The sequence below is a fragment of the Chelonia mydas genome, chromosome 9 (assembly GCF_015237465.2).
Source record: "Chelonia mydas isolate rCheMyd1 chromosome 9, rCheMyd1.pri.v2, whole genome shotgun sequence".
NCBI classification, from domain to species: domain Eukaryota; kingdom Metazoa; phylum Chordata; order Testudines; family Cheloniidae; genus Chelonia; species Chelonia mydas.
Genome location: NC_057855.1, coordinates 23,815,234 through 23,887,322, shown reverse-complemented (window position 1 = coordinate 23,887,322; position 72,089 = coordinate 23,815,234). Strand labels below are relative to the sequence as shown.

Genomic DNA, 72,089 nt, shown 5'->3' with positions numbered 1-72,089 from the left:
ATAGTGAGATTGATTAACTGTGGAATAGTCTCCTCAGGAGAGGTGGGGACCACACTGAGTCACTTCAAACTGGATAGGAAAAAGCCGTGGAAATGTACGATTAGGGACTGTCCTCCATTGGCAGGGGCTGACCAGGCTGACCTTAAAGCTCTTCTTCCAGCTCCCAATTTCTATGGCAAGGAAAATGATTTACTTCTGTTTATCACCAGTTTACTATAATGAAAAATAACCAGCTGGCAGTTGTATGTTTTGAGCCTTGGACGTAAGTGGGTAAAGATTGCTGGGTTTATTAACCCAAAGGGACTGAGGAGGGACTCTTAAGGTCCCACTGATGAAGTACAGCAGATTTTCCTTTGCAGTCACATGTGGTTTAGGGTCATGTTTTCTAACTTGCTCAAACATTCTTTCTGGTGATATTTTCTCCATCTACTTTTAATCTCCCTGAGAGACAAAACAAGGAACATCATTAATAACATGTGGATTACCCTCTCCTGACATATGAGATCACTATTGTTCCATGTCCTGGTCAGCTAAGAAGCATTTAATTGGCAGCAGAAAACTCAGATGAAATATACCCCCTCTTCACCGCCTTGCATTTTGTAAAGTCTGCATGTCTCCACTAACACAGCATGTAGGAGTCAGGGCTGACCTTGGGGCTATGTGCACAGAGTACTGTTCTGGTGCAGGATTTCTCAGGTGCACAGACTCCCATGTATAACCACATGCAGGGTATGTGTGCGGGGGTGTTATAATTAAGTCTGGCTTCGGGCACTGAAAGCTTTAACAGAGTTTTAAGGTTGGCCCTGTTGATGTGAACACTAGTTTGCACGAATCACTGGCTTTTATGGAAGTCCATTGAAACATAGTTTATTATCCAGCTGTTTCCTGAGCATGTGAAGTATTGTGTTTGCTGCACTATTTGTAGTAAAGTTACCAGTCTGAAGGGCCATTTTCATCATCACAAAGATTTGAACAAAGAACCACATGTGCTTTTTGGAAAACTACCCAAAAAAAGGATCATCAACAAGGACTAAACAATTTCTAGCAAGAAGTCAGATGTTGAATGTAATTTACTGATGACTTGAGTGTAACTAAGTAGGAAAACTGCCCTGCTGCTTTCATATACTGCTAGTTGCCAACTTCATCTTGTTTATCACCATCCTTTTTTAAGTTCCTCTGTAGGGAACACTTGAATCAGTTACTAGAGCTAGAATGAGACTGTAATTAATGTGCTAAAATTGGCTACAAGGGGTATCTCAGTTTCTTATTCCTAAATGATAAAGGGGAAAAAAAACTGCTTCTGGAGCTCATACTTCTCTAGGAAATAGCATTATTGATTTGCATAGGCAGTAATGCCTACATGTCCCAGCTCCTGTGCTAGGCACCATGCACGTATACAACAAGGACAGCCCCTTCCCCAGAGAGCTTCCATCTAGGTAAAGGATATTGCATTTTAAAGGCCCAATACTCATTCAAGTTCCCCCTACTTGTGCACACAGTTTTGCATGTGCATGGATCTGTGTGTGCACAATCTGGGTTGGGCTTGTTTTGAAAGGTTTTTTTTTTCTCATGAGCTGTGGCAACACGTATTAGAACTCCTAAATAAAGGGCATGATTTTCAGAATTACCTGCGGCCTCCTCTGACTTCAAAGTTAAGTGTTAGCGTCTCAGTTGCTGAAATATGGATTTAGGTGCCTAACTTCATACACACAAGTTTGAAAAATGTGATTTATCTTTTTCAGTGCTATGTAATTTATTTTAAAAAGAAATTAACTAAGAAAGGACTTTGTTGTTTTAAATTATTTTCATACAGAGCATATTTTTAAATGTGCATAATGTGTTTTTCGTGATATTTTTATCTGCCAGGTTTACATAGGACAGTCACTAAATTGCACCTAACAGGAACTGAGCATTGTTGGAATCAGGCATCTGATGAGACTTACTGCATTTTAATTTGATGTTTACAAACTATTTCATGCTAACTGCTCAGAAATTGTGTGATCGGAAGGTGATGTTCGGAGGCACTCCACAGGGCAGCTTCTGCTACAGTCAGCATTTCCTGGCTGGAATGTTTGTTCCCCTTTTGTTCTTGAGCTACCTCCTCTAAGCCGCTCACTCACGCTGAAAAGAATGGGGACTCAGATCCAGATGTCTAAAGGGAGACTAAGCTTCTGTTGCAGCACTGCTCTTCCTTATCAGAGACAAAAAGAGGCACGCACACTTGTCAGTCTCTGAAATGACTCTGTCAATACTCTCGCTTCCTCTGCTGTAGCTTAGTAAAAGTGGAGATGCAGGAAAGTAAAAGAGAAAAGACTGGAACAGGTACGGTCCTTGGGGTGTCTTTTATTGAACAGTAGGGTGCTCAGCCCAATGAGATAGAGCTATTTGTTACCAGTAATACAGTAGTTGATGTGAAGTGAGCTCCTTTCTCAGTTAGTGAATTGTTTATAGACTGATCCCAATTGTCCAAGGATAGATTTGCTGCTCTTACGCATTTGCCAAACATTTAAATGAATCATTTTTAGACTAAAGATTGTTTGCAGATTATTAGTTTGGTCTCTTCTCTAGTTGTTGTTTCTGTCAGGCAGGTTGTCACGTACGGCCTATGACATTGTTTCTAAATATTTTCTTGAATACCCAGCAGGTATCCAAATACTCATGAATAACAAACAATCTCCCCACCCCATTATTCATAATCAAATGAACTTAGCACCTGAATGCCTGAATCAGGGTTAATTGATTATGTAACCGGTATGAAGTATACCACTGCTGCTTTTGCTGCAGGTACTGCAGTACCCCAGGTCCAGGATGAGCCTCTCCCTTAAGAATTTCTCCAGTGCGGCTACAAGTTAAGATACAGGATCCCTGCCTATTACTCAGAAGTGAGTTCTGAATACAAAGTCAATATATATCGTGGCTTTGGAAGACTTGAGATTCCAGTTATGACTTAACAGGTGCTAATTGTTTTAGTGTTTGTGCCTGAAGATACTGAAATCTTTAATACCGGACTTGAGTTACAGAGAGAGATTCAATGAAGCTAGTGAAGACATGAGTTATCTGTCTGGGACAATAACCTGGGGCAATGAAGAGAGGGAAGGAGGTGAAAGTTTCAAAAGCCAAACCTTCAGAGAAGCTGAGTTGCACACCACGCCTTCCAGCCCCAGTCTGCGTCCACTGGATCTACACTGGCCGAAGACCCACACACAAGAATATCAGAACCCAGTCAGGTAAAAGAGACCAGATTCTGTCATGCTGATGTCGCACTGCAGTCAGGTGCTACGCCATGTCAGTAAGAGGTTCACTATACAGCCTGAAATGACCTATTCAGACCCAGTGGTATGTAGGATGTAGGTGCCCGCTCACTGGGATAAAATCAACTCATTTGCTATAGATCCTTATGCAGCCATCAGCTGGGGACAACTTTTGGTTACGATTAGCTTTCCCATTAGTTTCCTTTTGTGTTTATTTTTGCTTCTGCCATTCCATGTCTGTTGTTTGTTCCTGAGGCGGTGGCACAGTCTCACGTTACCCGAGGGCACTTTTGGTATCCTGACCACCTCTTACAGACAACAGTAAAGAGGATTACTTTAAAAATGTAATATAAATAATGCATCAAATGAGAGCAACTGTGGAACACACCTTTCCCATCTCACAGAAACGCTCCATCTTCAGAATATCAGCATCACCCCCAAACTCACCCGTAGCAATGCTGGACAAACATACAAGAGCAACTCACCTGCGTCGCCCTCTACTGTAGGTGTAGTTCTGACATGTGCTGTACAGAGGGGCTGGAGATGGTAGGAATCTTGCAGTAGTCATCCGGAAAGTGTGTTTTGAGGTACCATTTGAAAGTGAAGAGATTGTTAGAAGTTTAAGGGAAGGCATAGATAAGCTGCTTGGATAGGTAGGATAAACCTACTTGTAGTGAGGTGGGGTTTTTTCCCCTCTCTCTTGCTCACTTGAACACATCCCCGTGACTAACGAATGAGTCTCTGATATGATCATGAAAGGAAGGTCCTAATCTTACTCAAATATGTTGACAGTATTTACCTACCTGTTGGCGTGACTTAGCTCAGACCACAGGGAACGTTTAGTGAGATGCCATACCACGGCGATGACAATCTGAGTGGTAACTTGTGATCTGAATCATGCAGGCTAGTAATGATGTATCTTTTTGGAACCTTTTTTATTGGCACCCAAATGAACTCCTAAAGTTCTCGTGCTGAGCCCCCACCCTCCTGTTCACGTCAGTAGGAAGGCGAACCCATTCAGACCTTGCAGGGTTGGGCTCTGAAATAGCTTGTTTCCTGCAATAATGTAATGGAGAGCTGGGGCCAAATGGGAAGAAAAGCTCCGCGAATAATCAGCGTGGTTGTATGTGGGGTTTTTTAAGTATCTCCTGGAGGGGCTGGAATCCTCTAAAAGGGATGGGGCTGTTCTGAAGGCTCATGTGCCACTAGACTGCCCTGGGGGGCCGCACTTAATTTAGGGTGTGTCCTATTATGATAATATCGTCCACACACAGATAAAGAATAGGACACTCGCTTTAAAGGGAAATGTTTGGAACCCCCGCAAGTTCCATGCTTAGCAGGATACACCAGTTACTCGTCCCCCTTCAGCTCCTGTACAATCAAGCTCATTCCCTCGCCCCCCACCCTCACCTCACCTAGCAACCGGGGTGTTCTTTGTAATTGTTGACTCCCAGGCTGACGTAAAGCCAAGTAGGTGTTGGCAGCTGGAATGCAGCCCTTTGGCAGGAGTACAACTGCAGCTCTAATATAGCAGAGCAGCCCCCTTCTCCTCCCTCCCCCCCCCCCCCCGAATTCAGTCAGACTGCTCTGCTGCGGAGATTAGAAGGCTCATCAACTTTGCTGAAGTCATTGATTTTTGGGGCGCTTCTGGCGTTCGTAGTTAGCTACGTAAAAAAATCTTTAGTTTTGGTTGTTGGGGTTTTTTGTTCTCTTCAGGTTTAACCCTCTCAGTAATTTCAACTGTCATTAATACTGAGCCGTGGGGACCATTGGCTGACTTGGCACTTAGCAGCTAGAGCTAGTGTGTATAAATAATGTCATCATCATGTATACGTCTTCCTTGCATTGCCTGCTGGGCTCCCATTACTACAGATGGGCACTAGGAGGGCAGAGTGACGTTTCTAAAAGCTGCATTTCTGTGCTGGCAAAGCTGATGGGAGCTGCTAGTGCCCAGTCACAGGCTGGCTATGGCACTTGTTATGGCACTGGGGAGGGGATTACTGCCTTGCAGCAAGGCTGCATGTGACACTAGAGTTAAGGGGCAGCCTCCTTTCCAATGCAAACACTTCTCCAGGCCAGAAAAGAGGCTCACACACATCTGCTCTAGGGTGAGAAATGGCAGGTGTGGTTCTCCAGGCTGTTACGCTGATTTCACACGAGCATAATTCCACCAAGTTGCTCCTCATTTACACCAACATACCTAACCGTGTCGTCAGGCCCTTCAAGTCTTCAAGGCTTGAGGCAGAGATCTGAGGGGGAACAATTTGAAAACAATCTACAGTAAGTAGAACCTCAGAGTTACGAACCTTGAAGTTATGAGATGACCTGTCAACCACACACCTCATTTGGAACTGGACATACGCAGTCAGGCAGCAGCAGAGACAAAAAAAAAGAAGAAAAAGCAAAAGCAATTACAGTAGAGTCCTGTGTTACACTACTAAGAAAAGGGGGGAAATTTTTTTAAAAAAGATTTGACATGGTAAGGAAACTGTTTCTGTGCTTGTTTCACTGAATTTAAGACGGTTAAAAGCAGCATTTTTCTTCTGCATAGTAAAGTTTCAAAGCTGTACTAAGTCAATGGTCAGTTGTGAACTTACGAAAGAACAACCATGACGTTTTGTTCAGATTACGACTGTGTCAGAATTATGAACAACCTCCAGTCCCGAGGTGTTTGTAACTCTGAGGTTCTATTGTATATTGCGCCCTCCACCTGCTGCTGCCCCAAATCTGGTTTGTTTGGCCACTCTGCAGTGATGTCTGAACACAGCCTGCTTTCACACCACCCAGCATGCCATGCCCACATCTGGCTGGCAGGAAAGTGTTGATCTACAGATGTTAATGGATAACCAAGAGCAGATGGTCAAAGCACAAGCACTGCCCATGTTTTGCTTTGGAATATCCCCTGGTTTTCTAAGCATCACAAGCTGGCTGCCCAGGTCCGCTGCAGAGTGCCTGGCAGTGGGGCCTTCTTCAAATTCCCTAAAATCACTTCCAAGGGCATATGACTAGTCAGTGGCAGAGCTGGGCGTAGTCTCCAGAACTGTATAAATTGCAATAATTGAAGCTGGCTACCATAAATTGTGCACAGAGGGCCTGATCCAAAGCCTATTGAAGTCAATGGGAGTCTTTTCATTGGCTTCAGTGGTTTTGGATCAGGACAGTCAGGCCTAGTGCTGCTCTCACCTACATCTCTATGAATCAGGTGTGATTCCACTGAAGTCAGTGCAAGAGCAGCGTAAATGGGACCAGAATCAGACCCACACCCTGCAAGAGGAATTAATGCACACCAGATCTGCGCAGTTTGGTTGGCCTGAATCCTGGCACTGGACATATGTTCTGTGTTTTTCAGCGCCTTCCTGAGGGTGGGGGGGGGGGGGTCTTCTTTCCATCAGCCTTTTTGCACTGATGAATAAGTACATTTGACACAGAGAGGACTGGATTTTTATTTCTAATTTACACATTAGGCAGGAGAGTGAATAGCATCTCCCTCTATGCCTTGTAGACAGTGAAAATCCCAAGTGATGAGCTTGGGTTTTTGACATAACTCCAGAAACGAAGCACCTCTTGCATGCATCTCGCATGTCTAGGTGAGTCATCGGCTTTCAAGACAGGCAAGTATTTTAATACTCCTCTCCCAAGCCTGAATCCCATTGACTTGTTGTCATGGTGTTGGGCATATCATTCCCAGTTAGCCTTTCACTCAGCTGCTATTTCTGCCATACATTTTTCTACACGGGGACAACACTTCTGCCCCTTCCCCCCCCCCCCCCCCGCCAATACCCATTCATCCTGCAGCTACGCCTGGCACTCCTCAGCTTCCTCACTGCATGTTGTGGGGAGGGGAATCACAACCCGCTTTACCCTTCATGTGGGTGGAATGTCAGGCTCCATGCAGGTGGAGTGCAAAGAAGTGAAATCCACCGTGCCACAACCTGGGATGTGGGTCTGCCGCACAAACCACCTGTGGCTGCTATTCCAGCCTGTGTAGTAGAACAGCAGCCACCACTCTCCAGGCCACTTTTCTGGGGTACCGAGGCCAAGGAGGATCTTTGGCTCCTCTCCCAAATGAACTTTCCCCAGCTAAGCCAACATGGAGACCAGCAGCAAGCAGAGATTGCCCAGGCGTCTTGTCTGGCTGCATAGGGAGCTGGCTCCCAGGGCAGCCCCTGGGTGGGGCTTACGTGGAGCACAGGGCTTTGAATTTCATTCTCAGTCATCAAACTACTGATATGCGCCTGACTCTGCCTCCTCTGAGGTGAGGGTACAGAGGTGCTGAGGTCCTCTTCTGTAGGAGCCAGCTGGGTACTCATCATCTCTGAAAATCAGCCACATATTTAGATGCCCAATTTAGACATTTACTCTTGACTTACAAGCTTCCTCAAGGCCACCCAGGAAGTCCGTGGCAGAGGTAGGAATAAAATCTGGGTGCCCTGACTCTCAGATACAGCCCTTAACCACAAGACCGGCCTTTCACACTGCACTGCAGTATAGAAAAATACAACACAGGAGAGAATTTAGAGCGGCTGAAGCAGGCTGGCTTGATGGTCTTGGATACCAGAGTTCTGTGTCTATCCAGAGGAGAGAGGGGTGACATGTAGAGACCGTGCAAGCTTCTCCACAGTGTCTGAACCCCAAAGTGAAGGGGAGAGAATGTATTTCAGTCTGCAGGTCCAAATAAGTCTTGATTTCTCTGCTGAGACTGCCAGCAAGGAAAGGAATCAACATGCCCCTGCTGAGTCTCAGCCCCACACTGCAGCACTAAGTACCCGAAAGTGAAACTGACTACAGGTGGAAGAGAAAGTGACTTTCATTTTCCAAGCTCAGAGAAATGAAAAAAAGAATGAAAGATTCTACAGAGGATTTTAAAATATTCTTCCCCTTATTATAATCCAAGCTGTTATTAGTAACCATTTCTTCATTTACAACACATGGAGCAAAATTTTCAAACCTGGCTGTCTAAAGTTTAGGTTTCTTAATCATTTTCTAGGTACATAAGTGTAACCTAATGTTCAGAAATGCCGCCCTCCCCCCCACCCAATACACACTGAACTCAGAAGGTACCAGCTGCTCAGCATTTCTGAAAATAAGGCCACTTAATTTAAGTGCCTAAATATGGATCAAGGAGCCAAACTTTAGGCAGCCAAGTTTGAAAGCTTCCCCATGTTATTTAAGTTCATCGTGTCTCTTCCAAGTACTAAACTGCTAAGGCAGAGGTGGGCAAACATTTTGGCCAGAGGGCCACATTGAGGTGTGAAACTGTATGGAGGGCCAAGTAAGGAAGGCTGTGCCCCTCAAACAGCCTGGCCCCTGCCCCCTATCCGCCCCCTCCCACTTCCTGCCCCCTGACTGCCCCACTCAGAACCCCCTGACCCATCCAACCCCCCCCTGCTCCTTGTCCCCTGACCACCCCCTCCCAGGAACTCCTGCCCCCCGACAGGCCCCCCCAGGACTCCCACGCCCTATCCAACCCCACCTGTTCCCTGACCTCTGACCGCCCCGCCCCAGAACCTCCACCCCATCCAACCACTCCCTGTCCCCTGACTGCCCCCCAGGACCCCCCACCCCTAACCACCCCCTGCTCCCTGTTCCCTGACTGCCCCTCAGGGCCCCCTACCTAACTCCCCCACCACCATGCGCGCCACCACCACCTGCTTATCATGCCACTTGGAGCAGCAGGAGCTCGCAGCCCCGTTACCCGTGTGGCCGCTTGGCTGCGGGTGAGGCGGGACAGCAGGGGAGGGGCTGGGGGTAGCCTCCCCAGCGGGGAGCTCAGGGGCCGGGCAGGACAGTCCCGTGGCTGGATGTGGCCCGCAAGCAGTAGTTTGCCCACCTCTGTGCTAAGGGTAGGGTACATGTCTGAGTAGAACTAATTGTAGCCGGGGAATGCATTCTCTTGGGTATTTATTTCAAGGCTATGACTGTCTTCAGGGTAGTTCCTGTGAGTGATTATGCATGAACATGTGCAGCAGCTGCAAGGCGGAGCACTGCTGCTATGGTTGTCAGGCACATGGCTGCAGATTTTCAAAGGCATTTAGACACCTAAAATTGCAGATTGGCGCCTAGTGGGAAATCAATAGGAGTTAGGTGCCTACGCTGCTTAGGTGCTTCTGAAAATCCCACTGGGCCCCAATCCGCATCTTTAGGTACCTAAATGCTTCATAAAATCTGGCCCATGTTGTCTGCCCTCCATTGCCCATGCATGTTACGAGCACACTATGAACACCAGTGAAGTTGCACCTGTTTATACCAGCTCTGAATTTATTCCAAAGGGCCACATTTTCCTTGCTGGGACAGTGTGCTGTCCTGATACATACAATATGTAAAGGCAACTGGCAACTGACTCGATGTCATAAACTACTCGGCTGTGAAAGGCTTCCAGCACAGTAGTTTGCCCCTGTGTAACTCAAATAGAAGCATTGCCCCTGTGTAACTCAAATAGAAGCATCAAATTTGAGCAGCATGCGTGGCGGGACCTGCAGGAGAATACCTTGGCAACTTCAGGAGTGCAGCACAATTCCTCTTGCCTTCAGAATCCATCAGTTACTGTATGTACCGCTATCCCCAGTTCATGGACACAACTTTCCATCCATCCAGCTCATGTTTAATAACCTTTGCTAGAAAAGAAAACAGATGGGTAAAATTTGCACAGCATGGACAGTAGCTTTCCTGACACCGTTCTCCATCCCGAGGAATAGTGGTACACTACAGTTGTAAGCTCAAGGTCTCTTTTCATGTGAGGCCAACATAGCTAATGAGAAGAAATTATTTGTTTTAGGGGTGCGGTGGGTGTCATTTTTGTTTGTTTAGCTCTGGTCCCAATACCACTAGTTTTACTGTTGCTAAAGTAACTATGAGCGGTTGCAAAACGAAAACAACCCAGCGTCTTAATGTCAATTAATGTAACCAGACATATTTCCTCAAATAAGAACCATATGTTGGAGTTAACATCCTTTATTTGTTGTTTGTGGTTTCCTAGATGGCAAACTACTGTGCTATACTCCTTTACTATCTAAGCAGTTTATGAAACATTCATATTTAAAAATATTAATGAACAAAGACTGCTCACCCACGGAGCAGAGAATTCCTGAGAGATACTCCTATGAGCCATGATATAGAGACAATTTAAAGGGGACACTGTCAAATTAAAAATTACACTGCTCTCTAAATAGTTTACCTAAGATGACTGTAACACTTCTCTCTTGTCCAACTTGTTTACACTGGGCATTCAATACCCCCGGGCATCTTGTCGGTTTCCTTGTCTCCCCTGTATAGTCAGTTCAAGGCCTAGGGGAAAATATTCAGAAATGCCTAAATGACTTTGACTTTCAATGAGACTTCAGCTCACAAGTGGCTACAGTCCAGTCCTCAGAGCCATTTAGATACCTAACTTTCAGTGGAACCAATGGGAGTTAGGTACCTAAATATTTTTAAGGATCTGGGACTTGTCACTTTTGAAAATGGGATTTCAGCTCCTAAATTACCTAGGTGCTTTTGAAAATGTTACCCCTTCTCTAAATACAAAAGTTGACTGGATGTAACTGAGCAGATGTAGTTAAATTGGTGCAAACCACTTGTGTAGATATTCTTGGTTTGTGTAGTGCCTTATATTGATTTAGTTTATGTCAGTTCCTTATCAACTTCGGCCAAATCAGTGTGTGATGGGTTTGGTCACAGAGACCCTCTGGTGACTGTCACCTGACGTGCTGAAACTACCTCTGAGCCCGTTTTCCCTGTTGGCTTGGGACTCCAGAACCCTGTCTTGTTGAGCCAGGCATGCAAGCCTGCTGTAACACAGACCCAGGGTCTGAACCATGTCCACAAAGCTGCTAGCTTTAACTGAAAACCACTAAGCAGGTATTCCTGTCTCCAGCACCCAAACACCCAGTTCCCAATGGGATCCAAACCCCAAATAAATCCATTTTACTCAGTATAAAGCTTATAAAGGGTAAACTCATAAACCATCTGCCCTCTATGACACTGATAGTTATGATAGTTACTGATAGATACAAGAGTGATGTAGTGGTGGGAGTCTGCTATAGACCACCGGACCAGGGGGATGAGGTGGATGAGGCTTTCTTCCGGCAACTCGCAGAAGCTATTAGATCGCACGCCCTGGTTCTCATGGGTGACTTTAATTTTCCTGATATTTGCTGGGAGAGCAATACAGCGGTGCATAGACAATCCAGGAAGTTTTTGGAAAGCGTAGGGGACAATTTCCTGGTGCAAGTGCTAGACGAGCCAACTAGGGGGGGAGCTTTTCTTGACCTGCTGCTCACAAACAGGGAAGAATTAGTGGGGGAAGCAAAAGTGGACGGGAATCTGGGAGGCAGTGACCATGAGTTGGTTGAGTTCAGGATCCTGACGCAGGGAAGAAAGGTAAGCAGCAGGATACGGACCCTGGACTTCAGGAAAGCAGACTTCGACTCCCTCAGGGAGCGGGTGGGTAGGATCCCCTGGGGGACTAACATGAAGGGGAAAGGAGTCCAGGAGAGCTGGCTGTATTTCAAGGAATCCCTGTTGAGGTTACAGGGACAAACCATCCCGATGAGTCGAAAGAGTAGTAAATATGGCAGGCGACCAGCTTGGCTTAACGGTGAAATCCTAGCGGATCTTAAACATAAAAAAGAAGCTTACACGAAGTGGAAGGTTGGACATATGACCAGGGAAGAGTATAAAAATATTGCTTGGGCATATAGGAATGAAATCAGGAGGGCCAAATCGCACCTGGAGCTGCAGCTAGCAAGAGATGTCAAGAGGAACAAGAAGGGTTTCTTCAGGTATGTTGGCAACAAGAAGAAAGCCAAGGAAAGTGTGGGCCCCTTACTGAATGAGGGAGGCAACCTAGTGACAGAGGATGTGGAAAAAGCTAATGTGCTCAATGCTTTTTTTGCCTCTGTCTTCACTAACAAGGACAGCTCCCAGACTGCTGCGCTGGGCATCGCAACATGGGGAGTAGATGGCCAGCCCTCTGTGGAGAAAGAGGTGGTTAGGGACTATTTAGAAAAGCTGGACGTGCACAAGTCCATGGGGCCAGACGAGTTGCATCCGAGAGTGCTAAAGGAATTGGCGGATGTGATTGCAGAGCCATTGGCCATTATCTTTGAAAACTCGTGGCGAACGGGGGAAGTCCCAGATGACTGGAAAAAGGCTAATGTAGTGCCAATCTTTAAAAAAGGGAAGAAGGAGGATCCTGGGAACTACAGGCCAGTCAGCCTTACCTCAGTCCCCGGAAAAATCATGGAGCAGGTCCTCAAGGAATCAATCCTGAAGCACTTACACGAGAGGAAAGTGATCAGGAACAGTCAGCATGGATTCATCAAGGGTAGGTCATGCCTGACTAATCTAATAGCCTTCTATGATGAGATTACTGATTCTGTGGATGAAGGGAAAGCAGTGGATGTATTGTTTCTTGACTTTAGCAAAGCTTTTGACACGGTCTCCCACAGTATTCTTGTCAGCAAGTTAAAGAAGTATGGGCTGGATGAATGCACTATAAGGTGGGTAGAAAGTTGGCTAGATTGTCGGGCTCAACGGGTAGTGATCAATGGCTCCATGTCTAGTTGGCAGCCGGTGTCAAGTGGAGTGCCCCAGGGGTCGGTCCTGGGGCCGGTTTTGTTCAATATCTTCATAAATGATCTGGAGGATGGTGTGGATTGCACTCTCAGCAAATTTGCAGATGATACTAAACTGGGAGGAGTGGTAGATACGCTGGAGGGCAGGGATAAGATACAGAGGACTTAGACAAATTGGAGGATTGGGCCAAAAGAAACCTGATGCGGTTCAGTAAGGGTCCTGCACTTAGGATGGAAGAACCCAATGCACAGCTGCAGACTAGGGACCGAATGGCTAGGCAGCAGTTCTGCGGAAAAGGACCTAGGGGTGACAGTGGACGAGAAGCTGGATATGAGTCAGCAGTGTGCCCTTGTTGCCAAGAAGGCCAATGGCATTTTGGGATGTATAAGTAGGGGCATAGCGAGCAGATCGAGGGACGTGATCGTTCCCCTCTATTCGACATTGGTGAGGCCTCATCTGGAGTACTGTGTCCAGTTTTGGGCCCCACACTACAAGAAGGATGTGGATAAATTGGAGAGAGTCCAGCAAAGGGCAACAAAAATGATTAGGGGTCTGGAACACATGACTTATGAGGAGAGGCTGAGGGAACTGGGATTGTTTAGTCTGCGGAAGAGAAGAATGAGGGGGGATTTGATAGCTGCTTTCAACTACCTGAGAGGTGGTTCCAGAGAGGATGGTTCTAGACTATTCTCAGTGGTAGAAGAGGACAGGACAAGGAGTAATGGTCTCAAGTTGCAGTGGGGGAGGTTTAGGTTGGATATTAGGAAAAACTTTTTCACTAGGAGGGTGGTGAAACACTGGAATGCGTTACCTAGGGAGGTGGTAGAATCTCCTTCCTTGGCAGTTTTTAAGGTCAGGCTTGACAAAGCCTTGGCTGGGATGATTTGATTGGGGATTGGTCCTGCTTTGAGCAGGGGGTTGGACTAGATGACCTCCTGAGGTCCCTTCCAACCCTGATATTCTATGATTCTATGATTCTATGATAGAGAGATACGCACAGCTGTTTGCTCCCCCAGGTATTAATCACTTACTCTGGGTTTAATAATAAACAAAAGTGATTTTATTAAGAATTAAAAGTAGGATTTAAGTGGTTCCAAGTAATAACAGACAGAACAAAGTAAGTCACCAAGTAAAATAAAGCAAAAACATGCAAGTCTAAGCCTAATACATTAAGAAACTGAATACAGGTAAATCTGACCCTCAGAGATGTTCCAATAAGCTTCTTTCACAGACTAGACTCCTTCTTAGTCTGGGCCCAATCCTTTCCCCTGGTACAATACTTGTTAGTTCCAGCTGAGGTGATAACTAGGGGTTTTGTCATGACTGCAACCCCCTTTGTTCTGTTCCATCCCCTTTTATAGCTTTGGCCCAAGGCAGGAATCCTTTGTCTCACTCTCTGGGTTCCCACCCTTCCTTCTAAATGGAAAAGCACCAGGTTTAAGATGGATTCCAGTACCAGGTGACATGATCACATGTCACTGTAAGACCTCATTCTCCATTCCTTCAGGGTTGGCCTGCACGTACCCAGGAAGGTTTGTGAGTAAACAGAGCCATTTACAACCAATTGTCCTGGTTAATGGGAGCCACCAAGATTCCAAGCCATTATTAATGGCCCACACATTGCATAATTACAATAGGACCTCAGAGTAATACTTTATATTTCTAGTTTCAGATACAAGAATGATACATACATACAAATAGGATGAACTCACTCAGTAGATTATAAGCTTTGTAATGATACCTTACAGGAGACCTTTTGCATAAAGCATATTCCAGTTACATTATAGTCACACTCATAAGCATATTCCGTAAACATATGGAGTGCAACGTCACACTGTGTATGGCACTTTTTAGACGTGTTCACACAAAAGGGCTGAAATGATCTAACTAAACTGTTTTCTAGACTTTGTGTGTAGACAAGGAGTTAATCTGTTTCCTAGCTTGCTTGTCTGGGTCTTTGATACAGCAACAGGGGAGAATTTTTTTATATTTTTTTTAAATAAGAAAATGGGTTTGCAAAGTCACAAAAATGAGTAGAGGAATTTAGAAGCAGGTGTCGTGTCTGAAACTACTTTTAAGAAATTTTTTGAAACTGACTAGTTTTGAAGTTGGCAATATCCCTTTAAAGAGAGAATGACAACAGTCATTTTAAGCCTGGGTACGATCACACTAGAGCGGGAAGGTGTAAATTCCAGCTCAAGGAAACATACCCATGCTAAGTGTGACTGAGCTAGTGCGCTAAAAGTAGAAGTGTAGCCAGAGTAGCAACTCACCCCAAGTACGTACCCATCCAAGGGGCTAGGTATGTACTCTGGGCAGCTAGATTTTCCTACCACTTGCACCACCATGCCTATATTTCTATTACAGGAATTTACATCTTCCAGCTCCAGTTTAGACATACCAAAAAGCCATAACATTTAGGGTAAGTCCCTTCACATTATGTGATCAGTCTTACACAGAGACACTGCAGTAGTTAATGGTTAAACAGTACTTCTCTGACCAATGCTGTCTTGCAGACTGACCTTTTCTGGGCGTGTCTCGCTTCACCAGTATGTGGCCAGGCACATGGATTTTTATGCTTAGCATTTCATATCCGTTGGGCAAGATTTTCATAACCTGACCTCCCTATTGGTGAGTGCAATTAGGTTATTTCGATACCTTCAAATTGTAGGACTGAGATATCTTGAACCCCCAAATAAATGCCAGCTCATATGCACTGTGTCTTAGTTATGTCTCCAACGGAGTGGTCCATTTAAAGCCAGTCACTGTTAGACAGCACAATCTGTAGTGCAGATGCCGCTTTCATGCGAAAGCAGGCTGCTCAGGTGGAATTTTTCCTTCAAATTTTTCCTGACAAGTTGAGCCCTTTTTCCATTCACCAGCCATTTCTGCCCTGATCTGGTTGAGGCCAATGAATTCAGCAAATAGTTTATATGCATCTTTTAAAAGTTAAGGCAAACCGAGGGGCTCGCTAACATCCTCTCCACCATCCCTTTCCATGCTCTGTTGCCATCAGCTCATGTCCTCTGCTGCCTGCAGTCTAGTTTGTCACAGGGGCAAAGTGAAAAGGGCAGCACTGCTCACACTGTGCCCTGCATCTGTAAGAAATGTATTGTCTCTCGCAGTACAATACATGAACGCAAGCTGCAGCTAAAGCACTTTGGTGGCAGGCCTGGGGATTCTCCGCCCTGGAATCCAGCCTTCCTGCAACACAAATGCTCTGCCTTTGAGGAGATCTGAGGACCATGTGTAAAGCTCTATGGAAAAGACCAGCAAGGCTCTCCCCCAGTAAATGCAATCCACTGCCTGATCTGCAACTCTGGCCCAGGGAGCACCGAGTAAGCCAACAATGGGAACAACCTACCTCTGTTAGGTTTCAGAGTAGCAGCCGTGTTAGTCTGTATCCGCAAAAAGAAAAGGAGGACTTGTGGCACCTTAGAGACTAACACATTTACTTGAGCATAAGCTTTCGTGAGCTACAGCTCACTTCATCGGATGCATACTGTGGAAAATACAGAAGACGTTTTTATACACACAAACCATGAAAAAATGGGTGATTATCACTACAAAAGGTTTTCTCTCCCCCCACCCCACTCTCCTGCTGTTAATAGCTTATGTAAGAAACTCCCTGAAAAAGCACAAGATCAAATCCGCACAGACACACCCCTGGAACCCTGACCTGGGCTATTCTATCTACTACCCAAGATCCGTAAACCTGGAAATCCTGGGTGCCCCATCATCTCAGGCATTGGCACCCTGACAGCAGGATTGTCTGGCTATGTAGACTCCCTCCTCAGGCCCTACGCTACCAGCACTCCCAGCTACCTTCGAGACACCACTGACTTCCTGAGGAAACTACCATCCATCGGTGATCTTCCTGAAAACACCATCCTGGCCACTATGGATGTAGAAGCCCTCTACACCAACATTCCACACACAGATGGACTACAAGCCGTCAGGAACACTATCCCCAATAATGTCACGGCTAACCTGGTGGCTGAACTTTGTGACTTTGTCCTTACCCATAACTATTTTACATTTGGGGACAATGTATACCTTCAAATCAGCGGCACTGCTATGGGTACCCGCATGGCCCCACAGTATGCCAACATTTTTATGGCTGACTTAGAACAACGCTTCCTCAGCTCTCATCCCCTAACGCCCCTACTCTACTTGCACTATATTGATGACATCTTCATCATCCGGACCCATGGAAAAGAAGCCCTTGAGGAATTCCACCATGATTTCAACAATTTCCATCCCACCATCAACCTCAGCCTGGTCCTGTCCACACAAGAGATCCACTTCCTGGACACTACAGTGCTAATAAACGATGGTCACATAAACACCACCCTATACTGGAAACCTACTGACCGCTATTCCTACCTACATGCCTCCAGCTTTCACCCTGACTACACCACACGATCCATTGCCTACAGCCAAGCTCTGCGATACAACCGCACTTGCTCCAACCCCTCAGACAGAGACAAACACCTACAAGATCTCTATCAAGCATTCTTACAACTACAATACCCACCTGCAGAAGTGAAGAAACATATTGATAGAGCCAGAAGAGTTTCCAGAAGTCACCTACTACAGGTCAGGCCTAACAAAGAAAATAACAGAACGCCACTAGCCGTCACCTTCAGCCCCCAACTAAAACCGCTCCAACGCATTATCAAGGATCTACAACCTATCCTGAAGGATGACCCATCACTTGCACAAATCTTGGGAGACAAGCCAGTCCTTGCCTACAGACAGCCCCCCAACCTGAAGCGAATACTCACCAGCAACCACATACCACACAACAGAACCACTAACCCAGGAACCTATCCTTGCAACAAAGCCCGTTGCCAACTGTGCCCACATATCTATTCAGGGGACACCATCAAAGGGCCTAATAACATCAGCCACACTATCAGAGGCTCGTTCACCTGCACATCTACCAATGTGGTATATGCCATCATGTGCCAGCAATGCCCTTCTGCCATGTACATTGGTCAGACTGGACAGTCTCTACGTAAAAGAATAAATGGACACAAATCAGATGTCAAGAATTATAACATTCATAAACCAGTCGGAGAACACTTCAATCTCTCTGGTCACGCGATTACAGACATGAAAGTTGCTATATTACAACAGAAAAACTTCAAATCCAGACTCCAGCGAGAGACTGCTGAATTGGAATTCATTTGCAAATTGGATACAATTAACTTAGGCTTGAATAGAGACTGGGAGTGGCTAAGTCATTATGCAAGGTAACCTATTTCCCCTTCTTTTTTCCTACCCCCCTCCCCCTTCCTCAGATGTTCTTGTTAAACCCTGGATTTGTGCTGGAAATGGCCCACCTTGATTATCATACACATTGTAAGGAGAGTGATCACTTTAGATAAGCTATTACCAACAGGAGAGTGGGGTTTTTTTTGGGGGGGGGGGAAAGTGGGGGGGGAGAAAACTTGGATTTGTGCTGGAAATGGCCCACCTTGATTATCAAACACATTGTAAGGAGAGTGATCACTTTACATAAGCTATTACCAGCAGGAGAGTGGGGTGGGGGGAGAGAAAACCTTTTGTAGTGATAATCACCCATTTTTTCATGGTTTGTGTGTATAAAAACGTCTTCTGTATTTTCCACAGTATGCATCCGATAAAGTGAGCTGTAGCTCACGAAAGCTTATGCTCAAGTAAATGTGTTAGTCTCTAAGGTGTCACAAGTACTCCTTTTCTTTCTACCTCTGTTACTACAGCCATGGACTTGTTAGTAATGCTTAATATGGACACAGTGGAGGGAATAGAATGATTTACATGGAGTGGAATACACCATGAAATCCTCTCATGCTGGACCTGATCCTACAAGATGCTGAGGACCTGCCCTCAGCTCACACTGATGTCGATGGGAATGGAGAAGTCTTGGCAGCTTGCCCAGTCAAGCCCACTGAGACGCAAACTTCGCTCACCTACTCACTCGCAGCAGGTAAACCTTTGATGCAGTATAGGTATGAACCTACACCACTGAGGTCAGTGGGATTGCGAAATTGATTCCAGTGGGTGCAGGGAGAGACAGTGAGGTCCTAAACATACCGTGCCTACTTGAGCGAAACTTTCATTGATGTTAATGGCAGATTTGTGTATGTAAGTCCTGCATAATTGACTTCAAGGGCCTGATTGACAGATGGGCTGAATACGCAGAATTCCAGGTGAAGTCAATGGAAGTTACAGTTGCTCAGCATCTCTGCAGCTTACGATATGTTGCTTCAACTGATCTAAATAAATAAAATTCAATAATCAAATGGCATGTGTCTTCCCTCAAAAATCTGTATTTTCCTTAGATATTTGACACTGAAATGTTAGCATAATTTCACAGGAAATATCTCATTAAAATGCCTCTCTTTATTTGTGTAGTAATAGACATTGACTGCAGCAACTTGATTTAGCTATCGGCATTACAAAGTATATGCCTGAACTTGCCATTTTTTAAAGGGAGGCTGCACTAAATCACAATGTTTGCTCTCTGATTTTGAGGCAATACTTGGTGATAAAGTTATTGGCCTTGAAATAGAATCATCAAGTTGGGTGTGGTAGTGTCTGCATAAAATCAGAATGTTTCTGCAGTCTGAACATCAGGTTATTCATGAAAGCACTTGTGGCTTGGTCCAAAGCCTACTGAAGTCAAAGGCAGTCCTCCTGTTTATTGCTTTTAGTGAGCTCGTGGCTTAGGCCCCTGGTCAGCAAAAAGATTTATACAATCACACTGAAGATTATTCCTATGGAATTCACTACAAAAGATCATAGACAAATTCTGATTTCAATGGGGTTGTACCAGGCATGAACCAAGCCAGAATTTAATACTGCAGTTTAATGTTAAAGGAAGCAGACTATGTTATGACCCATTATAATAGCTTAGAAGCTATAGTGATGCATTTACTAGATACCATGAATGGATGGATTGGATAAATGTTCATGCTAAAAGAGAGGCAATCAAATCACTTGCTACAGAATGAAATCTGATTATTGAGGAAAGAACGACTTCTGCTACATGTACAGCATTGCACAATTGACGGGGTGCATTATGGGTAGGGAGTAGGGAAGGATGCTTTCCTGGAAATATATCATATTGGCCATCAGTGTGCCAGATACAGGAGTTTGGAGCTCATGGACCCATAGTGTGATGTTGCATGGCAAATCCTAAATTCCTTCCATTAGGGGTGTTTAGGCTGTTTTGATGCCTGTGTGCAATTCCATCAGACTCAATCCGCATTTGCACATACACTGAGAGCAAACTGTGCTTTGTAATGTAGACTAGTATGAAATTCAAATATTCACTGAATGTGAATAGGTTAAAAATGTGTGAGGACAGTGTGAATACTATTCTATGCTACCATCTGTAGGTCAGTATGGTTTTGAATGTGTTTGATCTGATGCACATGAAGAGTTAACATTCCAACAGGCGTAGCTGCTGTGCACTTGTCTGAATAATGTCTTGGATGAAGAGAATGCTTCACTTAACTCTAGCTTCCCAAACCGTCTCCCCGTATATTAATAAATGCCACTGACATAAATAGAGACAGCGCAGCATGCAACTGCATGGGCTGGAAGGCGGCAATTAGGCACCATGATGCACCCCATGCTATTTGCAGCTTTGCTTAAATAACTTTATCTGAAAAATAACATCAAGAGCTAGCCATGCCCTACGGTTTCATGGGAGATTTTTTTTGAGCCTGGGGGATTCCAGGACTTGTAGTCAGCCCCAGCTTTGAACATTGACAAGGAACACCCACAATGTTGGGTTGAGTTGCCAAACTCTGGGAGTTTAGAAGCTTGAAAATCGAATGTGTGAAATCCTGCTGCAGTAACTTGAAGATTAAAAACAATTTCTTACTAGCAGTAAATAGTTTCCATTCATATCAGCCTGAAGAGATGCTGACATCTCCTGGAAAACATTCTAGTTCAAACAATTCCGCTGATTCGGGACTTTCTTTCCTCCTTTGTGTGGAATTCAAAAGAAAAGCAAGATTTTGAAAAGCTTGTAAAACAGGATCTTGTTTTCCTTGGGATTTCCATCAGTGCCTGCTTCTTATTCCTCATTGGAGTTATCACCCTCCCTTTATGGCATTATAATTGTTTTGACACTGTGTCACTAACAGAGAATTATAATGGGAAGGGAGGAAAAAAACGCAGGGGCAGATAAAGTTCTATGGGGAAACCAATCTTGTTTTCATGCACGTTTCCCGAGTAGAAAAACAGGTGGAGACAGTAAAACAGGTGGAGACAGGTTCTGAAAATAGCTTCTGTATCATCCAAATGGCTTTTAAATTGAAAGTTTGTTCTCCAGCCCCTGATACATCCCATATGTGAAGGGGAGGGAGTCAGAAGTTGTGCTACATCAGCTTTGCACCACTGGGGGGAATTCCCTTACATTCAGGGAATCCCTGATTGCCCCCTCTGGGGGGGCTTTCTGGCTGCTTTGTGCTCCCTGAGCAATGCAAATAGGCCAGAATGCCTGGGCAAGGTTCTAGCCAATTTCCTTTGACTTTGTGTGTGGCACCCAGCTACATCATGTTAGGTGCCAAGTAAAGCGATGTACAGGGAGACACAGATAGACTACCATCCTCCTTCATTCCTCTAATAAAGGAGAAACACTCCGAGTTTGTATAGGCAGATGCGTGCACTAAGCAAGGAAGGTAAAGCTCTGACTTAGCTTTGTTAACTTGCCAAACACACGTGGTCGGACCCTGCTCTAAATCTCTGGGTGGCATTTACCTCTCTATCAAGCTCCAGTTCACACAGTTCGAACTGGGGATAAATAGGTGAGGAGTTAGGCAATTGGAGAATGGGACACAGCAAAGTCATGGCATTTCTGTCCCACCAAAGGCGTGCTGTGAGCTCACTGCAGTGGCAGGAAGTGGGTCTATACAAGCAGCAGCAAGAGGCACCAGTCATATAAATTCAGCCTGCCAGGTTTGAGGCCCCTCACCCAATTACTTCCTGTCCCGCTAAAAACACAACCCCCTCAGGCAGTCACTGAGTTTAATTCCCAAACGAGTCCCATTACTGTATTGAGGCAATGTGGGCTAGTGCATGGAGTGAGGGGCTGGTAAAAAGGAATACTGACTTATAATCCTGGCTCTGCTACTGACTCAGTGTAAGACTCTGGGCAAGTCACACACCTTCTCTGCCTCAGTTTCTCTACCTGTACAATGGGGAGAGTAATCCTTCCTTACCCCCATTCTTCACAGAACTGGTACATGGACTTACTCTGTTAAAGTCTCGTTGAAAACAAAGGCCTGACTTACAACTGTGTTTACTCTAGTTTTATGTTGGTGTAAATCAATGGAGTAACGGCAATACAAAATGGAGGAATGCAGTGTAAGTCAATGGAGTTACCTGATGTTAAATGGAAGTGAGGCAGTGGGGAATCAGGCTCCTGTGATACTTAAAGCGCTAAGTATTGCTTATTTAAATATTTTTATTTAAATTTCCTTTGCTCCTTTTCCTAGCTAACAGGGCAGGAACAGAAGCATGGTTAAACAACAAACTGGTGACACTGAGATGAGCTTTTCAGTTAGATTATAGAAGAGTTGAACAAGAAGATGCCTCTATGCAATGAAGCACTCAGTGTTGCAGCAGGCAGAGCAGTATCTCCCTTACAGAGCCTAATAATCCTTTATGCATACAGGGCTTGTTCCTGAGCCAAGATGTGCTCAGCACAGCTCAGAATGGGAGGACCAAAGCTAATCCAAAGCTGCTTTTGTTGACTCCTGAGCCTGGAGCTAATAGGTGAAGGGCTGGTGCCTGAAGATGCTTTTGTTCAGGTGCCCATAGCCCACAAGCCCTACTGGCAGCCAGAGACCAGCTGGATGCTGAAGCCCCATGCCCCTGTTTCTTCCTGGCCACACCTATCTCCAAAGGGATGATACAGGAGCCACTATTTCAGCTATATGTCACTCAAAGAGATCCTCAGGGGGCTGGATCTTGCCAGAGAGTCACAAAGCAGCTTTAGCATGTCCAGGGATCTGGCCCATATTAGTCGCTTCACAAAGAACCTAAGAAATCTCCATGTATGCACCCCCAGCCTCTCCTAGATGCCTGCACATCCTCTAATTATCTGTGATCTCTTCCAGCAGTGTGGGGCTATCCATCCTTTTTTTCCATTCTGTGATCGCTGCTACTGTGACATTGACCCAATCCATGGCTATGCACCTTTGTGCCTCCAGAAGAGTGACTCCTAAAACCTAACTAGTGTAGCTAGTCCAGTGTCCTAGGAGTCACATGAGCTGCCTCTGTGGTCCCTGCACATAAGTAAGGAAACCCATCACAAGAGGAGGCTCTTTGTGACAGACACAGGACAGGCATTTTCTGTTGATGTCATTTGTACTGTTACTACAAGTGTCTAAACAAACCAAGAGGATTACTCTCTATCCCCTACAGGGATGGACTGAGTAGAACAGGGATTCAAGGGAAGCCTGAACAAGGGCTAAGCTAGTTGGCTTTATTTTTTGAACAGATTTGCTACTCTTCTCCCACTGAAGCATTGGGACAGGCTGCACCTCAACCCTCCTCAAAATCTGGATGAAAGCCCTGTTTGGCAAAGTCATCTTTGTAGGTTTCAGCAACAAGTACAACTGAATCAACTTAGCTACAATGTAGCTGAGAACCAGTTGTGTTCCATAACATTTCAGGTTTCAGAGTAGCAGCCATGTTAGTCTGTATTCGCAAAAAGAAAAGGAGTAACTGTGGCACCTTAGAGACTAACAAATTTATTTGAGCATAAGCTTTCATGGTTTAAATCTGCTGAAACTTCAGTGAGGTGGATGGTAGCAGAGAAGGAAGCAGAGCTGTAGATGGGGATGGAGTAAGCCAAAAGAAAGAGGCTGGTTTGGTACAACTCAACCTAATTACTTTGACATAAGCAAGCAATAGGTCATATATTACTTAGATATCTTCCTCTAGTCATTTAGACAGCAGCATGACTATGATATGGAACAGCAAAAACCAGGGAATGCAAAGTCAGTAGTGACGCTGCCCTTAATTGTTCTCTTAGCAGCTGGGTACCACAGCTGAAGAGAAGCCTCAGCTTTGAATCTTCTGGTGTTTGCATGTTTTTTTTTTGCCAGCTGTAGGGCCAGTTCCTCAGCTGGTGCAAACTGGCTCAGCTCCACTGAAGTCATTTGAGTGATTGAAGTCAATGGAGTGATGCCAGTTGCCATTGGCTGAGGATCTGGCTTTATTGTCCTTTAAATGCAGTGTATAATGTTGGGTTTTTTACAATGTGACCTTCATGCAAAACAGCACAGAACTAAATGAGAAACTAAAGCAAAGGCTTTATCTGGGGATAAGGTTTGAAGAATGACTCTGACTGATGGCTCAGACAGAGGCAGGGTGTTCCAGACAGGTGGGGCAGCATATGGGAGAAAGCAATCCCTCCACTCCCACAGTAGACAGTCATGGCAGGAGACAAGACAGACAGCTCAGGCTGCCAGAGTGGCATAGTGGGAAGAGCAGTCACTTTATGTTTACTTTTCTATTTTGCCTAGTGAAATATCAGGGAAAGTCATCAAATGTACAGGGCAGGGAGAACTATATGGGTCAGGGCCTGGTGATGAGATATAGTGCCAACAATTCAAACATTCCTAGATCATTGGTGACCAAAAGCCATGGGAGGACTGTTAAATGACCTATTGCTTTTATACCACCAAGAGTGTGTGTGACACTTTCTAGACCTGTCAGGGTTTGTCCACACTAGAAATTACATCTTGTTAACTGTGTTAACAAGCATAATGTTAAACATGTTAACACTCAAGGTAGCCAAAGACTGTCGTGTTTAAAACCATGCCAGCTGTTCATGGTCATTAATATAACAAGATGGCATTTTCCAGTGCATACAAGCTGAAAGACGACAAGTTATGTGCCCCAAAGACCTTACAATCCCAGCAGAGATGTGACAAAGAAGGAAGGAGAAGAGGGAAAGGGAAGCCCAAATGAGTGAATGGTTTTGACAGGCATAATAGACATCTACATTGGACACTTCTTTTGATTTTTGTTTGTTAATAGACCCCAGCTCTTTGCAAGGGAGGCAAAGATTTACAGGCTTTGTGATGTATCACATATAGACCCATCTGAAACGAATTAATATGACTAGCCCAGTTCCTCGTGAATAAGAGGCCATGTTAGCAAAACCACCCCACAATAGGTTACAGTCCCAGCAGAGAGGCCAAGGACTCAGTGGGCCTAGATACTAAGTTATCCTCTCACCTTTATAGGGTGGTTCCTCTAGGGCAGGGCGGAGGTAGAGAAATGAGGGGTAGGGTCGGGGAATAAACCTCAGTATTGATGCAAAATGGTTAACACAATTATAATTTATTTTATTTTGGGCTGTCACAAATTTGCCTTTCCCTTTATGGAATTGTAGGAGACATTGAGGACTACTTTCATACACATGGTGCTTGGAGGATATTAGCTCAGATGCTTATGTCTTTGGTTATTTATTTTATTAAATGAAACATTCAAGCAAATTAAAGAAACTCCTAGGAAAACTCTGCTTTCTCCCAATAAGTGAGAGGCATGAAAAGCTTCAAGGAGAATACCTCTTTCCTGGCCATCAGGCTGTACTTATCACCCCAAGTCCAATTGCACAGATGTTGGATTGCAGCTTTGTAACTTTAATTTTGCTTTAATATTTTATATTGTTTTATTTTATATTATGTTAGAAAGATCTAGCTAAATGTTAATGTGGTGATTTTGTCGTATATGGTGTGTTCAGTAGGAGTTTTAACTGCCAGTTGTGGAACAAGCTACCACAGACTGGGAGCTGTTTGGTTAAATGGCAACCAATGAACAGGACTGTCTTCTTAAAGACTAGGGCATCTCCCCCTTGCTACCCTCCTTGTGGAAATACTTTTTTTCTCGGAACTTACGGTGATGCATAGCACTAGACTGATCAAGACCACAAGAGCTGGGTGAGGAACCTCTTGTCACCCCTTCTCTCCGACTCCTCTGTTCATAAGAAAAACCTCAGTTTTAAAACCACACAAAGAAGTCTAGAAATAGTCTTCTTAGAAGCAATTTAGTGTGCTTATAAACTAAAGCCCTCATTTAAGGAAAATATGCATAGTTGGGAAACCTTTTGCTTACATCTAATCTCATGCTTCCACAAAGGTGAAAATTTTGTTTATTCCTTAACAGTTTAAGGTGATCTAAGCTCCTTTTATAATGTTCATTTGCAAACGTTTTGTATCTAAATGCAAACATCTAATCCACTAACTTCCTTATGCCACTGGTGTGTGACTAGTGGGATGTTTTATATACCAGTATAGAATCGAATGACCTTGCTATAATTGGTTACTACTATAATAAATCATTTGAGTATAAAATATTTATATCAATTGGGGAATTAATCAGGTATCTGGCAATGCATAAGCAACTTCCTTACCAAGCTTGAAGGCAAGAACTACCTCTGCTAGGATCATTAAGAAAAACAGACATTTTCTTCTTTGAGGACTACTTAAGTTTAAAGACTCTCTTTAAGAATCATTTTAAGATTAAAAAGACTATTTTAAAGCTGAAAGACTTAGAATGTTTGGACTCATTTGAAACAGAACCCTGTTGAACCCTGATGGACCTTAAAGGGGTTTATCAGAAAATGAACCCAGTAAAAGAAAGAGTAAAGATTTTAACTTTGAAAATGCTCTGAGAATTTCCCACCACAAAGACAAAAGCAATATGACTCTGAAGCTGAAGAAGAATTACAGCCCTGCTGTATATGTATTGTGGACTGCACATTCATGCTACTGAGAACAACCCGTGAAGGCTTAGAGCCAAAGAATGGGTGACAGCAGCTGATATGTGGATCCTGCCAAGCCTCTGAAAAAGGTATGCCTTCCACCTTCAGCGAGACTATGGAAGCAGAAGAGTATAAATCTCTGAGCTGAGACACTGTCACCTCATCCAAACACATATACAGCAGCTGTTTCATTTGTAACTCTTGAATGATTTAAGTAGCTAAGTTAAATACTTCCTTCAGGCATGTACACAGTTATCACTTCCCTCTGCCCATTTGTAAATGATTTGTTATCCATGATAAACCAAACAGGATTCACCAAAGCCTTAAATGAAATTTCTTTACCCATCTATAAATCTGTGTGTTATCTATGATACTATAAGACAGGACTCACTACTGACAGGGGGGACAATATACTTTGGTCTTAATTTACCTAGAGAAGAGTGTCCCCACTAGGGAGACCTCTAGAAGAGTTTTGGCTGAAGTAACCATTGTTTACTGCTTGCTTCAGTTTTAGTTTTGGGGGGAGTGTCTCTTTTTTTGTTCTTTGTTAATAAATATTCATAATTGTGTATTTTGCTGGTCTTTGATCATGGATAGGCAGGACAAAAACCTCTTGTGACTAAACTAGTGGGGGCAGGGGTCACATGATTGGACTGGCATGGAGAGAGACAACTACTAAGAGTTGGCACCTACCATTTCTCGTTTCTCAAGTCTAAGCTATACATTTGTAGTATGTTTGGGGATAAAATTACTAGGCACTTGACACCTTATTACACCCTTTCTATCCCAGAAGGAGAAACTTTCACTATATCTGCCAATGCTGCACCTGATGCTCCGCTGCCCTGCCCCTTTTGCAGCCATTGACACTCCTGCAAAGTGTGTCCTAAGTGGGTGTAACTGTCTACGAAATCAGAAAGGTAGGCCATAATCTCTCCAGAATAGGGACAGCTCTTGATGTTTGTTTGTGCAGAGCCTAGCACAATGGAGCAGCAATTCTGACTGCAGCCTCTGCACACTGCTGTAATACAAATAAACAAAAGCATTGCACGATGGTGGAGGATCTGGTCCATAGAGTATTACTGACCTCTATAATGGCTTGTTCCTGATGGCTTGTTCCTGACTCAGCTTTCTCTCTGCAAGAGTTGGATTTGAACTTCTCCAGAGATCAGGCCAGTATCTGCTTTAGCATCAAATTGGCTGATGCAGAGGAACCTGCAAACAAACAAGACCTGAATTATTTACACTGATACTCTTCACCATCCCCGTCCCCCTAACCTGACTGATGTAGCTGTAGGACAAAGTGCATATGCACTTGATTTACTTCTAGAGCATGAAGAGAGCGTGAAACGGGTTCCTGAAATCTCTCCTTCCCCTAATGACATTTGATAATGGTTGGGAGTCAAAGGTTCCCAGCAATAACATAGTCTCAGCACAGACACCTGAATGGGAGACATGAGCCTTCTTGGAATTTTGTCCTGGGGATGAGAAATTGCTCTCCTCAGTTCTGAGCTCAGAAATGAAAGTCTTTGAATAATGTGGCCTGACTGTCATCTAATTTGTGTTACATTCTGTAATTATCACAGAACTCAAACCACTTTTGAAAACTCTGTTGGGTTTGGGTCTGTATGTACCAGTTGTGTTAGTACATTGCTTACCATGTCATGTTCCAGCTTTTGGTCTAGCCAACTCAACGCAGTAGTATTTCAGTCTGTTAATCTAATCAGAGTTTACGTATTTGATGGGCAGTGTGTGCTAATCCCATTCCGTCCCTTTAGAGGCCATGGCTCATCTCACATTTACCTGTACATGCCTTTATTCTTTTGGTTTTATAGGAGATATTTTTCAGCCCTCAGGCTAAGCCGCCCTATTTCTGGATGCTGTTTTTGTCTGTGTTATCTGTGCCTCAAGACTGAATTAGCAAGTACATCTGAGCACTCCTACCTCCAACAAACTCAATCAGGTTCTTAGAGGTGACAGCAGTCAGATAGGCAAGCATGAAAGTAGGGAGACAACTGTCCCTGACTAAGCACAAGGGCTGGCTGGAAGCATTGTCTGCAAAGCATGGTACCTACTGCAAAAATAGATCTAATAAGTGTGTCCTCACTGTTCCTCATCCCTTCACGGGAGTCTTTTCTCCTGACCAGCTGGTCCAGGGACCCCAGTGAAGTGGCAAAAATCAAAGCAAAGAGTAAAGTCTGCTACTCTGTGCCCCTAGCTGGGGTGGGGCCAGAAGACAATCAAAGAGTTGATTACTTTTGCTCTCCTGTATGGCATGGAAATTCATCCCCTAAAATAATCACCAATGCTAAAATAATCACCAATCACCATGGGCACCATGCCATGAAAGGAAGCCCACCATGATGAGGTTACACTGGATGAGAAAACAGGCTAGGGAGCTGTGTTTGCCCTCACAAACCCTTGGGAAGAGCGCTTCTATTCTCCTAGCTAATAACTCTAAAGACAGCATTCCTGGTCACATTCTGCGTTCACTCACACTCATGTGAATGTAGTGTCACTCCACTGAAGCCAAAACCTTGATAGTGTAAGGCAGAGCTACCCTGTGCTGCACACTGTTGCTGGGCAGCTGTGAATCAGGGAGCTGCACGTGGCTCCTTCTGCCCCCCACACGCACTCTGCCTGACAGGAACTTGGCTGGAGCACAGGACCAAGCCCAATGCGAGCAGGGATGGCAGAAACTGGCCCACTCAGGCAATATTGAGCGCTAAAAGGATCTCGTCCCTGGGCCTGAGAATCATTGGCAGTGGAGTCTGTTCAGTGCTTTCCCTACTTCTAGTCTATTTCAGAAATGTTGCCCGAGGTTAAGATAAAATTATTCTTAGTATACCAGTGATTCCCAAACCTAGGTATTCATAGGCACCGCTAGTTCCCTACTTTCCCTCCAGCCCCTGCAGGGACCTGAGTCTATTCTTATCCAAACTCTCATTCTGGAGAAATTTTTGTCAACCCAGTGAGAGACTGTTACCAGGCTCTGTTATTTTAGTTGGTTTTGTTGATTTGGTAGCAAAAATTAAATGTTTCTGAGTGATAGGGGAAATACCATTTATATTTGCAGAGAGGTTGTGGTGAACCTAAAGAGCACTCTCTACAGGGTCCTCGTCCTAAGAATGGTGAGTAATGTTACACTAATTGCCATGCTGGCAGCTTGCCTGCCTGGCACAGCTAAAACATACTCTGTCATGCTCCCTACGTGGCCAGTAGCATTCTGTACTTCTCTCCGAGTCTCCCGCATGGAACAGGTTCTACCAAGATTGCTTGGAGGCACATTCAGTCCTAGCAACAAAGCTGATATGTCTCTGTCCTTGATGGCCTACAGGAAGTAGCAAACAGTGACATTTATTTAGAACAAACATTACGAAAGACTACCTCATCTGGGAAGGGTCTTGCATCCTGGGAGGCTGCCCAGTTCCCTGAGGAATTCTGCACAAATGCTACATGTAGTAGGACAGCTGAGATAGGGAGATCCACAGGTCACGGAATTGGCACTCTGAGCTTCAGAATTGCCATAAATGGCACCTCCTGCTTAGCTGTTAACTCATCTTTTATCCCAAGCCCCCTAAGCCCTGTTCTGCTCCCTGCAGGACATCTGTAACTTCCACAAAAGTCTGAGCCCCTGAGATCACGTCCAGTTTTAAAGTTTGGTTTAAATTTTTGCCTAGTAATTCATAACGGGGTTTTAAGTCAGTGAGAAAATCTGCTTGGTTTTAGAACAAAGCTCTCTGTTGAGGTAGCTCTGAGGCTGGATGTGTTAATAGGCACACGAATTATCTCATTCCCGTGGAAATGACTGTCACAGATCCAGGAATCAGGTGTGGTGCAACAGACAGGCTGATCTAAGGGCTATCGCTACTATATGCTTGCATAAGACCCCCAGGCCATCAGGGATTGCTTGTTCCAATAACAGAGCTTCTGTTCTCTCAGCACCCAACTCTGCTCTAGTCATTAACCCTTTTACCCGTGGTCCCATGCCACAGGAGAGCCAAAGAGATTTCCTCCCAATTCCCATGCCTACTACTAGCCTTGCGCTCCTTGCACGTTACCTGGTTTAGATACAGCCTAGCAGCTTCAACACACTTGGTACCCTGTGGGGGAAGGAGGCTGGTGTAATAAGTAGGTGGGTGCTGGATGGGTCTGGTCACAGATGAGGGAGGAGCCCTACATTTCTTATTTCTTAAAGGACTCTGCAAAAACTAGAGCTGATGCTGTCCAGAACATAGAAGCTGGATGAAATGTTTTTCTTTCTCCACTCTTTTCCACACCCCACTGCCACAATACACAAGAGACAGGGCTGTCCATTTCTAATTGGACTTCTCGTTAAGCGTTGGCACAGGGCTATTATTTTCTTTGTCTCTATTTCCACCACCCTCCTTCCCTCTCTTACACCAACTCTTTTGCCAGAGGAAGGATTTGTAGCTCATCAAAACAAACAGGGAAGGGCAGTGGGAGCTGCCCAGCTTGAGAGACGACTCCGTACTGCACTGAACAGCCTTTATTTGTGCAGCGGGTCCCGCCCAGAAAAGCAAAGATGAGTTTGCATGATGTGAGAGCGCAGCTACAGAACTTTATTCTTCCAACTGTGTAAAAGAGCCTGTGTGTGTCTGATTGCTTTGCAATACTTCCACCTACAGAAGAAAACACAGAATGACAAGGGTGAGCCATATGCAGTGTCGGTGTAGCTGTGTGGATCCCAGGACATTAGAGACACAAGGTGAGTAAGGTAATATCTTTTATTGGATGACTTCTGTTGGTGAAAGAGACCAGCTTTCCAGTTTACTCAGAGCTCTTTTTCAGGTGAGCTATAAACACAGGACTGTAGGGTAGGGAAATCTTGCTGTATCTCATGAAAGCTTATGCTCAAATAAATTGGTTAGTCTCTAAGGTGCCACAAGTACTCCTTTTCTTTTTTTCGAATACAGACTAACATGGCTGCTACTCTGAAACTTGTAAGACATAGAAGTTGTTGCTCTTTCATTATTGTGGTTCCTTATTCAATCACTTTTCAAGCAAACCCATTTCTGCTAGTGTGAAGAGTTTGCGTTTTCATGGACTCCCCTTCATCATTTTCAGAAAAATCATCAAAAAGGCATCTCTTTACAGATACAAAAATAGCACCTTACTTGACCTCTCTTCCTGCTGGAACATAAAAGCACATTTTAGGACATTTTTCCTAACATTTAAGGGTGTTTTTTTAACCCACTGTTGATTAATTGCCAGTTAAGAGCTTGATATGGAATCTATTTTCTTTACCCAACTGCTTTTCCTCCATTGTGTTTACTCTTTATTGACAAAAACAGGCGGTCAGCACAGTTAAGATACATAGTCACAAAAATGGAGATCTTGGAGAGCCTAGTTCCTTAAATGCAAACAGCAGAATATAAATTCAGTCAGTGGTGAATGGTCGACCTATATTGACACAGCACCTTTCACACAAGACACTTCTACAAGCTTTACAAACTGTGACAAAATTAATATGTTGTACTTCTCATCTCAAAGCCCGTAGTCACACATTTTACAGAAAGGAACACTAAAGTAAAGACTTTAGTGACTTATCCCAGGTCACACAAGAAGGCCATGGCAGAGCAAAGGAGAAAAGCAAAACTGATTCCCAGTCTTGTGCCTTACCCCCAGTAACGTCCTTCCTCCATTGGAGGGTTTCCCCTGAGGGCTGGACCATGGCATATATAGATATAAAGCACCAGGGGGATATGTCACATGGAAAGAATACCATACTTCAATTCCTGTTCCCCAAACCACACCCAGCTGCAACCCAGCATCTGGAGGAGGGGAAGCCCATTACTGTAGTGACATATAAATAGCTTATCAACAGTTATAGCAATTGCTTTTTTCCCACTAAGTTGTTATCGTTACACTGCAGCCTGCCGAAACAGATGTGAAAGGCTGGAAGCAGGAGAGGATACAATAACCTTGAAAGGAACCATGGTCTGGTGACCTGCATGCAAAAAGAGTCTTTAGTAACTCCTGTGTTCTAACCCAGCTCTGCCACTAATTTTCATACAAGTCTCTTAACCTACCCCTTCTCTGTGCAATAGTGCTGTGAAGCTAGATTAGCCATCATTTGTACATTGTTTGCTATTTATTAGCTCACCGTCTCCTGTCAAAGTATTTTACATCATTTACACCAGTCTCAACAGCTTATAATAATAGATTTTTGTAATAAATGAATGTGTTATTTCTTATGGTAGCACCACAATGCCCTACTCAGGGTCAGGTCGCTACTGGACTAGGTGCACGCTGTCTGACTGCAGACAAACAGCAGTAAGCTAGGAACAAGAGAAGGGAGGACAAGGGTTAAACAATGGGAAAATGCAGTTTCTTTGATAGGTTCTATATGCTTCTTAAAAGACCATAAAGTCTTCTTGTTTTACTGCAAGTTAGTCATGAGATCTTCTGTTAATGCACAGGACGTGGTGTCAGGAGAGTAGTGTGCTTGGTCCCCACTCGCTCTGAGATCTTTGGCAAGTTGCTTAACCTCCCTAAACCTCGGTTTTCCCCTTCTGTAAAATGGGGTCAATGGTTCTTGCCTCACATAGATGTTGCAAGGTTACATTCCCTTACATGAGTAAAGTGCATTGAGATCCTGAGGCGGAAGGTGCTATAGGGTGTGATTGTTGCTGATGGAGTCACACGTTACTGTAATGCCAAGTGTTACCCTTTTAAAAAACACCCCAGCAACAGTACAATTGTTTGGCCAAGAGCAAAGCTGCTGTGTTGCCCTCCATCCGGCAGGAAAATGCTTCGATTTCCTCAGGCTCCTTTTATTGTTCTCTTGAGCTCTGACCACTGCCAGCAGCTTGCTTGATGGAAGGTGTGAAAGCCAAAACCCAGGCAACCCTGCCAGCTAATTCAAAAGGTAATAAAAACATCGTCAGGCAACGTGAGTGACTGGAATTGTCTTGCTGCCAATTGGAGCGTGACAGCTGTGGCAGCGTGGCTTCCATGGCATGGTTCCAGAAGGCAGGCGCTTCTCGAAAGGCCCAGCGGTTCCAAACAAGGCCTCTGAAAAACTTCTAAGCCTTCCTCCCACCCCACCAAAAAACTAGGGTGAATATGAACAGGAAACTCCTCTGTGCAACAAGGAGGAGGCAGAGCCAAGCTGATCTAGAACAACGGTGACAGAAACAGTCAAGGGATTTTCTTTTTGAAACAACCACCCCCAAATGCACAGAATTAGATGGCCTTAGAAAACATGGGGCAGGGAAGGAGTTCACTCTCTGGGCCAACCAGTCTTGGCAATGTCCCTTTAAATTTTTCAATCCTAATGGCATTGTGGTGCTTCAGCTCAGCACCCCCTGTACCTTTTTTATAAGTACACTGTGTGATCAACACTGGATGTATCACGCATTGCTCATAACAGCCTTATATGGCAATGACACAGTGGTTTATAGCATGTTCCTGCTCTGATGCATATAGAATCATTTGTTTCCATAGCTGAAGTTGCACAAAAGGGGGAAAGGATTTAGGGATTTTTTTCCCCCTCCTACAAGAACTCCCCGAACTCTTTCCTGCTCTGTGTGTTGTTGCACATTTCCATGTGACAGACGTTTCCTCTCTGTATTCTTTTCTCCAAGGTTCATTAGTTTAGTGTTATCTGCCCTGAACTGCATTTGTTGTTTGTTTAGCCTTTAGTGAATGATCTGTCTCTTTCTGTACGTGGCTGGGTTATTGTTCTTCCTTTTGTAGTTCTTTCACATTAGGTATTAGCTGCAAACATGCAAACTTTCCAGCCGTATAAAAATCTGGGCGAATCTACAGCTCTGTGATCCCTGTGGGACTTCACCGGAAACAGCTCTCCAGAGTCCCTTGAAAATGCTCTTTATAGGGCTGCTTGTGTTTTCCTGTCCTAGAAGTGGTTAGTTAAATAAACTACTTTATGACTCTGAGCCTGGGTTAGTAATGATTGATTTTCAGCTTTGGCTAATTCTGTCTGAAAATATAACTTTATATATATATATATATATATATATATATATATATATATATATATATATATATAAAATTATTTGTATTCTGGTTGAAGCCACATAAAGATAGGATTCCTGCCCCCAAAGACCTCCATTACAAATGATGTATAGAGGTTGGGGGAGTGGAACATACTGAGAATATAGACAATTGCCAACTTTTTATACTTTAAATAATTATCTGTCACTAATATAGTAGAGGGGCTGTTGTTGTGGGGTAGGTCTCCTGGCAGGAGTGGGCCTGGAGAAGGACTTTAAGGAGTAGTAGAGCAGCCTTAGAGATCAGTTCAAGAAGGGTGATCCATGTGTGGGAGAAGGCATGCTGTGAGCTGTGACAGAAGAGAACAAAAGGATGATGAGGGCTGGCATCAGGGGCAGAGTGGCTGGAGCAGGAGCAATGTGATAACAGCAGGTAAGTGCAGAGTTCCAGAGGACCTTGACAGTGAGGACAAGAACCATGAACATGATGTAGTGGAAACAAGGAAGCCAGTGCAGAGATTCAGAGTGCAGGGATGTAACATGGTGTCCATTTCCTGAAGCATGCTTTCTCTCTCTCTCCTTAGCCCCCTCTAGTCTGGCTATATACTTCTCCTGTCAGAATAGTCAATCTGTTGTATTTGTATGGGAATCCCAGCTACTGCTGCTGTCAGAGAGCTAAAGAGCTGAAAAAATCCTTTTACAGTGAGATTAGAGAGTCTGCGACATTTGATATTCATGTTTGTCTCTCCTGTTCTCTTTGAAGCTGGAGGACTTTGCTTAGGGATCTAACATTATGCATGAGCTACTTAAGGCTCCCTGGAACTGCAGGGTCAACTCAGCCCTTCATCCTTCTGAGGTAGATAAACTAAGCCGCAGGTAGTTTCATATGTCTGTGCATCTTCTGGTTTAAAAACCGAGACCTTGTCTACTCTGTGTGGACATTAAAGTTCTTCTGTCACATTTTATAAGTCTGGGGAGGGGGTTGCCCCAGTGTCCTTTTTGGCCTCAATTTTCCCTCCTCCCACTGGGGAGCTGTTGATTGGTCACTCTCTTCTAGCAAAGGGCAGTCTGGGTTTCAGTGGTGCTCTAGGTGTGTGGCTGTAAAGGGCTTTCTAGACCCTTCAGGCTGAGAAACACTATTTCGGTAAAGGGATTTTTATTTTGCTTTGGTTTCTTATTTGCAGGATTTTCATACAGAGCCCATAAAGGACCAGATAGCGTTACCCTTACTCATGTTGAATAGCATCAAAATAAATGTGACTATCCATGGAGTTACTTTGAGTAAGGGTGGCAAGATCTAGCCCTTCAAGCCAGACCCTTGTGGTATCAGTGTAATACTTTCTGCTTTCCTTTGACACTATTCCACACTTTCTGATTTAAGAACAGCAGTGTAGGTTGTGGCCTGAGAGACTTTACAAAAAGAAAGGCTGCACCTAAATAGGACTTTCTGGACACTTACTGATTTCAACCAATTTTCTTCAACTCATTTATGTCCTTTTTTGACATTTAAACTACACACCAACCATTCCTGTAGGCATGACAATAAAATCCTGCACCGAAAAGCAACAGCAGCAGCCAAGAAACATGACATAAAAATGCTCAAATAGCTAAATGCCATTGGGTTGAACACTCACCCTTGACATCACCCTCATTTTAGTTTCCTTTTATCATCTTCTGTATTTTCACACTCATTTACATCCTGGAAATATCCATTCCTTTCTTCATGACCCCTCTGTTATTGTTTTCATCAGTATCTAGGGCCCTCAGGATCCTCCCTTTATCAACAGCTTCTTCTTGTTATTGTCTTCACTGTTGGCTGTTGGCCAGATGTTCTCACCCATGGGCTCATGTTCTCCTCTATTTGTCCTAGGAAATTCTTGGAGAAGCCAAGATGTTAGTAGAACTGGTCTTTCCACTACTAAACGGTGGGACAGTTTCATTTGTTTAGTACAAATTACTATCTCTACTTGGATAAAACAAATGCACCTGCTGTGTCATCATTTTAATAGCATGCAGGTCCCATAGGCACTAGAAATCATTGAAAGGCACACTAGCCATTCAGGCAGCATCTTTTCATTGCAAGGATTTCTTAACTTGGGGTTTCCATGCATAAATTGAACAGCTAAAGGAGGATTATACCTTTTTGTTTTTCTTTAACAAAAAAGAATAGAGTAATGAGTTGTAACTGTGCACAGACATAATGTTTAGGATTTAGGGCTGGGATTTTTCCTGTGGTTGAGTTCTGATTGGTGGAAGAGAGGCAGGAGGCGGAGCCAGGGATCCTAGTATGCTATCTTGATTCTGAAATCCAGTCTGTGTTAACCCTGGCTGTGGTGGTAGTTTGAGCAGCTAAGGGATTACTTTACATTACACCACTGATGGATAAATGTAGCTCCACTCTGCCACATACCCTTTCTGCCTGGTCATGCCCCTTAGTCCCGAGGTAGTGGAGGGCATAGAAGCTGATGAGACAGCATGACATCAGCAGGGAGTATTCCAAGGTGTGTCTCTGTGTCCCTGTGTGTACAATGGGGAGAATAATACTCGACGACAGTACCTTTACAAAGCACTTCCAGTTCTAGGGATAAAGAGGTGCACTCTAGGATTTAATAATGTATTTTTTTAAAAATTCAGATTAGACATGTAAACTGGTAAGGGAGAGTATTTTTCAGGTCGCACTTTTGCTTTAAATCAGGTGTCATAATGCCAAAGGCCCCGATCTTCAAAAGTAAGTTGGTACCCAACTCCCAGTAGTTTGAATGAGAGCTAGGTGCCTAAATACCTTTGAGGCTCTAGGCCAAAGCAATTTCAGGTGTTTATTTTCTTGACAAAGTGTTGTTGCGATGAGCACAGCCAAATCATGCGTAGTCTTTTCATTTGTCTTTTTTTTTTCTTTTTCTGAAAAAAAAAAAAGTCTGAGAAACAAAGCCAAACTCTTACAGTGAGTTTTTGTTTTGAATGACTCTGCTATCTGTGACAAAGCTCTGTCCTTGCCTCTGTGGGTCCCGCATTTCCTGGCAGATTTCGCTAGCCTCAGAGGCTCACCGTGACCCTCCACATAACCCTTCTCTCTCTAGAGACAAGGGTCACAGTCTACTGAGCCATTTTCATCATAAGCCAGCAAGGGAGGTGAGGAGAAGTTATCCTTCCTTGCACAGTCTCTGTTGTCTCCCAGTCTCAGTGATTAATCAGGGGCAAAGGTGGCAGGGGGGAGCCTGGGCCCACCCTCTACTCCAGGCTCCAGCCCAGGGACCCTATTAGTATCAGCTATGGTAGCTGACCTTTTAGAAACAAGACATGTACAATTCCCTGGGCTACTTCCCCCCACAGCAGCCCTCACTTCCTCAAGCTCCACTTCACCCTTACCTCAGGGCCTCCTTCCTTGTGCCTGATATGGTGTGTACTACTCAGTCTCTCCAACAGTGCAACTTCCTCCCACAGCTCCTGACATGCCCACCCACCTGACTAACTGGGAGGCTTTTAACTAGTTTCAGCCAGCCCCAATCAACCTAGCATTCTCCCTGCCTTCTGGAAAGTTCTTAATTGGCCCCAGGTGTCTTAACTGACCTGGAGCAGCTGCCATTTCATTTATCCTGGTACCAGGGATTTGTTTAGCCTGGAGCTAATATATCTATCTCCCACTACTTTTCTATAGCCATCTGGCCTTGCCCCGTCACATATCAAACTGAAATACACCTCTGTGCTCTGAAACTTTCCGCAGTTATTGCAGTTGACAGTACTAAAAATACGTTTTTGTTGAGGGCTGGGCTAATAAACTGCAGCCTACCCTGTGATGGAACTCATGACTCCTGGTAACTCATGACTTCAATAGATGGTTCTCATTTCTTGAAGCTTATCTCATCCTCTCATCCACCCATCCCTCAGAGAGCAAATGCCAACACAATTAAGGCATGAAGGTGTGGTGTCTCAGATCCAATCTCACAGTGCTAAACAAGAACAGCGCTGTCAACATAAGGGCTTTTCAACAGCTTCATGTCAGCCACAAACATTTGGATTTGGTCTTGTCAGTGTCAGAAGTCCTTCCATAGGTAAATTTGCTAAACACTGTCATCTAGTGGTGAAAAAGATGTACCAAACTGTTTTGAATCGAATATTCATGTATAATTATGCAGGGTTGCCGTAGCTGTGTCAGTCAGTCTTTGTGTAGCTGTATTATTTTCCCAACAGATGCTGTGGGGACTTCAACTACCCATCACAACCAAGTCCTGTGCTTTGGTTGATTTTGTTAGCAGTTTTTTTTTAAAAAGCCTCATCCACCTTTTCTTCCTGGTTAGGTGGTCTATAGTAGACCGTTACCATGACGTCACCCTTGGTTTTTACCCCTTTTATCTTTACCCAGAGATTTTAAACAGTTCTGCCTCCCACTTCTGTATCAAACTCATTGCTAGTGTATACATCCTTGGTATACAAGGCTACATCTCCTCCCTTTTTTCCCCTGTCTGGCCTTTCTGAACAAGCTGTATCATTCTATACTAACATTCAAGTCATGTGAATTATCTCACCAAGTCTCTGTGATGGGTTGTGATTGTGTCAGTATTTCTAGTTCATTCTCCATATTTCTTGCATGAGTATATAGACATCTAAGATGTTCATTAGTTTTCTCTCTATATTCCCTCTTGTCTCTCTTTTGTCCCTGTTATGAAGACTGATGTTCCCCCCAGATTCCAACCCTTAACCCAGGTCTGCATGTTCTGGATTTACCTTTGGGCCTTGGTCCCCAGTTGAACCTACTTTAAAGTCTGCCTCACTAGGTTTGCCAGTCTGCATTTGAAGATACTCTTCCCCTTCCTTGACAGGTGGACCCCATCTCTGCTCAGCAGTCCTTCTCAGAACAGCATCCCACAGTCAAGGAAGCAGAAGCCCTCCTGGTGACACTAACTGCTCAGCCATGCTTCCACCACCGGGATGTGTCTGTCTCTGCCTGGGACCTTACCCTTGACAGGCCACCTGCACCTTCAACTCATTCCCCCTAACTCCCAGAGCTCAAGGATATCTCGCATACCTCACAATATCACATGGATGGGCAGCATGGGATAGTAGGCCAGATGATCCTTGGCAATACCTCTGTAATGTCTCAGATACAGGCCCCTGGCAGGCAGCACACCTCCTGGGATGCCAGCTCAAGCTGGCAGGTGGATGCCTCTACCCCCTTAGAAGGGAGTCACCGACCAACACCACCTTTTTAAAAAATCTCTGTGGATGGTGGGCTGGCAACAGGGGTTCTACCCTGTGGACGAGCTGTTTCCTCCTCCACTGGTGCTGCTGCTGCAGTCCTCTTCTGTAAGGGATCAGGGCATAGGCAGTCTAGCCTAGCAGTCACAGCTGGGCTGGGATCTACTCATCAAGAATGGTAGTCAGTGAGCCGGGATTGGAGGAATTGTGAGAGCTGGGTTCAATACGCGAGAGTCAGAATCACACTGGGATCGAAGACTGGAGATCAGAGATAGTTACCAGTCTGGAATCAGGAGGCAAGAGTCAGGATCACAGTCGGGCTGGGGCTGGAAACTGGAGTCAGAAGACAAAGTGAGATCTGGAATCACAGTAGGCCAGAAGTCTCTGTGGGTTAAATAGTGCACTTGGCCAATCAGAGGGCCGCAGGGTACTGTCACTCTAGGACCTTTGGGTGGTACTTCCTGTAATGCCAAATCTCCACAGTGCTCCCCGAAGGTGGCTCTGCATTCCTCTCAGTGGCACTGTGGGAGCATCAACCCTCCCAGGGACTACAGACCAGGGTTCTAGTCATGGATCCTTATGTTTCCAGCTGGATTGCTTCCTCAACCTTAGAGGTCTCAATATGCATATTTTTGATTAATTCTTCAAGGGCATGGTTGCCGTCAGTCTAGCCGTCTCCTCCTGTAATTCTCCCAGTTCCTTCCTGAGAGTTTCTACCAGTAGGCACCTCTCACACTGGATGGTCTCCCCAGCCTGGCTTCCTATGAAGGGAAAATGCAGGCCAGTCTTGGCAAAGCCATACCAGGACCAGGATAGAAGTATCCATGGTCGGGTTCTCTGTCTGGACAAAGGTGCAGGTGGAGGAGCTCAGGAGTAGTGTTGGCATTGGCAGTGCAGCCTTTCTGAACCGTGGCAATTTTATTCTTGCTCCTTCTCAAACTTCCTTCCTCACTAGCTCCGCCTGGTCACTTAGCGTCTGGCTCTTAAGTCCTTCTCTCTTAGGTCAACCCTGCCCCCTCATTAACATACAGGGGAAGAATGCTCAAAGGCCAGGAGGCTAGAGCCTTGCTAGAGCACACTCAGCTAGTAAGCCGCTGATCCCCACTCCCATGCAGTCCCCAAACATACAACCCCCAACAGACCACACTGAAAACTTTAGGCAAGCCAAAAGACAAACCAAATAGGCAAACAAGCTCATTCACGCCCAAGAATTAGTGCTCATGTTCATTACAGGATTATTGCTTAGTTATTATTATATCCTTTGGAAAAGTGTCCAAACTACAGTATGTCATCCAAGAGACAGGAGCTCAGGGCTCACCATGCCAACTCAGGAAAGTCAAGTCTGCATTGCAGTTTGGCTCCGTGCAAGCTAGTAGGTATTTAATACTAAAATCCCTACTCAACATTTTAAAGAAGAATTGTGTATTGAATGGAAGTTGATGTTTGCCAGTTCAAACCTAATGTTGCAGATGATAGCAATTTAAAATTAGCTTTGCATGAGTAGGTGGGTGCCTTTCCTAGCATGGTCTAAAACAAAATAACTGTAGAGTTAAAAACTCACCCTCCTGGGCTTTGACTTTATTAAAAAAGAAACTAACAATAATATAGAAGTTCCACTCAGACCTTCTCCCTGCAGTATGGGTAATCAATCACTGGAACAACTTACCAAGGGTTAGGTGGATTCTCTGTCATCAGCAATTTTTAAATCAAGATCAAGACAGTTGAAGGTCTGGATTTCATTCATTCCAGCATCAAAGCCTGGCTATTATTGCTTCAGCTCGAGACTGCAGACCCAGTGATACATCAAAATCCTGAAGTCTCAACAGATGCAGCTGCAAGAATGCATCTTACAAACTCAGAAGCAACAGGGGATAAATCTACTAAACACAAAGTATGCCAAGAGCTCCGACAAATAGCTCGCTACCCGCCTCATCCTCCCCTCATTGCCCTCCACGGCGTTGAGGAAGTAAACAAGGACCCCTCACTCACAAAAGAAGTGAGTTGGATTCTTTCCAGAATTTCTTAAAAACCTCAGAGCCAAGGGAAGGCAATGGCTGGCAGCACTGTTCTCCGATATCCATTCCGCAGTGCTTGTCCTGAGGATCTGGGGTGAGGCTATGGACTCGGCAATTGCCAAGCCCAGGAAGCTAACCAATAATCCCTCATTATATCATCCCACATCAGTCCTCTGCATGTCGTACAAGATCATGGAGAGAATATTAATGGCAAGGATTGTGCTGCTTATAGGAGCAATTATACCAAATGAATAAGTGGGTTTCTGATCAGACCACCGCTGTGCCAACTAAATATTAGCTTTAACAACACACATTGAGGAGAGAGTCCAATGAAAACTTAATCAATACTCGGGCAGCTTTCTTAGACTTATCTGCCGCCTACAACACTATATGAAGGGATGGCCTCCTTCTGAAAGACAGCAAAATTCTCCCATGCAATGCAACAATAAAATTCTTCCAAGACGTTCTGACCAGTCGTTGCCTTTGCATTTTCCTTGATGACCAGCTTAGAACGCCACAAACTCTCAATGATGGCCTACCACAGGGATTAATCCTTGCCCTGATCCTGTTTAATATTTACACAAGTGACCTTTCCCAACATTATTATGGAAATTTGTCTATGCTGATGGTGTTGCTCTGACTACACAGACACAGGATTTACTTACCATAGAACAAAGCTAACCAAGGACCTTAACACCATGGAAGAATATTTCTTATATTGGCAGCTAAAACCAAGACCCACCAAGACTTTTGTGTCAGCATTCCAAATAAACAATCAAATGGCTAAGGCAGAACTGTAGATAAGACATGATTCCATCCCAAGATACCTTGGTGTAACATTATATTGAAGCCTAACATACCACCAGCACCTGAAATATATCCATGATAAAATAAAGATGCATGTCAATCTCACCCAGAATCTGGCAGGAATGACCTAGGGAGCCAATGCAAAAACTCTACAGATCTCTTCACTGGCCTTTGTCTACTCAGCCAAAGAATACTTCTCACCCATCTGGACACACATAGCTCCCACATATCACTTGTCGACTCTCAACTTTACACTGCCACACGGATAATTATGGGCAGAGTAAAATCAATGTCACAACTGCGGCTTCCTCTACTGGTGCACGTCCACCCCTCCAAATCTGTCGTGACATGAGAATACTTCAGAAATCCCACTGTATTTGAGGGAACAAGGATCTTCCAATACAAGAAGACCTAAATAACTTACTGAGATTCTGACTCAGATTTAGAAAACCTTTTTGGCTTGCAGTGGAAGAGCTCAAAGATTCAGGATTCTTCTTGACAATGGGAGCAAGGTGAAAGGTTGCCAATGCTCAAACAAACACCTCATCAAGGATCCAGCTGAAGAACCCAGTTGTTTTTCATTACGATGGAAAATATGGTCACTTTGAATCACATCTTCACATCACATGGCAGATGCACTTACTTTCTCCGTAAATTGGGACTGAAACTCGAACCTATCTGTGACTGGTGAATCTGACTTCAACCTATCAATGTCCCAAATAATTATATCCATGGTATCTCTGCCGTGTACTCTGCGTCATCTGAAGCAATTAATTGGATTGCCAACTCACATTTGGATATCTAATATGGCAGTTTCTAAGCCATATGAAAAAAGAAGAATAATCAAGACTGCATTTTTTTTCTAAAAGATATATGCTAAGTGCTATGGCCTGTGTTATGCAGGAGGGCAGACTAGATGATCACAGTGGTCCCTTCTAGCTTTATAATCTATGAATCCATGAACACTGAATGAAAAGCCTTGCTAGTGCTTCAGATTTCCCTTCAAAAATTAGTAAGATTTGGAGCACTCCCAGCAACTGTTTTGGCTGGGAAGGGATTTGAATCTGATTCACTGACATCCCAACTGAGTTAGGCTTTAAAAAAATAAAAAGGTAAGCAACACCTCCAAATGGTGGGAGAGGCATGTCTTTAAAAAGCAGGGCTTTAGTCTGACTTTATTAAGCCAGTAGGAGCCCACAACACAATGAAATTCATCTGCACATAGTTATGTTTTATAAACTTTCTGGCCCCATCTATAGCATTGCTGACATTCTCAAAACCAGATCAGCTGCTGCCTAACTCTGAGGGTGCCCAGCAGCTGTTTCATCGAGAGAAAAGGAGTAAGAAACGTGCTTTTACCTTGCAAACTTTTTCCCTCCCCCCCTTCTGCCATCTGTTGGCCATATGCATTCCTATGGCGTTCCACCAAGACATGCGGCTTGTTTGAAGGAGGGCAGTGATTTCTGTGCAGTTTAATGAATCACAATCACCTTTGCTCCAGTTTCAAAAAAGATATTTGAACAAGTATTCTTCATTTTTTTAAAAAAAGTCATTATTTCTTTCTGCCAAGCGAACTGGTTTCAAAACCTGTTTTGTAAACATTGTCAGTGACAATTTTTGTTTTAATCAAGGCAGGCCCATGAAATCCCAGCTTACTCTGAGTTGCCTGGGAACTTTCTTGTAACAGCTAATTTTACAGTTTTGCAGCAGAGTTGGGTGTTAAACTGATTTCTTAAAACAAGTTTAACAAACTGGAAAATGTAGTCTCAATCCAATGTGTCCTGCAGTTGGCATTTCAGTTTCAGTGTGGCTGCCATCTGCCACTCTGTAGCAACTGCAGTTTGATTTCTGCAATATAAAACAAATTCTCAGCGGCTGACCAGATGGTTTTAATATAACAGATTGGGTAACCTTGCCTGCTGTGCTTTCAGCAGAAGCAGAAATCCATGTGCTGAAGTTAATGATTACTAAAAATACCTGCCATATAAAAGGAACACAGTATATCCTTCACTGCATTCTGCTATATGAGTATTCCTTAGCCCTTCATGGATTTCTTTAGTGTCATGGCAGAAGGTTATATTAAAACATGTTATCAGCCATGTATGTCACTGTTGATGAATGTACAAGTACAGTTGTATAAAAATACATAAAAGTGATGAGTACTACCGCAGAGGAAACAAAAAATCTGACAGCCACTGCATACTAGAAGCCAGGATTTAACACAAATATTATGGACAGCCACCCGCTCCCAGAACTTAGCTATTTAATACTCAGTATGAGGCAGCACTACGGTAGGATTTACTTGGTGTATCTGTTCAAATTGCCACTCACCTGGTGGAAGGAGCCTGATGATCACCTGGAACCAGCAGAGGCACAATTACTGGCAATGAGCATCTGACCGCAGAGTAAGCTAGAACCCCATCACCATTCTTGTGTTGCAACACCGTTATACCTGAGTTCACCTTGCACTTGATGGCCTTATTTAGTGCCTCAGTCAGGTTCTAAAGTTGCAGCAGTTCAGATTAGGGTGTTAAAATTCATGAGAGCTGCACCAGCACCCAAGGCAGAGAAAGAGAGGGAGGGAGAGGGAGATATTGTACTGCACTCCAGGATACCCCTGTGAAGGGCTGAGCAGTGAAGGAGAGGAGGTAGTGTAACTAGTATTAATGCTCAGAGATAGAGTACAGATGTCAAGATATTAGTAAATTGTCTGAGTTTTCTTTATAGTGTGATTCCACTTTGAAAAATGACCACGTAAAACCACCTTCTGACTCACCAGGTCTGTTGCCTGGGTGTAGCCAATTATAAACTGTGGTGCTCAGTTTGGCATAAAAACATATAGATTAGAATTGGAGAGAGATTAGCTGTTTACTTTAGTGCCTGAAGTGTTACTGTTTTTTACTCCAGTTAGCATGGCACAGCCAATGCAGCTAAGAAAGTGAACTTGATTCTGTTCCTTCCTGTGTAGCAGCAGAATTGTTTACTAAGATCAGCTACAAATCTAGGGATGGCAGTTGAGTTGTGCTATTTTGTGATATTCAAAAACACTGGACACAATTTTCAAAAGTGACTAAGGGCTAGATCCACAAAGGTACTTAGGTGCTACTGACATTCGCAGGACCAGATCAGCTGCAGCCTCACTCTGAGGGTGCCTAAGTTTCCATTGGTGGGCCTGTGTAAAGCCACCTAAATCCTGGTGTCACTCTATAGCTAATGAGCTGCTCAGGGCCCTTGCTCAAGCCAGAGCCCCAAAGCATTCCCCTGCCTGTCTGTCAGCAGAGCCTGATCCCCACATGTGTGCTCGGAACATGCTTATGGGATTGGGCCCTGCACAAAGGAATGGGATTTTAAAAAGGGATGTCCCTTCAATACCCACTATCCCACTGGTTAGGGTATGTAGCTGGGCTGTCAGTGATCAGGTTCAAATCCCTTCTCAGACTGATTTAGAGCAGGGATTTGAATGGAGGGGCTACCATATCCCATGAGGGTGCGCTAAACACCAGGCTATTAGGAATGCTTGGGAGGGTATTTCAGTCTCTCCTCCTGGAGCTGTTCCACTTTGTGTTGATAATGATTGGACAAGGGACTTGAACCTCAGTCTCCAACATTCCAGGGGAGTGCCTCAACCACCACACTATAGTCTCACCCTCTCTATTGCGTAATGAATATTTTATTAGTTATACAAAGTGGAACTTCACCAGGAGAGACTGAGGGTCCCAGCCTAGAATAGCCTGGTGGGTAGGGTGCTGACCTTAAATGTAAGAGAACTAGGATGAAGTCCCTACTCTAAATCACATGGAGCAGGGATATGAATCCAGGACAGCACTCTTAAAAATGGGTTATTGGCTCTAACAGGGTGGGTTTCTTTTTTGTGAGAAAGGTCCAGGTTTCATCTACTAGCACATGGGCTGACCTGGCTTAGGTACCTAACTCCAGGGGGAGGGTTCAGGGCTGAGAGTTCAAAGCAGAGATAGAAGCCTCCCTTTGGCAGCGAGAAATTGTGTGGGAAAACAGGGAATTCTGTGAAATTCTGCATTGCACACTGGCGCAGAATTCCCCCAGGACTAATTATATAAAATACACATTGTTATAAGAAAAATGCATAAATTAGGCTCTGCTTATACTTCATTCTATTTCAAAAATAGATTGATAAGGCAATTAACTTCCTTCCTGACTATGCATATTTGTTACATACTAAGTATAAGATAATGTGGTAGGGCAGAATAAGGTCCTGAATGCACTGTAACTTTTAGCTTACATTGTAATCCATGATATCACTGCCTTTCAGCATGGTTTGTGCTCACATATAGCATTAATATTAATAGTTAGCTGGGATTTTCAAAGAGGCCTAACCATTGGCTGCTTCCCCATGTCACAGTTGTCGGAGGCTGATGTGTTCTTGTTTTTATGTTGCTTATTTTGCTGTGTAGAACGCACACTATGCCGGTTGACCCAGGTTGGCTGGTTCTCCTTCGTCTCATTGGCCCATGCTGGTATGTCCTCTTTGGGCAGTCCCTGTACAGCAGAGGTGAATGAAACTGCCCTATACTCCTCCCACAAAAAGTGTTACTGTTCCAGACAGAAGAATTTAGATCCTGCCCAGTGTGACTGACTAAATGGAAGATACGAATGGCAAGATTAGCCTATGATAATGATGCACACTATTGTGCAGTGGAAAAGAGAAAGGCATTTTTATTATGATGCAATGAGATGTGTTACAAAATAGCCAAATTTTTGTTTTAGTCCTAAAAGGTAAGGGAGAAATGTTATGTAACCTGAATTTGTTGATATTATGGCTGAGTTTACACCAGATCACCAAGAATTGGTAACATAGTTTACTCCAAAGGAGTACTCAAACATTACTGGGACACAAGATTTGCTAACTAGCTAGGATACCCCTTTAATTGCAATAGGTAATGAAGTTTTAAATAAAATGTTTGATGGAGAAGGTGGAATGCTGGTATTTCCTAAGAGTAGAGGAGTATGGGAAATTGAAGTGGCTATTCTGAGAAAAGTAGAAGATAAGTAGGAGACAATGTTATGGGAAAGTAAGATTTAACAAGTTCATGACCCAAGCTAATGCTACCATTGTGTTTTGAGCCAGGTTTTTACTGATTGTTTCTGAGAATTGTAAATGTTTAGTAAAATGCTATCTATATTGAGAATATGGGAAAGCTATTAGTGCAGCTATGAACTTAAAGTGTGTATTGTAAAGAGCCCATAAGGAGGTAGAAATATTATTGTAAAGGGCTGTTTAATGTTAATTAGTATTAGAATATAAAAGACGTAGATTTGTTAGGTTATGGAAAGAGCTCCAGTTAACATCAAAACAGGACTATTTGGGTCCAGGTTCTGTCAGTGGACTGATCACCCATTGCTACATCGTTTCATCTGTGAGCAAGTACAATAGTAGCATATGTGTAAGTAGTAATTGAATACCTGTTTTGCTAAACTACTTTTTTTTTAAATAAAGTATGGATGTATCATTGAAAGTGTAGCATGGTGTGGCCTCTAAATTTTCTGTAATTGACCTAAAAGCTTGTACTTGAAAAGTAAGCTGGGTTTTACTGCATCCTAAAGAACTGTAATATTAATTGAGAACATTTCAACATAAAATACAAGTAGTGATAGGATTTTTGTAGTACACCCGACCATCACCCCTCACTATCAATTGTTGGGGAGGGTGGCGGGGGGAGGGAGAGGGGGAGGAAAAGGTGTGCTGCGGCTTGTAGAAACCTCCTTCAGAAGGCTGCTTTGCCCAGTTGAAGTCTAGCGATCATCTAGCATTTAGTGAACGTATGCAGGGATACACAAGATCGATGCACCACAAAACTTTCACTGGCTAACGAAGCTGCCATTGACTTTGCAGAATGGGCTTTAATCTTGAATGGAGTTTTGCCCTTGACTTGATATGCCCCAGGAAAATCTCCTCCTCCAAAATATATCTTGCTACAGGGGCCCTGGAAGCTTTCTGTCTCCTAACCTTGTGGTGTATAAGGATGAACAAAGCAGAGGTTTTGTTGAGAGCTTGTCCTTTCAATACAGATCTTAATTGCAGTCTAGGTATCTTTCTGAGGGGTTGGGTTTGGCCGAAAAGGAGAAAAAGCTCCTGGGACGAGAGGAAGAAAGAAATTTATTTTAGGGATGAATGAAGAGTCTGAGTATTACCACCCTTTCACTATGGGAAAAAAGATCAAGGGCAGAGTTTCTGCCTCTGATACCTTTTATACGCAGGTTATGGACACAAGGAAGCTGACCTTAATTGTCAGGAAATGTAGTTGTAGCCATGTCAGTCCCAGGCTATTAGAAAGAGAAGATGAGTGATGGAATATTTTTTTTATTGTACAAACTTCTATTAATGAGAGAGAGAAGCTTTTGAGTCACAGAGAGACCTGAAGAAGAGCTCTATGTGGCTCGAAAGTTTGTCTCTCTCACCACCAGAAGTCGGTCCAATAGAAGGAAATATAGTGACAGTTGAGACAGGGGTTTGAAAAGGGAACCCAACAGCAGATTTAAAATTAGAAAAGGTCGCATGTAGCTACTTTGCAAATAAGAAGTCTGATTAGGCTGGACAATTTTTGTTTTAATGTGCAGGGGCAACTAGGTTGACCCCCCCTGCTACCAGAACTGAGGATACCAGAGCTGACGGGTGAGATCTGAGTGAAATGCACTGCAATTCCAAACGCAAGCCCGTTCATAAGAATCTTAAGAGCAATTCAACTAAGGCTATGCCCACTGTGTATCCTCTTGATGTTAACCAGGAATCCAGTGGTCTCCATATTGTATTCTGAGAATTGGGGGAAAGCTTGCTGAACTTCAGCAGGATTGAGAACATGTCACTGGTATATCCTAGTGGTTTTTTTATTAAACATGACCCCTCAATAACCAGGCACTCAGGTTTAGAGATGCTGGGTTGTGATGGAACAGTCAGGCCTGTGACTGAAGATCCAGAGTGGACAGTAATGGTGGAGAGGCCCGCTCTCTCTCTCCAAGAGCTCTGCAAACCAGGGATGTCTGGCCAGGGCAGTGCAATCAGAATCACTACAGCCTGTTGTCTCTCTACTTGTTAGGTGGTGCATGCTTTCCTTGGAAAAGGAGGGAATGCCTGCAGCAGAGTCCTTGGCCATACCCGGGAGAATGCATCAAGTCCCCAGGCCCACCCTTTCTGCTCCTGACCTAGAAGTTGTTCCTCTTGGAATTGGAGCTAGAGGAGATCACATGTTGATTTCCCAAAAGTCTGGGTTATGCCCTTGAGCTCCCTCTGCTGAAGACATGATTGCTAAAGGCAGCTTTGGGGCTGAGCCATGCTGCTGTGAATCAGCTTAAGTGATTTTAAACCTAGGACAGCCCTGTACTCCCCTGATTTCTTTGGCACCAAGAACAGCATGGAGCGTAAGTCCCGATAGAGCCTGCCCTAGACGAGGATTGGTATCACCCCAAAGATTTGCCGGACCATAGCCTCCCTCTTGGACAGGCAGATTTGGAGGGGGTTGGGGGGGAAGAGGAGTCCTTTTGAATTTTGACAACCATTGGTGGCAGGGGTGGGGGTGGGCGTGGACAGGAGAGTCTTAATCATTTGTGCACATTGGTGGCAAAATAGGTGTGAAAAAAGGGGGGACAGCATGCACACACCCACCCCCAGAAATAGGCTGGTACTCATTGATTTCACTTGGGAGCATTCCTGGAGAATGAATCACCTCTAGAATTAATGGTCCTGGCTTTCCCCAACCTATGGTAGGGGAGAAAATAGATTCTCTAAGCATACATATTTGAAGCTCCAATACCCCACAAAGGCTACCTACAGAGGAAAAACAGCTTACAATCTCCTAACTAAATCATTAAGAAGCGAAAACATTTTTTGTCCTGTGCTTCAGATGCAGCTTTTTCTATTGGCTCCCCAACTCCCCCAAGTATAGGTTTCCTACCCAAAACCTGTCTTGCAGAAGCATCTGCTTCCATAGCCATAGATGCCTTCTTGAGCATTGAGTGAGGCATCTGGAACTAAAGCAGATGTTATGGAAATTTCTTTTTAAGTTGGATCCCAACCCCAGTCTGTTTTGGGAATGTGAGAGAGCAGGAACTCTGTGTAAGCAAGGACTGCTCCGGCGGTGGGGGGAAACAAGTGGCCTCTGCAGAGGCTCTAATCACTTCGTAGTCTCAGCAGAGAGCTCATTCGACCCATCTGTCAGGGAAAACTTGAGTATTTTTTTGTTTTGTTTTTTAAAGCACAAGTTTACCCAGCTACCTTTGCACCCTTAAACAAGATAGCCAGCATGAGAATGTAAGGGTCAGTTTTACAGATCACGGGAAAATATTTTTGAGTGTTTTCTATCTTAGACCTCCTCCTGATCTGTGTCCCCTTTTTGGCTGACTGCTGTGGGAAGATACCCATGAACAGCAAAGGCAAAAAGCTGTGCAGGGAAGAATCATTCCTGATGATCTTCTAGGATTTCTTTGCTTTTATGTCTTGTGACCCTTACACTGCTTAGAGAGGACTTCCAGGAGAGGGGGCCAAGGCCTTTGGAGTAAGGAGTCTGGAAAGGAAAGCTTATCCTTTTCCACCCAGTGGACTCTAAGATGGCTGCTGAGAAGTTAGGACAGGCACCTGTTCTAAAATGGCTGCCTGTGGTACACAAGCTCCCTACTCAAAAACGGGCACCAAGACCCCACTACAAAGCAAAGAGAGAGCAGAGACAGGAAACGGATTTTACCGTGCTGCCAGTTTTCAAGAGGCCTACAGCATTGCGTGGGTGTCCTGACCACTGCATGTCCATTGGCATGGGGTGGGGTGTCCAGCCAATCTGCTTAGCCCCCTCCTGCCCCCATCATGATGCTATGGAAGATGACTAGGGCCTAGGGTGACCAGACGGCAAGAGTGAAATATCAGGACACACTAGGTGAGCTGGGGTGGGGGGAAGGCGGCGGGAAGAAGAGAGAGAGGAAGGGGGAGAACCACAGGTGCACAGCCCCGACCAGAGCCATGAGAGGGGGCACACAGCCCTAGGAAGCTGTAATAGGGGTGTATGGCCCCTGCTGCAGCCCACACCACAAGCCACGGGGGAAGGACTTAAGGACTCCTGGCCCCAGCTCCAGCCCCCAGCAGAAGCCATGGCGCCAGGGGCCCAGGGCTCCAGCCCCCAGCAGAAGCCGCAGGACAGGGGCACAGGATCCTGGTTACAAAGTCAAACCCAGTTGCAGGGCAAGGGAGCGAAGGGTCCCAGTTCTAGCCCTGGCTCTAACCCCAGCTGCAGTCACAGTGGGGAGGCCCACAGTCCTGCCTTCAGCCCCAGCTTCAGCATTACACCTGAAAACAACCTGAAAACCCCAAATTGCCATTAGATAACAGATCACAGTCAGGTTTAATGGGACATTCCCAGTCGACTAATTTTCTATTTCACTACCAAATTTAAAATTTTACCTGAATATCAGGACAAATGGCGTCCCGATTGTACATCGAGCAGATGTACGCCGCCAGGTGCAATCCCTGCTTGCCAATGTGGATAAGTGAGCTGGGCAGCAGCTTAGCAGTGTGCAGCCCCGGCCCGCCATGGGTGGAATCAGCATGTGCAGAGGCAGGTGTCTCCTTTCCTTGGCTCTGCCATGAGCTAGGTGGACCAGTCTGCACACACTTTGCTGGGGGGAGCCCGAGCCACACTGCTGGCTCAGCCCAACGACGCTCACCTCAGGGACCTGCCGGCTGCTTCCCAGGAGCCACCCCAGGTAAGCACTGCTAGGACCCACCCCTGCACCCCCTACCTCCGCTTTCAGTTGAGGAGTTGAGCAGTGGGAAGGGCAGAGTCGGCCAGGGGCAATGGGGTAAACTGGGTCTGCCTGGCCCTGTGCTACCAGCATGTCCCTTCCTGTTGGGGGTGGGCCCATGCTGTGCCACAGCTCCCCTGCCCAGCACCCCCTGGATCCACTATGCCCTGCAACCCCTGAACCCACTATGCCCAGAGGCCCCCCCATTTCCACCACAAATGCACACTGCTGTGCACACCACGACCCCTGCCCAGTGTCCCCCTGCCCACAGCCCCACCACAGCTGCCCAGCACCACCCAACAGGCCCCCACTGCCTAGCACCCCAAAACACAAAAACCTCCCCTCCCACTGCCCAGCACCCTCACAGGCCAGCACCCCACATGCCTCCAGACACTCACTCCATCACACCCTGCCCCCTTCCCTGGCCGCACTCACCAGCCCTGCTGGGAGGTCTCTGGCTCCTAGGGTCGGAGCGGCGAGGGGGGTCTCCAGACTCTCCACATGCTGCGCCTGCCACAAGCGCGAGCTCTGGGGCTCCCACTGGCTGGGAAAAGTGCCAAAGGGAGCTGCTGGAGCCGTGGAGTCGGGCTTGCAGGTGGGAGCAGCCCGCAGAGCCCCCAACCCTAAGAGCCAGAGGGACCTACCGGGGTGAGGTGGAGTCCCAGTGGTGCTTACCTGGGGCGGCTCCCAGGAAGCATCCGGCAGGACCCTCTGGCTCCGAGGGTTAGGTCGGTGGGGAGCTCTCTGCCCACTGCCAGCAAGCCCCACCTCCGCAGCTCTGATTGGGCAGGAGGGAGCTGGTGCAGCACACAGAGACCCCCTCCACCTCTGTGCCTAGGGGCCGCCCGCACTGCAGGCTCCTGCCGCCGGGCAGGCACCAGGAGCTACCCCAGGAAGCGCCGCCAGCCCTGGGACTTTGGTACGCGCCGTGACTCATAGCGAGCAGTCCCTAATATCGCGACAAAGGGTGTCCCGACCGATGTGAAGTCCGGACACAGGACTCTCCCGCTAAAATCGGGACGTCTGGTCACCCTACTGGGGCCCTGGAGTTTTACCGTGTTGACCAGAGCTGCTGAGGTGGGATACTTGCTGATAAGGGCCCAGTCCACATTAGTGGCAGCAAAATGGGCCTGTTTCCTGGGCACTTTCTTCAGTGCCTTGTCTTACTGGGCTCCTCACTTAGCAGCAGCCACCACTGCACTCTCCTATGCCAGGGACATATATGCTGCTTGCTATCTAACTGCAGTAGCCCTGACCTGAGGTTGGGGGAGCAAAAGGAACACTTTTCCCCTTAGTACACTATGCCAAAGGGGAGTGAGCAGAACACAGAGATGCCCTTTTCTTTTTATGCTTTTTTCACCATTACCAGGGCTAATCTGAAGAGGAAGCATGGTCAAAGTCCCCACAATTGCCTGGAGCTCCATGGAGGTAAATCTGAACAGCCCTTAAGCACAAGAAGTAACCCTACACTAACAAAGTGGACAGCTAAGGGGAAATAAAAGAACCTGGGGGGGAATGACAAACACTGCTTGCTTTCCCTTTGGAGCCAGAGAAAATTCTGGAGGGGACTTTCTGTGGAAGGACTTATCTAGAGAGTTAGCTCAGCCAATCAAGACAGCTGACTGCCTCCTTTAGGAGGGACTAAAGAACCCAGCACTACTGAATAAATGGAGCCATTCCCCGAAATGAGAATGCACCATATCCACACAAATTATGTTTATACTTGAAACTAAAAATGTGGTCTCTAAAATTTGCAAGAACATGAACAGTTATTATTCATCTTTTAGTTGTAGTTTGAGTGTGACATGATTCTTAAAGATTAACTGTCCCAAACTCAAATTTTGAAATTCTAGAAGTTGGATTCCCTCTGCTCTCAAAAGGATTGTGAAAATGTCCTTTTCCTCCTCAGTGGAGGTGATAATTCAGTCTAACAAAGCAGTTTGCTTTGAATTAGCTTTGGTAATAATTAGAACAATTCAACTCAACAGAGCAGTAAAAAAAAACCAGCACTATATTTTATTTCTTGTAAAAATCTTTATACACATGCAGACTAAAACCAGTGTAAGAAAGTATCCACCATTGTTTAGACAAATAACTATACTTAAATATAAGCGTCTGCAATTGGCCTGTATAAAAATAAGGTACTTTTTTTTTTTTAAACAGAAATATGTTCTCCAGTTCTGATATTGATAAACAATACACAACTCTAATACATAGAATTTAACCTGATCATTATTTTCAATCGTTTGATACTGCTAAGGTATTATGTGCAAAAATTTAACATAGTTCTTCTAAAGAAAAATGTCCTACATGTTTTAGAAAATTAGCTGTTGAACTTTAAATAAATCAATTCCTAATCAGTTTCTTCTCCAATCTCACAGTCCATACACTGTATTATATACAAGTGTAACTAAAATCAGAAGCAGAACCAAAACTTAGCGTCTGTGTCTGCTATGTCCTGAACGACTGCTGCTATGGTGCTTGCCTTTATGAGATCTCTCAAAAGAGCGGGATCTTTCACGCCTGTCCCTGTGATGTCCCCGTTCATGCCTATGTTTCTTGGCAGCCTCGGAGTGATCCCTGGATTTACTCTGAGAACGCGAGCGAGATTTTTTCCTTTTGTGACCATGTCTATTTGCACTCTTCAACTCATCTCTGCTGTGCTTGGCTTTTAGGTGTGGAGATCCATGATTATGATGTCTGTGAGGACTGCCACTGTGACTGCGGGACCTGCTTCTTGACCTTGAGCTGTATGTTCCGGATAAACTCCTCCTATTATTGTAACTTACAAAAAAAATTAAAAATTAGGATGTTTACATCTTTTTACACTGTGAAAATAAAAAAACTTATACAACTACCTAGATTTTAAACAGAAAGTCTGTTTTTTTACGTGCTGTGGGCAGTGAAGTGTTAATAGTGACATGTCATATAAGTTTGATCACAGATCTGAGATCATTCACATCACTGAGTTATCATTTAAGGCTCTTTACAAACTCCAGCAGACACTGCATTGGTTAAAAACCACTGATATCAGGATTTTCTTTGCAACAATAGCTAAAGACTTGTACATGTGTTCAACTCCTAGCAGTTCCAAAGATAAATGGGTATCCATAGAACAAGATTTGGTCTCTAAAGCTATACATTTAAATGGCTAACATTTCCACACATTCCTTAATATGGATCTTACATACACTTCAGATATTTGGGGAGGAGGTTACATGCAAAATTTGGCTGCATAAGAGACTCAATTTCTTACAGCACTTTCAGTAAATACAACTATTCTCAAAGCTTTAAGGGAAAAGCTTAAGAAATTCTCATATTTAAAATGGAAAACTTGGGTGCAAGTGATGGTTTGCAAATATCGTAAGAGGACCTTACTCTCTGTCACAGGTGAGTTTTGGTATTATAGTTGATTTATCTTTAGACTGTATGAATATTCTTAAACCACGGATTTTCATCCACTACCACGTGCACTTCAGTACCTCCTGGATACCAGTACAATTGTGAGATACTGTACTTTAATGGAGAGATTTGCTGTTAGTAAACTATCTATTGTAAGACCATCTACTATATGGAATGGCATTTTAAGACACCTCTTAAAACAAGTAAGTCATTTAGCAATCAAAAAGTACTGTTTTACTTACTGTCTCCTAGGAGTATGAGATCTAGACCGTGACTTTGTTCTTGACCTTGATCTACTAGCACTTCTGCTGCTTCTACTTCTCTTGCTTTCTTTTCTCATGCTTAAATTTAAAAATAAAAAAATTAAAAAACCCTGAAAATTACACTTAACAAAACACATTTATTTTCACAAAACTAGATGGCGAAGTTTAACTTGAAAGTGCCTGACTTAAAATTGGCTGGCTTAAAAAGAGATTTTTCCTACCCATTGTAAGGACTCTCTGAAGCTAGTTGCCTTTCTTCTGGTTCTTTTTTAATAGTTTTAGCATTCACAGATACTGGTGTTTTCTCCTCAGTTTTCATTTCTCTTGGGGAAGCTAAGAATGAGAGCAAATAATTCAAGGTTAAGATGTTATCCACTAGCAGTAGAATTTGCCATCAAGGAACAGGATTTTTTGGTACATTTTATGCAAGTGCTAACTTTATATCAGTGCTAACTAGAAACTTTTAATGCTGACTGCTTCTCTTCCTTTCCATTTAGTAGCTGCTCCTGTAAGTGAAACTACTACATTAAAGACACCAGTAAAATCCTTTATTTAAGTAGTCTGTAAATCATACGATGAGGAGAATATGTTTCTAATATGTTTCTTTAAAGATGCATTTATCCTTTCGTCCAAGGCACATGTAATAGACACAAATTATGAAACAAGATGAAGTATGTCTCTCCATCAAGAGTAAATACCCTGCTCCCTTCACATATACTTCTTAGAACCCTGGGAAAATAGATGGCTCTTGCACCTTGTCCTGAAGTCAGAATTAGGCTGTTGGAACAAAATTTTGAGAACAGAAGCCAGTTCTAACTGGCCTCATTGAGAGCTGCAGACAAGGTGTTCTTGCTTATTTAAGATATGAAACTTACCTTACTACAGTAAAATCTGTGTTTGGCATGGGTTTAGTCAAAAATTCTGGTTAACTAAGACTTGTACTTACCAATGGAGGGAGAGAGTCTGGGTCCGGGAGGGGGCGCAGGCTCTGAGAGGGAGTTGGGGGGGAAGGGGGAGCAGCGCTCAGGGGGCAGGCTCTGGGAGGAAGTGTGGGAGGGGTTTTGGGGTGCTGAATCCGGGCAGCGCTCACCATAGGTGGCTCCCCACAATTGGCAACATGTCCCTGCTGCTCGTAGGCGGAGGCGTGACCAGGCAGCTCTGCATGCTGCCTCCGCCTGCAGGTGCCACCCCTGGCAGCTCCACTGGCCACGGTTCCTGGCCAATGGGAGCTGCGGAGCTGGCGCTCAGGGATGGGGCAGTGCACGGAGCCCCTGTGGCCATTCCTCCACCTAGGAGCAGCCAGGACATGTTGCCGCTTCCGGGGAGCCCCACAGAGCCAGGCAGGGAGCCTGCCAGTCCTGCGCCAACCATACTTTTAATTTGTATTTGGAGATATCAGAAATGTCGGGTTTCTAGAGTGTTCTGGTTAGTAAAGTGCTGGATAACACAGCTTCTACTGTACTAGCTTGAGCACGTAAGCTCATGGAACCAAACAAACAATCAGGTCATCTAACCAAGAGCAAAACATTTTGGGTCAGTGCTTCGGAGCTGGGCTCCGGCCCTGCTCCAGCTCCAGGCAAAAACCTGCAGCTCCACTGCTCCACAGTTGCTCCGTGTTCCAGCTCCGTTCCAAAGCCCTGTCTAGGGCTTCATTTCAAAACCAATGCCATGAATTGCACCACATACTGGATGTGATTTGAGAAGAAGGTTTAAATCTTATGCCTCAAATAGCCAACAGTAGAATTACCATTAAAAAATGAGTTGCTGGCTTGTTCTGAATGCCCTCAAATCCCAATTTCACTCAGCTAGCCATGAATAAAATTATCCCTTCACCCTCCCTTTAGGAGTCCATAAGGGAATTTTGCATGCACTACTTCAAAGAACTTTCAAAGTTCAACCATATTGCTAGTTCTCAAGGAATAGCTGTTACTTTGAAAGACAGAAACAAAACAATGATTTAGTTTCTGTACATTTGCTCCAGTTTTCAGATAATGTACTGTAATCATTTATTGTGTGTTTGTACATTGCCTAGTATAATCATGCTCGACCTAGCTTTGCCCTGTAAGTGCTACTGGAATTTAAATGTTAAAAATATCATTGAAAGACAGATCTATTGGCAAAAAGTTAAGACTTGTATGTTCTAAACTGACAGGATCCCTTTGAAGTTCTTTACTGCATAATTTTAATTATTGGCTAGTCTGTTAAACGTATAACTAAAGCTATGTTCTATGCACCTATTCTACATTATTATCAAGACAACACTGCTACTGGAACTTCCATTTCTAGATTTTGAATTGTTCACATTCACAGCTTTGAATTGCAGTGGTCCTACTGTACCTTGATGGATAAACACAAATTGAAAAAGATGTTTTAAAACACTTGTTAGAAATACCTAGCACAAGGAAAATAATGAGCAGGTACATCAGTTAAAAGATGAGTTGAGTTGTGTCACGTGACTAGATTTCAAATTAACAGCGTCACTTTAAATATTCCACTGCATTTCAGAAACACTGGCATATGAAAATCCCACTTACTCACACAAGCCATAATTACAAGCTTTCAATATTTATTGTGTACTTCCACAGTAAAGATACAGTGATGCATATGCTGAATGTGTATCATTAAGTGGCATTAACCAAGTAGTATTACAGAATGACCATCTAATCGGTATTGCAATTTTTCCTTCAATATCACATTATTGGAGGTTGCCAATAATGGGTATCAATGAAAATCCAGTAACCAAAAGTAATTAAAATGTTATCCTCTAGCTTTAACCATATGAGAAGTTTAGATAACTTCACAACTCTCAGTGGAGAATGAGAAATTTTACATCTCATTCCTTCTACCGCATCAAGGTATAGAATCACAAGGGATTCATCATATATAGACATCTTCCTACAGCACTGTTCCTTGCATTGTAACTTACATGGTTTGGAAGCAGGAGAAAAGCCACCCAGTGTTGAGAGAGCTGGAGTACCATCTGGGTTTAATCCTTTTGCTTTAAGTTTAGCTTCCTGTAATGCCATTTTTCTCTTTTCTACTTCTTTATCCAGCAATTCATAATTAGGCTGTTTAAGAGAGGAATATACACGGTCAAGATTTTGGACCAAGATTACTCTAGTCAATATACCACACCTCTTATGGTATCTGACACCCATACATTAAACATGACCAACATCTGTCATACGTCATTCGCTCTTTCATGCTCTTCCTCAAGGAGGGAATGGTGACTATAGGGGAGCTTTTGTCTGGTAGATTTTTAATTGTGCATGTTATATATGTGTTCAAACTCCATCACCCCCCCCACCCACCACTTAGCAATGCTGGCTTTACCTTCATTTAAGTTAGTCAATTCTAAAAACAAGTTACCTTTTTCCTAGTATAAAGCTTCAGAGTGGTTATACATATCTCCTGAATCTCATCTTCTGTGGTGCCAAAGAGTAGAAACCAATGAGGACGGGTAGGCAGGGGAATCTAAAAAAAAAGACAGAATTAAGCCTTAATATCTAAAGATCAAAGAAATCTGACCTTTAGTATCATTACAGATGTTTTCCAGGAACAAAAACAAATATACCAATTCCAAGCGATTTAACAACACAGATATGCTTACCTGAAGAGCTCTAGCAGCAAGATAAATACAAGCACATGCTATTGTCTCTGGTTGAAAACGAACGAATACATTAGTTCGAAGACTGTCATTCATGTAATTCCTAAAAAAAAGTTAATTACAAGTTTGTCTCATGTTCACTTATCACCTTCAGTTTAAAGAAACAAAACTGGAGACTCAATCTACTTTATTATTTTTTCTTTAACTTACATATGCTTATTGCTTTTTTTAGACTGTAGTACTACCACTGTAGTTTTAAAGGGGTTAACATTTTGAATTTGTTGCTTCACTTTTGTAACATCAAAATATGCACCATTGTCATTGCTCTGAAGTCCCAATGCAAGAACTACTTCTCACTTAGAAACAGAACTCTGAATGTCACCAAATGAGGGATTTTTGCAAATGTTATGGTTAAAATTGATTTTTTTCCCCCAAATACTTTAGGATATTCTATGAAGTGTCCATCAAGCTAAACTTTACAAATCTATAAAGTCCAAAGAATAGTTTGTCCAGTTATATGATGGGCCAAGCATGTTTTTCTATAGGTGTTTACTGTCACTTAAACAATGAAAGCCCTCTACCCAAGAGGTAAATCCTTTTTTGTCTGAAACTCAATTGTGTAAGAACTGCTGTACTTTTATATCCACTACCATTATGAGGTAGCTAAAGATATGACCAATAAAGTCTTAAATTTTACACATAATACACCAGTTCTGTTTCAACTTTATTTATTCTATTTTGGAAGCAGATAACCATCTGCTTATTTTTAACTTTATTCAACACAAGGTTAAATGGTTGACACAGGGCAAGCAACTAACTACATCTTTCAATAATCATTGGGACTGGTTACTACAAATTGCATAGTTAACTTCACCAAATTATAGTACTTTTCCTCTACCAAGCTAGTATTGCCAAGTATTGTTATGCCAATAATGACTTTTGAACTTCAGGGACATCTCTACAAATTTATAAACACGTGAATTACAGAAGTTAACAGCACAACCAATCACCAGTGACTTATATAAAATGGTGCCCAACGTTCAATTTCTAAATACTATGATAAGAAAGTATGAGCATGCTGTATTCGCTTTAAGTAACTTTGTAATCCAAATTTAATTAAGTCAACTGAATCCATATTGGTTGAAAGTAGTCAATCCAAAATGTGTCCATGGGTCCTTTAGATACACTAAAGTACAGTAGGTAGGCAACAAATATACATTTAGAAACATGTTGAACAGTTACTTCTAGAAGCAAATATACAAATCCTTTTGACACCCGGACAGAACTAGAAGATGCTGCAAGATGGATATGGACCACTTCAGTGAATCTCGGGATGAGAGCTTGCACTGGATTGACTGGAGAGAAGGGCAGCCAATCAGGCCATCCCCAGGTGAGCTGTGGTGCAGAGGGCAGAGTTCTATGACTTACCATCATGGACTACCCTTTAATTAAAGAGTAGAAAAAAGAACAAAGTTAAATTGAGTTCTCCATTAAAGTAAGTTAATCAAACCATGAAAATAGTAAGCAGAAACAAGCATTAAATGCATTGTGAAATATGTATATTTTAATCTAGTAACTTACAGCTCAATGCTTTGCATATGGGACATCAAGCTTGTTATTTCTGCTACTATTTTCCTGGCTAGGAAAAATGGAAAAGAATAAACTTACCAGGCTGTCTGAACGAGGGTTTGATTACGTTCACATTCTAAGACTTGTAAATACATAACAATGATCTGAGGGATAAGAGAAAAAAACTCAACTTTAACACAGGAGGAAAAGTGATAGATGCATGTTTTTAAACAAACAATTTTCTTATATTTTTACATGGTCGTGTTCTACTTCAATCCCACAGCAAAGGCTGAAAACCCATACACATCTAGTTCTTGTTGTCCATTGAAACATATCCCCAATTTTACAACTTTTACATATGACTGTCACCTCTGCCATAGTGTAGGCAAGTGACTTCTACCAAGACAAACAGCAAGCTATTAATCAGCCAAATGTTTCAGCTGTGTGGACAATTAACTTCAGTTACCTACAGAAAAGTGTGGGAGAGAGACCCCAAGTCAATTCCAAACCTGCATTTCTTCTATTACAGCTCACAAAGATGCTGTCAAGGCAGCTCAATACTTGCAAGTATGTATTTCGTTTGACAACTCACCTTATGTGGATGCTTGACATGAACACAAAATCCCAACTCCTTCAGTACCCTCCTTTCAGCTTTGATTACTTGATTTTTGGTGTTTATGTAGTTCTGATCAAGTATCAAGGGGCTTGGAGTCCTATAGTTTGTAAGAAATAAAATCAAAACTGTTTTGCATATCCAGAATAGTTGCATCTCTGTTTTCCCTTCCAACCAACTAATGGCAACAGAAACCTGTTTTAAACTCCTGCAAGCAAGTTTAAGCATTAATCTTGTGCTGTCCAAGTTTAAACTAGTTTAGTTTCAACCTGTAATTCCTGTAGCTGAGCTCTGATTGTAGCTAAACTAAGACGGCCATCTTGCTAACATTACTCCTGTGTTACTGATTGTGCAAACTGCCTTCCAGTATCAAAACTAAAATAATGTGATTTACAATTTATAATGCAAATTTCAAACACCTACAGTACCAACATTTGAAAGTGATCAATGATAATAATCTGAATACACTAATCATTTCCTCTAGCAAAAAGCTTGTTTAACTATCTAAGTGCTGTATCAGCTAATACTAAGTTTAATTTAAGCAAGTTCATGTTTTATTGTATTGGAACTGCCTATGCATAGGATGAAAGGAAAATGTCCATATCAAAATTTGAAAGAAAGCAAGTGTGCCAAGATCAGATTTAAAGGGAGTAAACAGAATTTCCAAGGGAGTTTCAAGAGACCACCAGAGACCTCTGAGCAAAGAGGACTCCCAAAATTAAACACTGTGGAGCATCTTATTGCTCAAAACAGGACACCAAAAAAAGGAACAACCCACCTGAATACTGAGCTATTAGAAAAACTAATGGGTGCAGTTCAGTACATCAAACGTTTGCAAGGTAAGAACTCTTCACACAGAAAGATACACAAACCCTGGTATGTCATACAATTTCCAATCTCTCCACTCACAGTCCTCCAATATACTGTATTCAGGTAATTAAAAATGTAAAGTCTTTAAACAAAAAAACCCCACCACACAGGCACCAATTACTGCACAGTAGAGCACCCAAGCAACATATCCTATTTTGTGTATTTCTCCCTTTGTCTAGGTTTTTTGCTCCCTAACTCATTTTCTTCTACAATTTTTCTTTATACTGTTGATTTAGCTTACAAGGTCTTAGAGCAGGGGCCTGTGTTATATGCCTGTAATGTGCATAGCATATTTTGGGTGCTATACAAGTCAAAGGATAACAGTTTATCCCCTCAGTAAATAATTATACTGCAAAAGAGTTAATCAAATTGCATCATCTAATTTATCTCCAGCATTCCCAGCAAAACCTTTCTACAATATTATGATCTGACTGCAAAGATGCAATATATACCAATACAGAAAGACTGCAGATGCAACTCAGCATAATAAATATAACGTAACATGTGATTCTTATAACACCTCTTTCAGAGATCACGCATATTTGGCAAGACACTCACTTCTTCCAGCTGGACCACTGAGGGAAGCAATTCATGGTCTAGTTCCCCCCTGCTGGCAGGATGGGACCAAATATATGGCAAGATCAATTTTGGAATGCCATTGACATTTGGATTAACTGTATGACCTGGAAGCACACTGAATTACTAATTCCATGACAGCTCAAAATTTGTCATTAAACTGCATTCTACTGATATAGATAACTACAAGAATCTCAAAGAACGTCTATTCAAGAACTACTGTATCCTTCAAACTGACAGTCTACTTTGCAATAAGACATTACATTGTTTAAAGACAAGCAGGGTTAGTTTATTTTTTGTCTAAGTCCAGACTCCAGAGAAAATAAAAAAGTGTGTGTACGCACACTCTAAATAGTAAATTAATAATAAGTAAAGATTTTGGGGTCCATTCAAAAGTCTGGATTTGGCCCACAGTCCACATATTGACTACCCCTGCTGCACTAAAGCATATTCACCCATGTTTTAAGCAAGAATAACTCATTTATGAACTACTGTTATACTGAAGTCAAATGTTTGTTTTTTTAAAGTGAAGCTGAATCAGTAGTATCTCAATTCTGTATAGTTGTCACATGTTTAAGATAATCATCATCATGTATGTAAAGTAAAAAGCAGCAAGTTACCAAGTCTGAAAACAAACTCATCTGAATCTTCTATAGGGATAGAAATACCTGGGGACGAGTGATTATGCTATCATCTTATTAAATCTGTTTCCCACAGACAAGTAAATATTTGACAATGACTCGCATAATAAGGACAGACTACATGCAGTTTATTCCACTTCAGATACTGCAAAGATTACAACCCAGTTATCAAAATATCGCCTCTTATTTTTAGGAGGGGATCATTGCTAAAGGAGAAATTTTTGAAGAACTATTAGGTCATCAGGGATTCAATACTTTTAGGGTCTCCTGATGAGTTTTAAGATACACTGAGACTGATCTTAAATGCTTAGGGTGGGATTTTAGATAAACTGCTTAGGTTAGTTAGAAAGGTAGGCTTATTCTGAAGCCTAGTTAGAGCATTTCAGAGACAGTAATAGACTCAAACAAAATATAATATATCCAAGTTAACAACCAAAATATTAGCAAAGCCACTATGTTTCAAGGCAAAAACCTGTTGTTTAGCTGCACCTGCTCAACTCCTCTTCTTATTAGTAGTATGCTATTTTGTGATAAGGGACAGAGAAACATCTCACTCAACATATAGTCCACAAAAAAGTCAAGACCCAGTCTGAACATTTTTATAGGCCTACTATACACATTTGTGACAGCAGTTCATAAACAATGGTTATCTCCTATCTTCCATTAATATAGGCTTTGCAAAGATGAATTGTCAAACTACATAAGAAACTCGAGCATATAATGAAGACCTACAATGCTATCCAGACCTATTACCACCAGAAAGATCAGAAAGTAGTTATAAAGTACTCCATATTTGTATTCTGATTGTCCGTGGTGCTGAGTACTTATAGCACCTACTTGAGCAGTAGGCCCTCAGCACCAAAATGACAGGGAAGGGATGATAATCAAGCCATTAAAAGATGTCTGCTTTACTCAGTTGCTCAGACATGCACCATGCTCATCAAGGACATCAGTTTTATGGTACTACAATCCAAACAAAGAGTCCAGAGAAAGAACTTATGTTCATAGCATCTAGACGAAGAAATGGAAAACTTATGAGGTGCAATTTAGGATTTATCTACTTTTTCACAAATATGATTCTGCATAAAAGGCAGTCAACTGTGCCCTACCGGTGGCAGAAATTAAGAATAATTAGGAATTTACACCATTCATTAAAATGGCACGTTCGTTCTAAAACTTCCTAATTTGCACCTATCTCCTGGTAAGAGGAAAGAAAAAAAGTTGCCACTGCTTCTGCCTGCAAATGTCCTCAGTTATAAGGATTTTCATTTTGCGCAACACTCTGAATAGCCATTTTGTTGCTGGTCTGAAGGGGCGGGAAGGGGAGAAGATCAAGCGCTGCAAGGACAATTGAGATGCCTACCCTCCCTACACCTCAGAAGTGCTCCCCAAATCAGCTTTCGGATTCTCTCCCTGAACATTGCACCCAACAGTCTACCTTGTAATATCATCATTACAGTTAAAGTGCCAAGTTTCACTATGAAATAAATATGTACACAGAACATGGAGCTAGTGGCCATAACCTAGATAGCCTAACATTAAAGGTTAGTCATAAAACAAACTATGACTAGTGAATCAGGCCATAAAACGAGGACGTTTTGTAATACTAATAATTAAATGAACTGTCAAAAGTGCAGTCTTTTCTATCTTCTACCACTCCTAATTGGAATCACCACCTCTTTGATACTGACCTTAGAACATTTTTTCTCTTTCCATTAGAAAGCAGATGGATAAGAGAAGCAGAGGATGAAAGAAAAACTCTACCTTTCTACCATTTGTAAACATTAAAAATACCTCACGCCACAGATGTGATCCACTCAGACACTCATTGCCACTGAAAGAGCCTGAAATGTCACATTATTTAATATGACAAAAGAAGAAATGAGAGTTCAATTTTGTGTGATATTCTAACTGAAACACTGCAGGAGTCAAGATTTGCATATATTACAAGCCAATGTCATGAAGTTATTTCACTGATGATGTGAAAATAAGAGCAGCTTCCTAAAAGCTTCCCTTAAATCAGTTCATAAGACTATAAAACTGATGTCAGAGAAAAAGTGGGTGCTAATAATATAATATAGTTAGCAAAAACCCAGGGCTATAACCCACATCAACTGCAACTTATGTTCTACATGCTAAACATGGCTCAACATATGCAGTCAAGTATGTTTTCAGATATTTCAAAAGAACAAGTTCTTAGCATGCTGATATGAAAAACAGGCTTTCAATTTAATACCACAGAGACTTATTCATGCACACAAAAATTTTATGTACAATACTCCATGGCATATTGTCATAGTGAGAATACAACAGAAGCATTTATTTGTCAAAAAACTACTTTTAGCCCTGTGCCTACTACCTAGAAGTTGACCAAAGGCTTTGTATGAGCCTCTGGGCTTGAGAATTCAGACATCTGAACCCCAATCATGCGAACACATGAACAGGAGGGGTAGTTAAAAAAATCTTCCAGCATACGCACAGTCTTGTGCTTAGTCAGGGCCTTTTTTGTATTCTTGAACAAGGTTTATATGTCAAATCTGAATCTTAAGCAGCAAAAGTTGGAACTAGGAACCAGTAAGTGTCTAAAAGATATAAAGAATGAATATTTAATACTTCAATATGCTTTTAGAAATCAGAGTTTTAGTACTTTACGGATAAAGTTAACAGAAATTAGACTAAGACAATATGAAAACTAAGTGTAACATAACTAGAACTAGATCAATTCTTCTTGTGTCACGATGTCAGTGAAAATTCTAAATAGAGCCTAAGTGTTAGCTCCAAATAAAAAAAAACAAAACAGTAAACTAATATACTAAAAACCTGGACAGCAAAGAAAAAAGCTTATAACAAGATACAGGAGTTCTTCCAAATGGTTCACCAGCGGCCAACCTGTTAGTCCCCCGATTCCAGTGACCTATTCTCAGAGCACTGGCTTCTCCTTGGGGATTTTCGATACTTCACTCACTGTTGCCATGACGACAGCTTCATCTCTATGTACCACTCCACATCACCCAGGCTTTGGTAAATGTAGCTGGTCGCTGTATAGTCGGTTGCAAGGGAAAAAAGAGCTGAAGTTAATAACGTGTACAGTTTACGTATTAGTAAGCTTGTAAAAAGTACAGAAAAATGTTTATATCCAGCTTGTTTTAGAAAAGCAAGCCTGAGTGTCACACTTAGACATTAAGATTAATTTCATGCAGATTCATTTCTCAGAATCTTAAGGCAATGATACCCATTTTGCTACAAGTGAATTAACAAATGGGTCAAGAAGTGATCTTTGTCTCTTTGGGCATGATGCATTGTAGACACCACTTAACATATGTAATTGATAATCTGAATTGGAACAGGCTGTCTGGAAAAAAAAATTTATAAGTAAATTTGTTTCTCTGATCCTTCCAATACTATATAAAGAAGTTAACTCATTCTTATTCTTATAGCACAGAAAAGCATTTTACATCCCCAATTAACCTTTAGTCTCTGGTTCAAAGCTGAGACATTAAGAAGTAAACCAGTTTTAGTAATCAAATAAGAAGCTTCCTTTGTCGTAATTATGGTAAATAGTAATCTTCAACAGATTCCATGGAATCCAAACTCTGTAAATTTACAGAATTCTCCCAGTACCAACAAGAAATCATTAGTTCCTCATTTTAAAAAACTAGGTTCCATTCAAATCAGACACGGATAGTCCATTTTTCTATTACTAAAACGGACTTTAAAGAGGTGAGAATGTGGCAATAAAAGAAGAAGGTTTAACATAAACCGGCTATATTTGTGCACTGCAAGTACTGAATATGTAGAACAAATTCACCATAAATACAACTCATTTCCCTAAAATTTTTCTACTCCATTTCTTCAAAAAATTTTTTTTTAAATTCCCCTTTCACCTGGCAAGACAGAATACAGAAAAAAATAGTTCTATTTTTAACTAGTAGAAAAGAAAGTCCCTCAGAGCTTTAATTTACTGTATTCTGTATCTTTCAACGTAGTCAATACAACTAGGTACGTTTACTAGAGACAAGATGGATGAGATAACTGAAATGACTTCATTAACATCTACAGAAAGTCTGCATTACTGTTTAAAAGCCAGGTTTAAACACTGCCTTGTTGTGAAATATTTATTGGGCATTACTCCCCTTCAAACACATTCCTTGCACCTTCTTTAACCTAGTAACGTAACCTTGCTTTACACTTAAAAAGCCAAAAATTAAGCACTCAACTGAAAACGGTTCTACAAACTAAAAGCAGAATCACCACAGAAGCACATACAGATCAGCTAAATGAATATAAGGTTCAATTTTACAGATTTGAAAGTTCTCACTGTACCATTAAAGTACCACTCTCAGGTTCTACAACCACAGGTGCACTCAACTTCCAAGATTCAATCCTACATTCCTTGCTGATGTGTCATTAAAGCTCCATACGCTGTAGATCAAATCATACTTTCCCCTGTCACTTTATTATACTGCTTTCTCACCACAAATACTGTTATATTTATATACTTCAGTCTATTTTACTGTTTATGGTAGCCAAATATACAGAATATTCTAACAAGATACATCACTAAGCTATAATACAAAATTATTTAATTTGCACAAAGAACTTATAGCAAAGTACACCTACACTAAAGAGTATAAAAATCAAAAAGAATACCAAACAGTCCGCCAGCTAACCAAACTTATACCTAAAACTTCCTTTCAGAAACGCAAAGACCCCCAATTCAATTAGGGACAGACTTTACATTGGAACAAATACTCAGCCTTGCACCTATATGAACCATGCCTTCAGAGCAATATATTTCTGCTTTTGCCAAAGTCACATTGATAGAAACCAGCTGAAGAAACGTATGTGTATGTAACAGCCAAGGATCACACCCTTCTCAATTTTAGGGTGTCGGATTTAGCCTGGAAGATCAAACTGGTTTGATAAATCTGGCATATATTACAGTGATAGTGGGTGGATATACTGAAAATGGAGCTAGTCTTACCTTTTTGCTCTTAACTGGCGCAAATGATGAAAGACATTTATCACATCTCTTATACGACGAGGTGCTTCTTCAATTTTGGAAGCGAGATTGATGCAGGCCATAGCAACAATCTGAAAAGAAGCCCATTTCCGTAAGACGGAGATTTGTACGTCCCACTGGACACGTTACACAATCAGATGGAGAAACCACCCCCTAAAAGCTGAAAAACGCAGCTTTACCGACACTTCCCTAAGGAAGTGCAGGGAGGGTCCGGGGCAGGGCTAGTGCCCTCCCGCAGTTCCCATGCAGATCGGAGCAAGGAGCCCCACAAAGCTGGAACTAGGCGAAAGCCTCAAGCAGCTCGCGCCCCACCCCAAGCCCAGCGAGTCCGCCGGCCGGCCGCAACTCACCTCGAAATTGTGTTTGACGAAGGACTTGGAGTAGAAGAAGCGGTGGAACAGCACTTGCCCCGTCGCCATCGCCACCTGCGAACACAACCCCCCGGCGCGGGGGAGATGAGCCGGCTCAGTCAGCGGCACGGGGCGGGAGCGGAGCCGGCTCAGCCACCTCCCCAGGAGAGCCGGCTCCGGCACTAGGCCGCCGCCATTTTGTGTCAAGCACCCGGCTGCGCCCTCGCTCTCCCCCTCCCCCACTCCGCCCTCCACACACACGCGCCCTCCCTGCAGCGCCTCCTCGCCACAATGGCGGCGCCACCCCTCGCCCTGCGGCCCAAGCCGCGCGGTGACCTTCCGAGGACAGGGCCTCCTCACAACCCGAGCCCCGGCCTAAGGCCAACGGGGCGCGCGGGGCCGCCTCCCGCCGCCCAGCCCCGCAGGAGGGGGCGCTCCAGGCCCAGCGCTTACCTGCGGCAGGCGGAGGAGGATCCCGGCGGCCTGGATGAGCTCGCAGCCCAAGATGCGCAGGTCGGTCTCGCTGTGCAGGTCCAGGCCGTCCTGCATGGAGGGGGTGGGCGAGAGCCGCTCCTCGGGGATGAGCGAGTGGTCGATGGTGAGTGACACCTCCGAGTACAGCCGGTCCCCAATGAGGATGCCGGGGGCCGCTGGGGCCGGAGGAGGCGCGGCGGGAGCAGCAGCCGGAGAAGCGTGAGTCGCAGCAGAGGCCATGATCGCTGAGCACAGAACCTACCGCACCCGGAGCCGGCCACGCAGAGAACAACCCGGCTTCCAGTGACGCAGCACACAGCGGCACCTCCGCGCGGTGCGCACTAGAAAAAAAAGAGTCCCGCTTCGCTTGCGCAACTGGGCCGCACGTACCGCCTCAGCGCCGTGGTGACGTGCTCCTGAACGTATTCAGGCCTTCGTGCCCACGGTGGGCGGGGCTACGCTACGGACCCCTTTCGCTGCTGGCCTGGGAGAAGCGAGCTAAGAATACGAACGCGGGGCCCCGAACCAGAGAACAGCGCTGGAAGCCAGGACTCCGGGGTCCATGCCCAGCTCGGCCACAGACCCAGCGCCCCGGAGGAGGGGAGGATGCGTGCCTCAGTCCCCTCATTCTGTAAAACAGCTGTAATCACACACCCCCTTTGTCAAGGGCTTTGGGACCATCAGACGGAAGGTGCTAATACATTAAAGGAAAGGAGGACTTGTGGCACCTTAGAGACGAACAAATTTATTTGAGCATAAGCTTTTGTGAGCTACAGCTCACTTCATCGGATGCATTCAGTGGCAAATACAATGGGGAGATTTATATAGCAAGAGTACATGAAATAATGGGTGTTACCATACACACTGTAACCAGCGTGATCACTTAAGGTGATCTATTACCAGTGGGATGGGGGGGGGGAACCTTTTGTAGCGATAATCAAGGCGGGCCATTTTGACAAGAACTTCTGAGGAACGGGGGGGGGGGCAGGGCGGGATAAACGTGGGGAAATAGTTTTACTTTGTGTAATGACCCATCCACTCCCAGTCTGTATTCAAGCCTAAGTTAATTGTTTCAGTTTGCAAATTAATTCCAATTCAGCAGTCTCTCCTTGGAGTCTGTTTTTGAAGTTTTTTTGTTGAAGTATTGCCACTTTTAGGTCTGTAATCAAGTGACCAGAGAGACTGAAGTGTTCTCCAACTGGTTTTTGAATGTTACAATTCTTGGACAAGCCCAACAAAGAAAATAACAGAACGCCACTAGCCATCACCTTCAGCCCCCAACTAAAACCTCTCCAACGCATCATCAAGGATCTACAACCTATCCTGAAGGATGACCCGTCACTCTCACAGATCTTGGGAGAAAGGCCAGTCCTTGCTTACAGACAGCCCCCCAACCTGAAGCAAATACTCACCAGCAACCACACAACAGAACCACTAACCAAGGAACCTATTCTTGCAACAAAGCCCTTTGCCAACTGTGTCCACATATCTATTCAGGGGATACCATCATAGGGCCTAATCACATCAGCCACAATATCAGAGGCTCGTTCACCTGCACATCTACCAATGTGATATATGCCATCATGTGCCAGCAATGCCCCTCTGCCATGTACATTGGTCAAACTGGACAGTCTCTACATAAAAGAATAAATGGACACAAATCAGACGTCAAGAATTATAACATTCAAAAACCAGTTGGAGAACACTTCAATCTCTCTGGTCACTCGATTACAGACCTAAAAGTGGCATTACTTCAACAAAAAAACTTCAAAAACAGACTCCAACCAGAGACTGCTAAATTGGAATTAATTTGCAAACTGGATACAATTAACTTAGGCTTGAATACAGACTGGGAGTGGATGGGTCATTACACAAAGTAAAACTATTTCCCCATGTTTATCTCCCCCCGCCCTCCCACCTCTCACTGTTCCTCAGACGTTCTTGTCAACTGCTGGAAATGGCCCGCCTTGATTATCACTACAAAAGGGTTCCCCCCCACTCCACCCCCGCTCTCCGGCTGGTAATAGCTCATCTTAAGTGATCACTCTGGTTGCAGTATGTCTGGTAACACACATTGTTTCATGTTCTTTATGTATATAAATCTCCCCACTGTATTTTCCACTGAATGCATCCGATGAAGTGAGCTGTAGCTCACGAAAGCTTATGCTCAAATAAATTTGTTAGTCTCTAAGGTGCCACAAGTACTCCTTTTCTTTTTGCGAATAGAGACTAACACGGCTGCTACTCTGAAACCTATACATTAAATGTGGTACCTTGTAATGTGGGATAAGCAGCAACCCGTTCATACCTGCTCAGTCATTTGGGAACAAACGGGGGGCACAGGCAG

The 72,089-nt window shown here is 43.6% G+C and overlaps 1 protein-coding gene across 4 annotated transcripts; it reads right to left on the bottom strand.

The window, feature by feature from the left end:
* Positions 1–54,348: 54,348 nt before the first annotated feature.
* Positions 54,349–70,475, bottom strand: CCNL1 (cyclin L1). Of its 4 annotated transcripts, XM_007067079.4 has the most exons (11): positions 69,722–70,433; positions 69,269–69,343; positions 68,880–68,989; positions 61,788–61,908; positions 61,295–61,359; positions 59,630–59,729; positions 59,389–59,493; positions 58,946–59,087; positions 56,241–56,352; positions 55,999–56,097; positions 54,349–55,138 (listed from the first exon to the last, which is right to left on the bottom strand). In XM_007067079.4, the coding sequence occupies exons 1-11, from the start codon at positions 69,980–69,982 to the stop codon at positions 54,790–54,792; spliced, it is 1,539 nt and encodes a 512-aa protein (XP_007067141.2). In that variant the 5' UTR covers positions 69,983–70,433; the 3' UTR covers positions 54,349–54,789. The 4 variants fall into 4 exon arrangements, 2 of the variants coding, with proteins under 2 accessions (XP_007067141.2, XP_037764280.1); XR_005226679.2 differs by lacking the exons at positions 54,349–55,138; positions 55,999–56,097; positions 56,241–56,352; positions 58,946–59,087 and adding an exon at positions 61,055–61,068 and having other exon boundaries at positions 59,460–59,493; positions 69,722–70,475; XR_006283614.1 differs by lacking the exons at positions 54,349–55,138; positions 55,999–56,097; positions 56,241–56,352; ... (1 more) ...; positions 59,389–59,493; positions 59,630–59,729 and adding an exon at positions 59,911–61,068 and having other exon boundaries at positions 61,208–61,359; positions 69,722–70,474.
* Positions 70,476–72,089: the final 1,614 nt, after the last annotated feature.

Coding starts and splice junctions, on each gene's coding strand:
- CCNL1 (XM_007067079.4), bottom strand. CDS start 69,982: ATGGCCTCTGCTGCGACTCACGCTTCTCCGGCTGCTGCTCCCGCCGCG. Junction 68,990..69,268: donor TCGTCAAACACAATTTCGAG/GTGAGTTGCGGC, acceptor GCTTCTTTTCAG/ATTGTTGCTATGGCCTGCAT. Junction 61,360..61,787: donor ATGTCAAGCATCCACATAAG/GTGAGTTGTCAA, acceptor CTTATCCCTCAG/ATCATTGTTATGTATTTACA.